Source organism: Perognathus longimembris, chromosome 17 (genome assembly GCF_023159225.1).
Source record: "Perognathus longimembris pacificus isolate PPM17 chromosome 17, ASM2315922v1, whole genome shotgun sequence".
NCBI lineage: Eukaryota > Metazoa > Chordata > Mammalia > Rodentia > Heteromyidae > Perognathus > Perognathus longimembris.
The window spans coordinates 33,438,314-33,500,006 of NC_063177.1; the positions used below are offsets into that span (position 1 = coordinate 33,438,314).

A 61,693-nucleotide genomic window follows, 5' to 3' on the forward strand; every position below is an offset into this window, starting at 1 on the left:
ACAATTAGGGGCGGGGTGGTTGGATGGATTAGTTCTATTGATTCAAATGTGTTGAGAATTTCCACGCCATAGGGATCTTTATATACGTAATGCACATTTAATTCCTACATTGCAGCTGAGACTTGGAGGTGAAGCAACTTGCCTCAAGTCGCACAGCCAGTAAGTGGAGAGATGTTGGGTCACATGCCCAGGCCTGGCCCTTGGGCAGCCCTGTTGAAAATGTCAGCAAGTAGCTGACAGGCTGGTGAGACTGTGGCAATGCCCATCCAGACAGTCTGCAGACTGAGAGGCTGGGCAGGGCTGGGCCGGGCTGGGCAGGGCCGGCGCCCTCCCCAGTGGGGAGGGGTTGGAGATGACGCCAAGGTTTGGAAACTCAGGGACTGGGCGGTGGCGCACTATTAATAGAAACTGGGAAGCGGGGAGTAGGTCGGGGGCTGGGAGATGAGGAGTTCATACTAAGACTGCGTTGACCCTGATTTTTCAGCTGAGGTCTAACAGCAGTTCAATTGGGAAAAAAGTAAGACCTATAGCTGACTCCCCCCCACCCCACACACACACTTACCAAAAATCAAATCCCCAAGTCGCTGGCCCAGGGCTAGTAGGCGTCCAGCCCAGCCCACAGTCCAGGTTCAAGTCCCATACTGACCACTGGGGGTCACCACTGGCGCACAGACCTGGTGGAGCTGCCAGGGTGTGCCCGGCTTGAGGGCAGGCCTAGGAGGAGGGCACAGTGGATTTATGGAACCAGAATCTCCTCTCCCCCACCTCCACAGGAGACAGGTTTCTCTCCCCTTTGGGGGAGAGGGTGCCTCATAAGATGGGGGCCCAGTCTCCCAGGATTTTCACAGGCGCCTCTCTGATGAATATCCATCAAGTCCTGTTGACCTTGGAGCCAGGACGAGAGGAAGGAGCCAAGTCTTCTTTCCAAAGGTGTTGAGGACAGGATCTGCACCCTGTGGGGACCTGGGGGACACCCTGTCTAGGACTCGGTGGGGGAGGGGAGGCGAGGCTGCGGCCAGCCAGGGAGCTGGGTCCCAGCTGTTCCCAGCCTTGGTCTCCTGTGACATTTGCGTCAGCAGCTCTGCCCTTTGACTTTTAATTCCCTGGAGAGGAGGGTGGAGGCGATCGGTACTAATTATTTGTGGTTCAATTCAGCTGGCAGTTTATTGGGGTTTGGCCTTGGCTTGCTGCCCTGCTCTCCACCCCCCAGCTTTATGGCCAGGGTCTTCTTTGGAAGCTGAGAGAGGTTCGGCTTGTCTGGGTCTCCTGATTTAGAGGGGGCTTGTTTGGAGGGGGGTGGGGTGGATTGGAGACCTGTGGGAAGTTCTTGCTTGTAAAAGTGCTTGAATCCTGAGGCATCCCCTGCTGCCCAGTGCAGGCGCAGACCCTATGCCCTTTGGAGCCAGCCTCCCCCTGTGCCTGGGCTTGTTGGGGCATGTCCCCAATGGGCCGGACCAAGCAAAGCAGTGCCACACAACTGGCTGTTTGCCCAGATTTGGTGGTGGTGGTGGGGGGGTGATGCCTAGCTCAGAAGGGATGGGGGTGGGGCAGGCACAAGGAGGCCCCTCTGGTGTCTTTTGTCCCTCTGTACTTGTTACAGGCAGGGAGAAGGGAAACCTATCTTCTCTGTCCAGGACCTGGATTGTTTGGGAAACAGCTTTGGGGGCTGGAGTGGGCAGGGAGACAGAGTTAGGGCTTATGGAACATTTCCTCCCTGCTCCAGATCAGGCTGTGTGACAACTGAGAACTAGCCCTGGAGCCTTTCTGAGAATTCCCAGTACAGTTACTCGAATGTTCCTTCTGCTCAGCTTTGCTAAAGAGACTTCACCTCTGAGGCCATAAGGTAAGTCTGGGTATAAACCCTAACCGCCTTCCTGCTAGGAGTTTTCCAGCAGTGCCAATAACCAGGCCTCAATGAAAAGCCAGGTCCCTTCAGCTAGACATGGATGGCTTTTACCCCAGCACTCAGATGGCTGAGATTGGAGGACCAAGAGTTCCAGGTTAGCTTGGGTTACAGAGCAAGACCCAACTCAAAAACAAAACAAAACCCATCTCCCTTTAGGCAGTCCCTAGAGCCACTGGAATAGCCCAGTGGTCCTCAAGTCTTGGTGGGGGGGGGGGGGGGCTGTACATCTGTAATTCTAGCTACTTAGGAGGCTCAGATCTGAGGGTCTGGATCAAAGCCAGCCTAGGCAGGAAGGTCCAATTAACTACCCAAAAGCGGGATGATAGAGTGCTAGCCTTGAGTGACAAAACGAAGGGACACTGCCCAGGTCCTGAGTTCCCCAAAAAAGTGTAGGATCTGATACGGTCACTAGTATTTTGCTGAGTTAAAAGGAAATGTCAAGGTGAAAAGTTGCTTTTAAATACACACATACACATACACACACACGACTGAAACTGCACAACTCAGGGGAAAGACTTATCTTTCAAGCTGAGTGTCTCTCTTGGTGACAAGTGTACTGTGTCACCCCTATGTTCCTTGTTCTGCCACGGCAGAAGAATACATGCCAGCAGCTGGCACTGGGCACACTAAGAGTGGACTCCTGTTCCAGGAAGTTCTAGTGTCTTCCTTTCTTTGGCCTGGGCCCAGCGCCAAGGGCAGCAGGCTCTCCTCAGGGAGACCCTCTCCTCCCAGCCCCTCGCCACCCCACATCACACACCGGTCACCTTGGCTTACTTAGCTTCTCATCACCGCTGCCTTGGCACGAGGGGAAGGGTCCGGCTGTATTGCTGCCCATGTCTACAGCCCAAGCCTGCCCCTGAAATCACCCAGCTGCCATGTTCTTAGCTGCCTGAGAAGGCGGCTGCTAGGGCAGGTGCCCAGGTCAGGAAGGCCACAGTGCCAGCTGCTTCCTGCCTGTGTGATCTGAGACCTGTCCCATCCCAGCACTTTGCTCCTCGACTTGTTGTTAATCTATAAAATGGGAATATGAGCTCTTCATTACAGAGCCGGCATGAGGAGAGGATGAGAGAAGGTTTGTGAAAGTCCTTTGTGAACGTTTCAATAAAGCTCAGGTGGGGGTATGATTATTATTTATTATGAGAAACTAGTAAATCATGGAAGAAAGCACTTCCAAAGCTGAGCTCAGCTTCCGGGCACCAAGGAAGGGCTCACACCCAGTGGGTCTGTGATCTGGGGCCCCTCTAACCCCACAGAGGAGCCAGTGTGACCCTATGAGTCAGAAGGAGGCCCCAGCTGGACTGAAGCCTTGTGCGGGGAAGGAGCCCTGGCTCCGGCCTGGCACTGCCCGTGCTCCGGGAAGGTTTCCGCTTGCCAGGGCCTGGTTATTGAAGCCACCTGGCCTCCAAATTGTGGCAAAGCCTGTGGGAGAAGGGCTGCCAACCAGAAGCCCCTTTGGAGTAGGTTGAGAGGCATCAGGCGTTAAGGGCTCATTCAGGAAAGGCTTAATGCCTAGATGTCAAGGATTTCTCCTGAGTTTTAGGGGCTACCTGCCCCCACCATGTCACCATAGGGTTTGGAACATGCAGCCAACCCAGCTCGGAGAAGAGGCCTGACCAGGGACCTCAGGAGAAAGCCCCTGTAGGGTGCTTAGTGCCTGAGGTGCCCTGCCTTCCTCCGGGAGGCCTCAGAAAGGGAACTATGTGGAGCCCTGAGGAAGCCTGAGCCTCCTTCCCAGGGAGGAGAGCTCCAGCCTGGCCCCACACCAGCAGCCAACTCAACAGCACAGGTCTTCTGGCCCAGCCAGGCCCTGGTTCCAGCTCCTCCCCCCTCCCTTCCCCAGCTGCTCAGATGCCAGTTGTCATGAAGTCATTGTCACCTTCCCCAGTGGCATCCCCACCCCCTGCCCAGCCCCGCCCCTGTGCTGACATCCCATTTGGCAAAAAGGTTGGAAAAGCCGCTGACTCTTCCAGACCTTGAGTTCATTGACTGGTCAGGGCCACCCCTCCCACCCCCCCCCACCCCCGCCACAAAGTGCCCATGGGGAAGGAGGGAACACAGTGAGGGAGAGGCCCTTTCTGCTTCCACCTCACCATGATACCCAGCGATCTCCATACCCCCTTCACAGTTGCTCTCCAACAGTGAGATTCCCACACATATGGAGACCCACACTCCCTCTACACAAGTCCCTGTGCAAGCCACTTCCTCCCCCAAGGGTTCTTGGCTACTACTGGCCACTCCAGCCACTACAGCGTCCACCCCTGGACCTGTGCCCTTAGGCTGCATCAGGCCAAAAGGACACATCCAAGCTGAATCAAACTCAAGGTGGGAGGGCATTTGGTCTAGAGAAAGGGTCTCTAGACCAGCCAAAGCCAGGCCTCTCCACTGCCCTTCCCCAGCTTGAGATGAGCCCTGTGCCTTGGCCTTCAGAGTCTAGTGCTCAGCCCAAGAACTTGGTCCACAAAATGCCCTCAGCTTAGCCTCCTGTGCCTCAGTTTCCCTTCCTGGCTCTCACATATCAAGAACTGCTTTGAAGTGGGCCACCTGTGGCTCATGCCTGTAATCCTAGCTATTTTGGAGCCTAAGATCTGAGAATCAAGGTTCAAAGCTAGCCTGGGCAGGAAAATCTGTGAGACACTTATCACCAATTAATCACAGAAAAAGTGGCACTAGGACTCAAGTGGTAGAGTGCTAACCAGGAGCTAAAAGCTCAGGGACAGACCCAGGCTCAGAGTTTAAGCCGCTGGACTGGCCAAAACAACAAACAAAAAACACTGTACTTTCATTGTGGCTCCATTAAGAGACCTGGCTCCAGATATCTAGTAGGTTTTGCCCCCCCCCCCCCCAAAAAAAAAGTGCTGAATGGCCCAGTGTGGTGTGAATGTCTATAATTTCAGCACGATGGAGGCAGAGACAAGAATATCATGAGTTCAAGGCCAGCCTGGACTACATTTGCTGACTAGGTGGATAGGCCAATCCTCCCACCCCACTCTTTTGCAAGCCTCCTCCCTGGGGAGGGTAATGGGGATCGAGAGAGGAAAGCCAGCAGTCAGGAGCTGGGCTGTCTGGATGACAGCCCAGTGGATGCTGGATGACCTTGTTCCAGGCCCTCGCGGTGCTCAGGCCGAAGCGGCAGTGAGGGCGGTGCCGGAGGAGGCGGGGTCGCACCTGTGCAGGGCTCCAGGGGCCCTGCGGCCGCCGACCTCCCCACTGGCTCGGGAGCGGGAAGAACCGGCCCAGGCTGGGAAGCCCTTGGTGTAAATAAAACCAGTACCAGAATAGCCCAGGACGTTTGCAACCTGGGAAGCAAGGACACCGGGGTGGTTCTGGCCTCTTCCTCCTCGGCTACACTCCGTACCCCCACCCCATCACCCGAGGCTGGGCCCGCGGGGCGGGACGAGCGTGGTGCGCGCGCTGGGCTCGGGAGCGCGGTGGTCGGGGCGCGCGCAGGGGGTCGGGGCGCGCGCAGGGAGCGGGAGCGCGGTGGTCGGGGCGCGCGCAGGGGGTCGGGGCCGGGCGCGGTGTGCGGGGCGGGGCAGGCGGTGTGCGGGACGAGGTGGGCGGCGGGCTAGACGCCCGTCGCCTCGGATCGCCGGGCGGCGCTGAAGGTCGGGCTGTAACGCGACCCCGGGTTATAAATAACCGCGCGGGGTGGCCGGCAGCGCGCTGGATCCGCGCTCCCAGCGCCCGCCCGGGGCTGGGATGGATTTCGGCCCTCCCTTCCCGACGGCCGGCGGGAACCTGAACCCCGGCGGCGGCGGCGAAGCGGCGTGACCTTTGAGAGTGGGGTGCAAGGTCAGACCAGGCCCCTGGGCTTCCCTGGCCTCTGCTGGGGGCAGGGAGGGGTGGACACAGACATCACCCGCCCCCACCCAGGGGCCCACGGGTGGAAGGGGGCAGAGGGCACAACCTAAGGACGCAGGCAGCTGTGCCCTGCGCCCTGCCACTGCGGGCCACCCTGGGCCCCCTGCTTGCTAGCAGCTGAGGATAGCAGGCCCCAGAGACCCGACACCTGCAGCCTCCCCGGCCCTGCTCCCGGGCCTTGGCTGTAAGGTCAACTCCAGAGTTCTGGCATTCTCTACGCCTGGTGGACTCTGAGGCCCCAATTTCTGGCTTCAGGAGCCCCAGAGGCTGGACAGGCGCCCCAGGAGGTAGATATCGCCTGCTCCTTTGAACACAGAAGACTTGGCCTTTCTAGGACCTGCACCTTTTATTTTATGTGCCTCCTCTGGGCTCTGTGGCTCACCCCTGTAATCTGGCTACTCAGGACATTGAGATCGGAGGATCCAGGTTGGAAACCAGCCTGGCAGACAAATTGGAAAGACCTGCAGTTAATTAGCAAAATGCCAGAAGTACAGCGTGGCTCAAGTAGTAGAGTGACAACCTTGAATGAAAAAGCCAAGCAAGAACACTGGACCCTGAGTCCCAAGTCCCAGTACACACACACACACACACACACACACACACACACACACACACACACGTTTTGTTTTTGGTCTTTTCTTTTTTGGTACTGGGAATTAAACCCAGGATGTTGTACTTGCTAGGCAAGTGATTTGCCACTGAGCTACATCCCAGCCCTACATGGTGTTTCCAATACACATTGTACCAATCAAGGAGAAAGTAGACAGTTTCAGGAAGCCACCCAAGGTGAGCACAGCCAGGTGTTTTCCCCCAAAGCCCCTCCAAGCCTTTCCCAATGATTGTCCCCAGATAACCACTCTCCTGACCCAGGCTCCTGAACTGGAAACTGCAAACCCTTTGCTGCAGAACCCAGCTCTGCTCCAGGTGCCTGTGATGTTGGGCTGCACTGTCACATGGTCTCAGGCCACAAGTCCCTTGTGTGACTCTTATAATTTATTCACCCATTTTGCTGCTGACAGACGCTGGGGTGGGTTCCAGGTCCTGTTGATGGTTGAAGGCATGGGCTGCTTGTCTCGGCCAGTCAGGGCTGGGAGCAGGTGTCTCAAGTCTCCATAGCACAGGGCCATGGGCCCAGGACAGCATCCTATCCTTGGCCTTGGTGTTCAGAAGGCACTGTTTTGTTTATTTGTTTTTATGCAAGCATGAGCCACCACCTCATTATTATGTTTTATTTATTTTTCTTTCTTTTAATGGATGACACAGCAATGCAGGATAAAATTATCCCTTACTGCTATGGAGGGTCAGTTCTTTGAGCAGTCAGCAGCAGGTTATTTAATTGCTTCTTGTGGATGAGACCCTACCTCTACCCCCTGCTCCCAGCCTCGTCCTCCCTCAGGCTGTCTGGAGGTTGAACCAGGCCAGACCAGCAGCCATATTGATCACCAGGCCTAGAGTCAGCATGCCCAGGCCTGGCCCTGCCCTCCTTCAGCCTCCCCTCATCCTCAGCAGGTTTCACCCAGGCCGTGATCACAGGTCTTGCCATGCAGCTGGGACTCAAGGCCAAGGGCAGGCCTTGGCCACCAGGCTGCCTCTCAGAATCCAAGGTGGGAATTAAGGAGATTGTGTAGCATGTCTGCTTCCCCTGCCAGTGTAGGAAAAAGCCAGGTTCTTTTTTTTTTTTTGCCAGTCCTGGGCCTTGGACTCAGGGCCTGAGCACTGTCCCTGGCTTCTTTTTGCTCAAGGCTGGCACTCTGCCACTTGAGCCACAGTGCCACTTCTGGCCGTTTTCCATATATGTGGTGCTGGGGAATTGAACCCAGGGATTCATGTATACGAGGCAAGCACTCTTGCCACTAGGCCAGGTTCTTTATTAGGGCTCCTATACCACCTGTACCTTCTCTGCTTCTCCCACATTATCTCCCAGCACTGTGCACCAGGCCTCAGCCACTGGCCTCCCTGTTTCTCGATTATACAATGCACATACCCGCCTCAGGGCTCCCCAGCCTTTTCATGTGCTATTCTCTCTCGCTGGAATCCCTTGCCTCTCCCATCAAAATCTCCATGCTTTGCTCCTCCTTTCTTAGACCTTTGCTCACTTATTACTTGTCACACAAACCTTTGTTAGCTTCTCTATTAAAAATCAAAGATGCATTTTGTACTTTCATGGAGTAGGGAAAGCTCTATTAAAAAAAAAAATCAATCTGGGCATGGTAGGGCCCACCTATAACCCTAGCACTCAAGAGGCTGAGGCAGGAAGGTCAGGAGTTCAAGTCTAGCCTAGTGAGACCTTGTTTCAACAAAGCCAAAGAGGAGAATAGAAACCGTGTGAATGGAGGTAGGTCAAAGGGAACCCAACGAAAGAACTTCCAGCTGCCAGCAGCTGTAACCTTGGAGCAATGACATCAATATTATCAGATTATAACCGTAATGTATAACCAGCCTAATCCTGAGAAAACCATGGGGCAAATCCTGACAGTGGTATGCTATGACATATCCAACCAGAAGCCCCAAGTCTGCCCAGATCATCAGAAATGAGGAAGAAGTCAGGCAACAGTGGTTCACACCTGTAATCTTAACTCTTCAGGAGGCTGAGCTCTGAGGATCCAGCTGGAACAGGCAAGTGTGTGAGACTCTTATCTCCAATTAGCCAGCAGAAAGCAGAGCCATGGCTCAAGTGGTAGAAGGAAACAATGTGGTAAGGTGGGTGCTATGTAGAAGACAAAAGAGAAGGAGCTATGGTGAGGACTTCTAAAGAAACTAGGAGTTATTGTTAATAATGATGTATCGGCAGGTGTGGGGACACATGCCTGTAACCCCAGCACGAGGGAGGCGGACGCAGAAGGATTGAGAGCTTTTAAGGCCAGCCTGGGCTACATAGTGAGGATGCTATCTTTAAAATGAATACAAATTAGGGGCTGGGAATATGGCCTAATGGCAAGAGTTCTTGCCTTGTATACCTGAAGTCTTGGGTTCGATTCCTCAGCACCACATATATAGAAAATGGCCCGAAGTGGAGCTGTGGCTCAAGTGGCAGAGTGCTAGCCTTGAGCAAAAAAAACCCCAGGGACAGTGCTCAGGCCCTGAGTTCAAGCTCCAGGACTGGCAAAAAAATAAATAAAGTGAATACAAACTAAGAAAAAATATTTACATTGGTTCATCCACCATGACACGTCTCATACTAATGTAGATGAGTTAGAAACAGGGAAACAGCCTGCCATCAGTGGCTCAGGCTAGCCATCCTAGCTGAAATGGGAGGATTGTGTTTCTAGGCCTAGACAATAAGTTCAAGAGTCTTTACCTCAACCAATAAAAAGTTGGACATGGTGGTTCTTGTCTGCCCTCCCAGCTACTCAGGAAGCATAAAGAAGTGTGTGTGTGTGGTGGGGGGGGGGGGGAATCCAGGCTAGCAACAGCTCATCTTACAAAATAACCAGAGTAAATAAGTACTAGAGATGTAGCTCAAGTGGTCCAGTGCCTGACTAGCAAGCACCAGGTCCTGAGTTCAAATCCCAGTATTGATGAAAAAAAAAATTAGGAAAGATGAGCGTGGAGAGGAGTTGGGAGAACTCTGTACTACATTTTTCTGTAAATCTAAGATCTTCCTAAAGATATATTCTATTAAAAATTACGAAACCAAGCATGGTGACTATACACCTGTAATCTTAGCTACATAGGAAGTGGAAGCAAGAGAATGGATAGAGGTAAGAAAGGAAAGGAGAGAGGAGGGAAGGCAGGCATGAAAGAACAAAAGAAGGAAGGAAAGCCCCAGTGGCTCATGCTATAGTCTCAGTACCAGGCCAGCTGAACAGAAAAGCCCATGAGACTCCATCTCCAAAATAACCATCAAAAAACTGGAGTGGAGGCATGGCTTAAGTAGTAGAGCATCAGCCAAATAAGCAAGAGGCCTTGAGTTCAAAACCCTATATTGCCAAAAACAAAGCATTGCATTCCCCAACCAGCGTATTATTCCATTGCCCTTTTCCATTGCATTTGTTACCATTTAAAATATCGCATACTAACCAGGCCGGTGGTTCACACCTGTAATCCTAACTACTCCAGAGGCTAAGATCTGAGGATAGCAGTTTGAAGCCAGCTGGGGCAGAAAAGACCTTGAGACTTACCTCCAAGAAACTACTCAGAAAAAGCCGGATGTAGCGCTGTGGCTCAAGTGGTAGAGCACTAGCCTTGAGAAAAAAGTGACAGCACCTAAGCCCTGAGTCCAAGCCCCAGGCCTAGCAAAAAAAAAAATTAAGAAATTTCTTTTTAAAAAAGAAATTTTAATGCCACATACTACTCTAACTCCTCCATACATCACCTTTATAAAAACAACTTTAAAAATTAAAAATATCATATACTGAGCTCATATGTTTTGTTTATTACCTGTGAATGATCTAGAATACCAACTACCTAAAAAAAGGGCTTTGTCTCTTCCTTGTTGGGCCCCCAGCACCTAGAACATGCTGACAAATAGTAGGTGCTCAATAAATATTTGTGGAATGATAAATTTCCAAAGATAGTCTCTGTTAACTTTTCCAGACTTTTCTCTCTGCCTCAACACATCTGTCATTGTTTCAGAATAAACCCAAGGTTACAGTGTTCTGCTTATCTGTTCTCTTCACTTAATAGCTTCTGATTATTTTTCCATGTTATTCTTTTCCAACCTCATTTTCTAGCTCCTGCTGGTGTTTGTGAGCCCAGCAAATGGAAGCTTGGAGGCACCCTCCCCCCTCTCCCCTGCCCCTCCCGTGGCCACGTGGGCAGGAGGGGCAGGACCAGGCCGAGGCCATGGCCAGCCTCTGACATCAGGTCTGTGGACACTAGATCCTGCTTGGTGGCGAATCGGTGCGTCAGAACCCAGGGATTAAACAGGCTTTCAAAATCCACCAGCTTGTCCACAGGCCAGAGGGCCAGGCCACATGCCAGACCTCCTGCCAGCCTGGGTGGGGTAGAAAAACCTGGAGCATGTACCCACATGAGGCGGCTGGGGAATGGCTTCCCACAGGCAGCCATAGCCAGGCCCTAAGGAGGAATGAGAGGCCAGCGATGGGGTTGTGTTTGCACCCCAGGGTCTTGCACCAAGTGGCAGCCTAGCCCTGACCGGCTGTTTTGCTGGGGGAGGGGGGCAGTACATCGGAGGAGGAAGCACTGGTAGGGAGAGGAGCAAGAGGTGCCCTTCCTCTGCTCTTGGAGGCCAGCTGCTTTCAAATCCAGCTACTCGTCCTCCCTGTGCTTGCACCCAGAGCCACCCAGACTCTGCTTGACACACAAGTGCTGAAGATAAAAATACTCAAGAGGACACATGCCTTCTGTGAGCTGCTCCATGCCACAGTTTCCCTCCCACCCCACGGCCCGCTGCCTCCAGGAGGTGGGAGGCCTGACGCACACTGGGCGGGACTAGGATGGGTGCATGGATGCAGGTGTGTTCTCCAGGGCCTGTGTGTGTGTGTGTGTTCCTGTGCACCTGTGTCTGGATGGATGCTTGGTGCATATGTGTCAGAGAGTGCTGGTAAGTGGTGTGTATGGCTATACCTGCTGGGTTCCAGTGTATAGGTACAGGGGACTTCTTTGTGTGTTTAGAGTCCTTGCCATCATAGGTGCAAGTTTGCACAAGCACATGGGCTTGTGTGGATATATGTGCATGAGTGTGCTCGTGTTTCATAGTTCTCATCAAGAGTATGTTTAACCAGGTGCTGGTGGCTCACACCTGTCACCCTAGCCACTCGGGAGGCTGAGATCTGAGGACTGCAGTTCAAAGCTAATCCAGACAGGAAAGTCTATGAGACTCTTCTCTCCAATTAACTACCACCACCCACCAAATGGAGCTGTGGTGCAAAGTGGTAGAGAACTAGTCTTGAGCACAAAAGCAAAAGGACAGCGTCCAGGCCCTGAGTTCAAGCCCCAGGACTGGCACCAAAAAAAGGAATGTGTACATTTTCAGATGTTGGTGGCTCACACTTGTCATCCTAGCTACTCAAGAGGCTGAGATTCAAGGATCACAATTCAAAGCTAGCCCAGGTGAGAAAGTCTATGAGACTTCTTTCTTCAATTAACCACTAGAAAACTGGAAGTAGAGGTGTGGTTCAAGTGATAGAGTGCAGCCTTGAATGGAAAAGCTAAGTGCCCAGGCCCTGAGTTTAAGCCCAGTACCAAAAGAAAGAAAGAGAAGGGGGGCGGGGGAAGGAAAGAAGGAAGGAAGGAAGGAAGAAAGGGAGGAAGGGAGGGAGGGAGGAGAGGAGGAAGGAAGGAAGGAAGGAAGGAAGGGAGGGCGGGCACATGCAATAGCTATATGGGTCACCTGTGTGCTTTCCCATTGTAAGCTTGTATATGCGGGCTGGGAATATGGCCTAGTGGTAAAGTGCTCACCTCGTATACATGAAGCCCTGGGTTCGATTCCTCAGCACCACATATATAGATAAAAGCTAGAAGTGGTGCTGTGGCTCAAGTGGTAGAGTGCTAGCCTTGAGCAAAAAGAAGCCAGGGACAGTGTTCAGGCCCTGAGTCCACGCCCCAGGACTGGTAACAAAAACAAAATTTATAAAAAAAAAAAAAAAAAAAAGCTTGTATATGTGTGTGCGTGCATGCTATGTGCCTAGGCCTGTGTGCATATATGCATGTGCCCAAAGTCAGGGTCTGAGAAGAGTTTATCCTTGGTCCACCTCCTATCTTGGCAGACTGCCCCCCCCATATACACATCCTGTGGGCTCTTTGTGTGTGTGTATGTGTGTGCACACGCACGTGCACAGACCAGCAATTTCTCCATTTCTCACACCACTGTATACTTAACTCATCCCACAATGCACCTGTGATGGGTCTTCCACCTTCTGTGCCTATGTTCCACCTCCTCTGGGGCTCATTGTTTTGTGTCTCCAGAGAAACAGGGCTCCCAGGCTGGGGGTGGGAGCCCCCTGTCTCTAAGTTCTTGTGCAAGAGTGGTGTGGGCTGCAGGATCCCAGGCCAGCTCTGGGCAAAGGGCTTTTGGGTGGGTGGGTGGGGCAGGCAAAGTGGTAGAGCACCTGCCCAGCAAGCAGGTTGAATTCAAACCCCAGTCCAGTCATGCTCTCAGTTTCCTGTGCTTTTGGGAAAAGACATACCTGACTCGCCTTCACAGCGCCACGTACATAATAAAGGTCTCCAGAAGTAAAGAAAGCTGCTAAGTTAGCGCCACGTGTGACTTCCTGGAAGAAGTTGATTTCCGAGCCAGATTAGAAATGCTGCCTCCTCAATGGAATTGGTGTGGCTCCTCCTGCACGTGGGGACCTGGGCAGCTTGTGTGGCTTATGGCTGTGTCCAGCTGCTACATGCGGTAGGATGGGCTGGGCCCCACGCAGGACCCGGGGACAGGCCCAGGGGGGGCCTTGTACTTGCCTTCAGCAGTATGCTAGGCACTCTGCCTCTGCATCTTATGAGGCCATATCAGAGGTGCCTTTCTGAAGGCGGATGAGGCCTCAAGCCTAGCCTCTCCCTGAGCCCAGGCCTTCAAGATGGAGGAGTGACATGGCACTTCCTCCCATTCGTCCTAGCCAGGCATCAGAGGAGGAAATGCCCAATGCTGGGGATTCAAGCAGAAGGCACCGTGGGCGTGGTTCTTTCTCTTCAGCTCCCGGAACTGCAGGTACAAGGGAAACTGAGCCATTCTAACACTCCCTACACAGACAGACACAAAGACACAGACACACCCTGCTCTGTACCCAGCATTCCCCCCTGCCACACTCGGCCCCCTCCATAGCTCAGCCCCAGGGCCACTGGCAGCTCCCTGTGGTCAGAAGGCCTCAGAACACAACATTCAGAGCTCTCAAAGCCCCATCCAAGGGTGGAGGTTGTGGTGTGAGCTGATGATGCCTTCCTGCCAGTCCCACTCCCGATCTGACCACTGCTTCCAGACAAGATAGATCTGGGCAGCTTCCTGCTCCCTTGTCTCCCAGAACATCAAAAACAAACTCTGCAAATATCACATAAACACAGTCTCTTTGTACATTTCAAATAATCCAGTGGAGTAATCGAGTCTTTTACCACTTCCGCCCACCCTTCCCCCTCAATTTCCTCATCAGAAGTAACATACAAGCCAACTATTCAGCATCTTCCCTTTCCACCTCCATTGGGTTTTTTTTTTGTTGTTGTTATTTGTTTGATTTTTTTTTTTTTGGAAAAAGCATCTAAGTGGAACCATGCTCTATATATTTCTTTGTGAGGGGGGGGGGGCAGCACAGACTAAGGCTTGAACTCAGGTCTTGGGTACTGTCCCTGAACCTTTGTGCTCAAGGCTAGTGGTCTGCTACTTGAGCCATAGCTCCACATCAGCTTTTTGGTGGTTAATTGGAGATAGGAGTCTAGTGTACTTTCCTGCCTGGGCTAGTTTCAAACTGAGATCCTCAGATCTCAGCCTCTCCAGTAGCTAAACTTACAGGCTGCTGTGTGCTTCTGTGGCTTGCTTTTTATAAGAAATGTAACTACACGGTAAGGCTTCTTGATCAACCCTATTTTTTTTTTCTCTCCAATCAGTCACACAGTATTCCATCGTGAAATCACATTTGATGGCTGCCTGGTTCAGAGATATGTTGTTCTGATTTTTTTTTTTTTTGAGTTCGTTTCTATTCCTGAACGTACAGTGATGCTTTAAACATCTTTCTGCAGATCACCGGGGGTTGTGTGTGCGAGGAAGAAAGATGGATTCCTGTAACTGGCACTGGGGAATCAGCCAGAGAAAAAGACGAAGGAGGAGGCTGCCTGTCAGAGAGGACGCCCAGGGCAGTCAAACGACCAGCGGGTCTCCCTCATCTCCTGGACCCCAGGCTAGGCCTTTATCTGCTGTCTTCGTGCCTCTGGGGCTCCAAGGCCAGAGCTCAGCCAGACCTGGCCTCCTCCCGCCTCTGCCGGCCTCCGCCAGGGTCTGCAGAGCTGCCTGCACCGCCGACCAAGCACGGGTACCGCACGCGTACCGCGCAGCACCCGGGAGGAACCAAAAAAAGCCGGCGCGTGGTGTGTGCGCGCTCGGGCGAGCGGTGCGGGGAAGAGGGGCGGGCCCGGCGCTGCTGTTTTTAGTGAGCCTGGAGCCCAGAATATAGACTTCATCACCCCCAGGAAACGCGGCCATCATATTTTTGGTTGCATAAGCAAACGAAATTAGAAATCTGGAACGCGTTCAAGACCTTTGGATGCGAGCGCTCGGCGCGCGCGGGCGACCAAGGGAGAGGCAGATGGCGATTAGGCGAGTTGAGCATCAGGAGAATAATTTCCTCTTTTAATTTGAGTTCCATCGACAAATAAAACAGCTTTAGAGGCCCAGTTACGTAATTGGCGCCAGGGCTCGGCTCTGATAAGCCGTGGCTCAGAGCCAGCCAGGGCCCTTCTGTCCCGTCTCCCCTCCTCCCCTGCCAGCCTGTCCCAGCGGGAGGCCTGGGGCGGGAGGTACTGCGGGCGCCCGCACCGCCCTGCACCGCTCTGCCGCCGCCGGGCTCTGTGACAGCTAAACCCTGCTATCCTCAGGCCTGCTCTGCACAATCTGAGCTCTAGGGAGCTGGCCCAGGCCATACAGCTTGCAAATCTGACAGCTTTGCAGCCCGATTTAAAAGAGGCTCAGGCTGGACGCAAACCTGCAACACTGGAAGCCACCAGAATGTTGGGACAGTGTGAAGAAGCTCGGGAGCGTCCATGCCAGGGTGTATTCTACAGCAGACAAAAAGGATAGAGGGCTGGGCACTGCTGGCTCGTATCTGTAACCCTAGCTATTCCAGAGGCTGAGATCTGAAGATCACAGTTGGAAGCCAACCCAGGCAGGAAAGTCCTGAAGTCTCTTATCTCCAATGGAGCCATGGCTCAAGTGGTAGAGCCCCTGCCTTGAGCAAAGAAAAAAACAAACAAAAAAAAAAAAAACAAAAAAAAACCCAGAGGAAGCTGGGCACCAGTGGCTCACATCTGTAATCCTAGCTACTACTAAGGAGGCTGAAATCTGAGGATCGCAGTTCAAAGACAGTCCAGGCAGGAAAAGTCCATGAGACTCATCTCCAATCAACCACCCAAAAGAAAACAAACAAACAAACAACAACAACAACGACAACAAAAAAAAAGCAAAGCTGGGGCTGGAGTGGTAGAGCAGCCTTGAGCACACTAAGTCAGGGACTGCACCCAAGCCCTGAGTTCAAGTCCCAGGACTGACACATACACAAAAAAGCTAAGGGATAGTACCCAAGCCCTTAGTTCAAACCCCAGTACCAGCAAAAAATGAAGGAAGGAAGGAAGGAAGGCTTCTTTGTCCTGTCCTGCCTTTTGTATTTCGTATCTGGGCTGACCTTAGAGACTCTGTCACCAGTAAAATGCTGTAGGTGTGATACTGCCTGACTTCCAAGGTTAGACCAGCCCAGACTTGTGCCTCCTCCTGGCTGTGATGGGGTGGTCTGTGTGAGAAGTCTGATCACTCTGACATCCCAGTCCAGTGCAGCCAGCCCCAGCCTCCTATAGCTCTGAGCATGTGCCATCTTAAGTCCTCAAGAGCTGTGGTGTCACCAAAGCCCATAGCAGACCCTCAGAGAGAGAGACCTACTTGGCTGAGATTATTCTAAATTCTGGCTCCTCAAAACCACAATTAAGTTAAAATGTACTAAATGATGGGGTGATTCTTTACAAAGCAGCAGACTTTGTAAAAGGGGTCACTGTGTACAGAAAGGGTACATCAGTGAATAATAGTGGGAGCTGGTGGCTTGCTACTGTAATCCTAGCTACTCGGGAGGCTGAGATCTGAGGATCAGTATCCAAAGCCGAATGGGACAGCAAAAGTCTGTGAGACTCTTATCCCCACTCTCATCTCCACCAAAAAGCCAGAAGTAGAGCTGTGGTTCAAGTGGTAGAGTGCCAACCTTGAGTGAAAAAGCTGAGACAGTGCCCAGGCCCTGAATTCAAGCCCTACTAGCAGTGTGTGAACATACACACACACACACATATACACATAGAGTAAAATAAGCATGGCCTGTGACCCCAATAAAGTAACAGTGCAATGGAGAAGCCAGACACAGAAGTAGATGGATTACGTGATTATAAAACAATATGACAAGGGGAAGGGTGGTGTCACATACAGGTAATAGAAGAGCAGCTCTGGAGAGCCTGTAATCTAGGCCAGGCAGGGTCTGAAGAGTCTTCCCAGAGCAGGTAATATTGAACTGGCTTTTTTTTTTTGCCAGTCCTGGGGCTTGGACTCAGGGCCTGAGCACTGTCCCTGGCTTCCTTTTTGCTCAAGGCCAGCACTCCGCCATCGCCATTTGAGCCACAGCGCCACTTCTGGCCATTTTCTGTATATGTGGTGCTGGGGAATCGAACCCAGGGCCTCATGTATATGAAGCAGGCACTCTTGCCACTAGGCCATATCCTCAGCCCCTTGAACTGGCTTTGAAAGGTGATTAAAGGTTGACAGGGCGAAGGGGTGAGGGGAGGAAGGAGAGGCATTCCAGGCAGGAGGCACCAGCATGGAGATGAGAACTGGAAGACTTTAATCAGGAGATGACCCCACATCTTCCAAGCCAGGGCTCCAGGGGCTGTGAGGCTGTGAGAAGCCTCTAGAAGCTAAGTTATCAGGCTTGAGGAGGTCACGGACCAGTGTGTGTCCCGGGTTTCATGTGACCAGGCAGGCAGTGACATCAGTCACTTAAGGAGCTGAAGGGATGAGTTGGTGTTTTGCAGCCTGTGGCAGGTTGAGGTGGAGACTCTAGAAACCATTAGAGGAGGGCAGCGGAGTTGGGGAGACAGACGCCCAGGAAGGAGGCAGGAGATACAGAGACCTGGGCTAAAGGTGCAGGGCAGCAGGTGTGGTTGAGTTCATGAGTACTGATGAGGTGGTCACTAGGGGACAAGGCCCTGGGTCGGGCTCTACTGTTGAAATTGGCCAGAGTGGGGAGGGGGAGGCTAAGGATGATGACAAAGCCCTGGTGACTTGTGCTCAGAGTTCCTGGGGTGTGCCCCAACAGGTAGGCTGCAAGACAGGGCATGATGGAAAATATCCCAAGTCCACAGTGCCAGCTTCAAATCCAAGACACATTCCTAGAGGGCCTACTGGGAGCCACCTCTACTGTCCATCACCATAGGATGCTCTTTAGCGTTTAGGCCAATCCATTTAGTAATCCAAGAAGCATTTTTTCAGCACTTACTATGTGCCAGGCACTGGGCTAGATGCTGGGCATTAGCGGGTAGATACAGCCTTCATGGAGTTTAGGGTCAAATGGACCTATTCTCATTTTAACAGCTCAGAGAGATTAAGTAACCCACCCAAAGTCACATAGCAGGGAGGATTCTGGTGACTAAAACCAAATCCAGGATGTCTGGGGGGCATGGACAGGAGACAATGGTGGAACAGGACAATAGTGGGGTTGACACTTGAGGGCAGAGGACCACCTGACTCACCTGGCCTTCAGGACCTCTAAGAACCACCCAGTGAACTCGGGCTGGGCCTGACCCCATTTCAGGGAGCTTGGGCTCTCTGTTGGAACTTGCTGCATCAAGAGATGCATCCTAGCCCAGCCTGAGTCATTGGTGCCTGTAATCCTAGCTGCTCAGGAGGCTGAGATGTAAGGCTTGAGGTTCAAACCCAGCCCAAGCAGAAAAGTTTGAGAGAGTCTTATTTACAATTAACCACTGAAAGCTGGAAGTGGAGCTGTGGCTCACGCACTAGGCCCTGAGTTCAAGCCCCTCCCCCCTCTACACACAAACACATCTTGTGCTGAGTTGTGGAGGATGAACAACTACTCTCTTCATCATAGCGGCCCACAGGACTCTGTGCTCTGCTGGAAACGCCCTCCTAGGGTAGCTCAGTGGATCACCAAGGCAGCCCATTACAGGTCCATGTTCTGCGTGGGGATACTGAGTCAAGGTATGCCGATGATCTGCCAAACCACACAACCAGGAAGGGAGCAAGGCTACAGCCTAGGCCCACTGGGCTCATGACCTTGGGGTACTGCCGCCTCTCCTGATGGCTGGCGGAGTGGGTATAGGATCTGGGAGGGCCGAGCCTGGGACTCAGGGCCCAGCTCTGGAGCCTGTGGTCAGGCCAGGCACAAGCTGAGACTTGGTCCCAGCCCACACTCAGGGGCCCTGCTGTCTCCTGCCTGAGGCCTAGGTTCTTTCCCAACCCACCGCTGCAGGATCGACCAGGGAGCCCTTTCCCCCCTGAGACAGGAAGGGTGGGAGACAACAGCATACCCACCCCTTTTTCAGATTAAGGAAACTGAGGCACAGAGAGGTGTGTGCGTGAGCTAACGCCACCCCAAGAGTCAGCAACAGAGCTGGGGTTAAGGTATAGATCTTCTGAGTCTCAAATTAATGCCCTTTACACACACACACATACACACACGCACACGCACACGCACACACACAGAGTCCTTTCCCCCATTTAAAGGAAGGGCATGGCCCGTGAATGATGCCAAGTAGCTAAAAGCCCAGGTGGGGGAGGTGCTAATCCACAGGGCATGGTGGGGGAAGCAGCCACACCCAGCTCTAGCCAGCTGAGCCACAAGGTCCGGAAGCTGCCCTGAGAACACAGCAGGCTGCCATCTTCTGCTTGGACGGTGGTGGCAGGTCTGCATCTTTTCCCCTAAGAGCAGTAGGGGACAGTTCATGCAGTTTCAAGGACAAGGATGAATAAGGGTTCCCCACATCTGTCTGAGACTCTGCCCAACAGGCCCTGATATGAAAGGAGACAGGAGGCTGCCTGTGAAATCCCTGGCACCCTAGCCCTGTCTGCCGCTTCCACCCAAAGCCCAGTGATCACTAGAATCATCTGAGCCGCAGCCATCCCCAAGCCCCAGCTGTACCCAGGCCAGTTAAAGCAGGCAGGCAGGTTGAGGGGAGCAAGGTACACACCTTACTTTGGGACCTCCCCAAGTAAGCCCCAAACAATCAGTGGCTTCAGTGGTCACCAAGTAGCTAGTTAAAAATGCAGATTCCCAACCCCACCCAAGACCTGCTAAATCCCAGGCAAGGCAGGGCCAGCACTCTTTAACAAGGGGTGTGTGTGTCTGTCTGTGTTTGTGTGTCCGTGTGTGTCTATGTCTGTGTGTCCTCCAGACCCAAGAGATGTGAAGCCAGGTGGCACCTTCTGGCTGGGAATTCCAGGCACCGAAAAATAACTGGTTTAATAAGACACTTTGAATTTAAAGACTTTTTTGGGTAAGAATTGAATATTTTCTCTAACTTAAGAATTATCAAGGGGCATGAAACACCCTCCTCCCCACTCCACCCCCTAGCTCTTGCTCCCTTGCCCAGGCTGGCCTTGAACTCTTGGGCTCAAGCTCTCCTTGAGAGCTCTGTAGCACTGGGACTATAAGCAAAGCCACCACACATGATCTCCTTTTCAATGTGGGACCAGAGTTCTTCCTAGGCCTCAAATCCCACAATATAGTCAGGCATGGTGATATATACCTGTAAATCTCAGCACAAGGTTAGGCTGAAGCAAGATTATTATTAATATTATTATTTCAAGCTTGTCTGGGCTATGTGGGTTCCAGAAGCCAAAAACAAATTACCCCCCCACACAAGACGGACACATAGTAGGTGCTCACTAAAACATCACTTTATTTCTTCTCATTCCCACTTTTTAGAGCAGTGGTTTACGTTCGTCCTACTGTGATTTTGCTTTGCATTGAAGTTAGCCTCCTTCCCAACTGCCCTGTGTGGGCGTGGCCAGCTGGCTGCAGATTATGATTTGCTGGATCTTATTCAGTAAGAGCTGCTTCTCCTTAAACCCCATCATCATGCCCAGGGATATAAAGTGCAGGGAGGGAAGTAGGAGGCAAGTCACATGGCTCACTTTGATTACATCTCTGCAAATGACCTGTTCTATTCCCTCTGTTCAAAATGAGCAGGGATCACACCAACTAAAAGAAAGATTCATTTGCATTTTATTTATTTATTTTTAATTAATTAATTTTTTTGCCAGTCCTGCGGCTTGGACTCAGGGCCTGAGCACTGTCCCTTGCTTCTTTGTTTTTGCTCAAGGCTAGCACTCTGCCACCTGAGCCACAGCACCACTTCTGGCCTTTTGTATATATGTGGCGCTGGGAAATCAAACCCAGGGCTTCATGTATACGAGGCAAGCACTCTTGCCACTAGGCCATATTCCTAGCCCCACATTTGTATTTTAGAAATGTGAAGGGTTGTAGTTCAGAAATTAGATTGTCCTATGAACAAAGAGTGAAAGGAAGTTTGGAGGGAAATACACTGGAATGTTGTTCAAAGGTTATGCTTGATCTCCTGGTTTGAGAAGGTTCCTGTTTTGGGTACTAACATGGAGTTTGTGTAATGATTAAAATATAACAACCAGGTGTGGTGGTGCACACCTGTAGTTCTAGCACTTGGGGAACTGAGATATGTTTGAGCCTAGGAGTTCCAGGCTGACCTGGGCAACATAGCCAGATCCCATCTCAAATTAATCAAATTGATAAAAGGGAAAGAAAGGTCACAAAGCATCCTGGGACAGATGATCAGAAGATGTGGTAGTTGGAAAATCTCTTAGAAATTAGCCCAGGTCTCAGGGCCTGAATTTAGTCCGTGGGACCTTGGGGGAGGCTCTGGCTTGCTTCTGACCTTGGAGAACGGCCTGGTTCCTGTTTGGTTAGAAAATCAAATGCAGGGATTATCAAGGGAAGAGCAGGTGGGAGGCCTAAGCGGCTTAGCCTTAGAAGGGGGTGTTTCTGGGATGTCTGGCCCATACCCCAACATCTTCCCCCCCCCCCCCCCCCCCCCGCCCCGCAGCTTATAGTAGGTCCTCCCTCTGCAAGCACAGGGCCAGGCTTCCATCTTATCTGCTAGGAAAACAAGACAACACAGGAAGGCATGAATTGCCTAAGTCACAGGGCCACTGGTTCCTGTGAGAGTCCTGGATGCCCCCTACTATGCTAGCCTTGTTTTTGTGTTTAATGCTAGTACTGGGTTTTGAATGTAGGTCTTGGGCACTGTCCTTTTGCTTTTTCACATGAGGATGGTGCTCTACCCATAGCTCTGTTTCTGACTTTTTTTTTCTTGGTTGGTGGTGGAACTTGAACTCAGGGCCTGGTACTGTCTCTGAGCTCTTTTGCACAAGCACTTTGAGCCACAGTGCCACTTCCAGTTTTCAGGTGGTTCATTGGAGATAAGAGTCTCATGGACTTTCCTGCCCAGGCTGGCTTCCAACCACAATCCTCAGATGTCAGCCTTCCGAGTAACTAGGATTATAGGTGTGAGCCACCAGCACCCAGCTTGACTTTTTTGGTGGTTATTTGGAGATGAAAAGTCACAGACTTTTCTTACGTGGCCTGGCTTCAGACAGCAACTCTTAGATCTCAGCCTCTTCAGTATCTGGAATTATAGGCGCAAGCCGCTAGCACCTGACCATGATAGCCTCTGTGTGTGTGTGTGTGTGTGTGTGTGTGTGTGTGTGTGTGTGTTAGTACTAGAGCTTGAACTCAGGGCATTCTGCTCTCCCTGCATTGTTTTTCTGCTCAAGGCTGGTGCTCTACCACCTGAGCCATACCTCCATTTCTCAGTTACCTATGTAATTCCCCCAAATATCTGTGCGAGAGCTATTATTGTCCCCATTTCTAGAGGGCTAAATGGAGGTTGGGCCAGCTTACGAGGGTGCTCTTCCTTCAGGCAGCATGTACCTCTATTTCTTCTCTGCTTACCACCTTGGCTGGACCAGGGAGCTGGTGATAAGACCCAAGGGAGGGTTTCTCATTCACTGCTTGACCCGTGGGTCTCTGTGGATACTCTAGCTGGAGTCAGATGCTCTAGGGGTCCCCTGGATCTGGGCTGTCAGCCCCAGACAGAAGTGGGGCTGGGGACTGCCCCAATGGGAAGGGAAAAAGGAATAAGTAGCTGACCTCGGCCTCAACCCTCATCCCTGGAAACAGATCCTAAGAATCAGTGGGCATTTCAGAGGCCCATCTACTCACAAAAATGGTTTCTTAGAGATGGGGAGAAAAAAAAAAAGCAGTAAAAAAAGGCCAGTACTATGGCTTGATCTCAGTGCTCAAACCCTATCCCTTAGGCTTTTATGCTCAAGGCTGGTGCTCTACCACTTGAGCCACAGTTCTACTTCCAGCCTTTTGGTGATTAATTGGAGATATGAACCTCACAGACTTTCCAACTCTGGCTAGCTTTGAACTTTGATCCTCAGATCTCAGCCTCCTGGGTAGCTAGGATTACAGGGATGAAGCACTTGGCTGGGGCAAAGGTATTTTGACATCACTCACAGTACCACCTGCTTGAGATGACCATTGTTGGTACTGAAAAAATACTTACTTCCACAACTAAACTTACTAAATTTAGTTACTTAAAAAATAAATTCCGGGCTGGGGATATGGCCTAGTGGCAAGAGTGCCTGCCTCATATACATGAGGCCCTGGGTTCGATTCCCCAGCACCACATATACAGAAAATGGCCAGAAGTGGCGCTGTGGCTCAAGTGGCAGAGGGCTAGCCTTGAGCAAAAAGAAGCCAGGGACAGTGCTCAGGCCCTGAGTCCAAGCCCCAGGACTGGCCAAAAAAAAAAAAAATAAATAAAAATAAATTCCCTTCCATTTTCTCTCTCTCTCTCTCTCTCTCTCTCTCTCTCTCTCTCTCTCTCTCTCTCTCTCTCTCTCTCTCTTTCTCTTTCTTTCTGGAGGGGGAAGGAACTTTAAAAACAAAGCATAACAAAAACCCCATCCTCCTTAGTACGGAGCATAGACTTCAGGAAATACTTGCTTCATGAAGGAATGGCGGGCTGGACACTGGCCGGCGTTAGGCGTGCCCTTGCACAGGCCGGGAAATCCCACAACCATTCACCCTGCAACCCTCACTGGCATCTTTGGCATGGGTGTAGCTCCTATCACCACCTTACATCACTGGTGTTTGCTGATGGGCAGTAAGAGAAAAACTGGTGGGAAGGGGAGGAGGCCAGGGACTGAGGCTGCAAATCCACCAGTCAACCCAGAGTTAACAGGCAGAATGAACCAGAGGGCTAAGCTTCCTCTCTGCAGAATGGACCCCTCTGAGATGCTACAACGGTAATGGCTCTGGGGGAAGCAGGCTTCAGGGACAGCAGCAGGGTGAGGACAAGACTGGGACAACTGGACCCAATGAGACTTTGGCCTGCAAAGGTCATGCAGATTACCTTCCTGGAAAAGCAGACACTTCCCAGAATGGGGAGGTGGGGTGGGGTGGAGGAATCTCTGTGCATTGGGCCAGGGGTCACCTACCCACAGGCAGGGGCCACACCAGGGTACCTTCAGAAGTCTCTAAAGGAAGCAAGGGCCCCACAACAGCACATAGGACAGACAGAGGTGTGGCTGGCGGGTCAGGATGGGCCAGAGTCTCCTTACTAGGGTAAGGAGGGGTTCTGACTCCCTGCAGGCAGGTGATGGGGAGGGCCCCAGCTTTGTGGGTCTATCTTTACTCAGTCTCCTCTTCCATCCTGGAGCTGGTAGGGGACTTCAGAAAGAGCTGGCTCGCTCTATAAGGGCAACTTAGAATGCTCCCTGGATGCCGGGGTACCACTAGCTCACACTTGGGATCCTAACTGCTCAAGAGGCTGAGATCTGTTGGAAGCCAGTTCAGGCTGGAAAGTCTTCAATTAAGCAGCAAAAGCCAGAAGTGGAGGTGTGGTTCAAGTGGTAAAGTGTCAGCCTTGAGTGAAAAAGCTAAGGAACAATGTTCAGACCTTGAGCTCAAGTCTCAGTACCAGCACACAGTACACACACACACACACACACACACACACACACACACAGAGAGAGAGAGAGAGAGAGAGAGAGAGAGAGGAAGAAGAAGGAGAAGAGGAGGAGGATGAGGAGAAGGAGGAGGAAGAGAAGGAGAAGGAATTCTTGAATTCTCCCTGGAAGACAGCCGAGGGGCAGGAAGTAAGAGACCATGTAGAACCTGGGACTCCTGGATTTGAACTCAGATTCTTCTGCATGTATGCTGAGTGACCTTGGACATGCTGAAGAATTAAGCTTTCTGAGTTTCAGTGTCCCCTACTATAAGATGAAGGTTGAAACAAAACTGGGCAACTGGGGTGACTCAAGTGGTAGAGTGTTCGCCTAGCAGGTCCCATGTTCCATCCTCAAGCAAACATGAATTATACAACTTGTAGGTGGGAATGGGAGGGAAAAGCTGGTGACATCATCCAACAAGAAATGTACTCTTTACCTGACTTATGTAAGTGTAACCCCTTTGTACCTCACCTTTATAAAAACAATAAAAAAGTTAAAAACAAAACAGTATGCAGTGTTTCTTCTGTTCCCTTTCCGCCCGCCCCCCCCCACCCCGCCGAATTACTGGGAAGATGCTACAAAATGAAAACAGCCAAAGGGCCAGACAGATCTAGGTGCATAATAAATGTCACTGTTCCCCAAATAGGTGATTCTCAGAACTGATCACAGGCTTGGGGATTTATTTAAATCACCAGCCCCTGCTTCCCCCTGCAAAAGCAAGTCTGTCCTTTCCACAATACCTACACTCAGGGGAGTTAGGTGATGAGCCTGAAGTCATCTTCATCTGGGGGTCCCGAGTGGATCTCCCCCACCCTCACTGCCTTGGCCACCAGCCCAGCAGGCTCTGCCTGGAGCTCCTCCCTCTCCGCGTGTTGAGCTGTTGGTTGCTGGGATGCTGGTGTGGGATTTTGCCTGCTTTCCCCACCCCATGCCAACCCGCCCAGCAGGCCCCACTGCCTTGGCAACACATTGCAAAGTCCACACAAAAGGAAACTGCTCAGGGGAGGCTGGTCCTGCCTGCCGGGCTGGGAGGGTTTCCATGGCAACACTGACATCACTGGGCTTAGTTGGCTGCAGACTCAGGCCCTGAATGGAGGTGTTTACAATGCAGTAACAACGACACACACGACAGACCAGGACGTGGAGGAGGGAGAGCCAGGACTCAGCTAGGAGGCTGGGCTGCAGTGGGTGGGCCTGCCTTGGGTTCAAAACCCCAGTCTGGTCTCTAACTTGCCAGGTGACTTTCAGCAAGCCAAAAGAGGCTGTTTCAGACTCGTCTCTTCCTCTATCACAGAACTAACATGCCTTTACTTTGCTAGGAAGACTGAATGAAGTCGGACCCCAGTCCAGGGTCTGGGAATGTGGCTTAGTGGTAGAGTGCTTACCTGGCATGCATGAAGTCCTGGGTTCAATTCCTCAGTACCACATAAACAGAAAAAGCCAGAAGTGGCGCTGTGGCTCAAGTGGTAGCGTGCTAGCCTTGAGCAAAAGAAACTCAGGAGCAGTGCCCAGTCTCTGAGTTCAAGCTCTGGCACTGGCAAAGAGGAAGAAGGAATAGGAGGAGGAGGAGGAGGAGGAGGAGGAGGAGGAGGAGGAGGAGGAGGAGGAGGAGGAGGAGGAGGAGGTTCAAGTAGAGGGCATATTGTAAAGACCTTTGCCAGTTCTGGAAGTTTAAGGAAGCAGCCTGAACCTCCTGATCTCTGGCTGGCCCCTCGCTGTGAGAGCTGGGTGACTGGGGAGATGTCACAGTCCCTGTCTTCCCTCCCCCCGCCCCGACTGCTCCCACCTCCCTCCAGACCTTACCTCATCTTAGTGGGGTGGGGGGGGGGTATCTGACAAGGAAGGTCGATGGGGGATATTCTAGGGGCCAGATGGTGGCTCAGTGCTATTCTAGTGTCTCCTCCTCCTTTTGAAGATGGTCATTCCAGGCCTAGGAAGCAGGTGTGGCTGGCCCAAGCCACCCCCTGCGTGATGAAGAGCCAGGATGTAGACAAGGATCTCCTGGGCCTGTGAGTGAGCCCTTGGGTGGGGAGGGCTCTGCAGGAAATAAACAGGAGCACAAGGCTAGAGGGTGGCATCTTCTGAAGTCAGCAAGGGTTGGGTCCACCCATCATGAGCTAAGCAGCAGAGGGGCCCAGGAGTGAGGAGACTGAGAAAGGTCACACAAGCCTCCTCCTGGCAGGGACAAAGCAGTATGTCCAGAAATCTCTCTCTCTCTCTCTCTCTCTCTCTCTCTCTCTCTCTCTCTCTCTCTCTCTCTCTCTCTCTCTCTCTCACATCTCTCACTTAAGACAGTACTGGGGCTTGAACTGGGCCACGGGGCTCTGCCCCTTAGCTTTTGCACTAAAGGCTAGCACTCTACCACTTGTGCCCCACCTCTACTTTTGGCTTTTTGCTGATTAATTGGAGATAAGACTCTCACATGGACTTCCTACCTGGGCTGACTAGGCTGGCTTCGAACGTTGATCCTCTCACTGCCAACACCAGCTTAGGCAGGACCTGCTCAGCCTTTCCATCTCTACTGGGATTGCCCCACTTTCCGCTCAACTTCCTCCCAGAGCTGGTGCCCAGCCCTCCCTCTGGCCCCGGGGCCTCTCAGCTTCCCATGAGGGAGGCGGATGTCAATCATCTGGGGCTGAAGGTGGCCATTCTGACCTAGAATGCTCCCTGCACTGTTGCCCGCCCACCCCCATCTCTGGGGAGCTCCTTTTCTTTCACCTCCAGGGCCAGGGAGGTGTATGGGGGAGGCAGGAAGGGGAGGGGCTATGTACCTGGGAAGCAGCAGTAGCGTCATCAGGAAGGGAAGGGAGCCGAAGTCCTTTCTTAAAAAAAAGTTTTTCCTTTTGTGGCTTTTTCTACCCACAGTTGGTACTCCACCACTTGAGCCACAGCTCTACTTCCAGCTTTTTGGTAGCTAATTGGAGATGAATCTCTTGTATTTGTCTGCCTGGGCTGGCTTTGAACCATGATCCACAGATCTTAGCCTCCTGAGTAGCTAGGATTACAAGTATAAGCCACAGCACCCAGCCTTTTACAAGGCAGGGAAGATCTGGCTGGCACACATGATGCAGCCTGCCCCGGTCCTAGGCCTTTGCCCCTCTTGGCCAGGAATCCATTTGTACTCGGTAGGCTCAGCTGGCTTCTCATTGTTTGGCTTCAAACCGGTTCTGTAGGGTGGCTTCCGTCCAGTGTCCTGGGGTGGCAGGTTGCAGTCTCTCATGTGGAGGAGGCAGGCATCTGGGGACAGGAGGCGTAGCAAATGCATGGGGAAGGAATGGCCCTTCTGAGACAAAGACCCAGGACCCACCAAAAGGGAACTGGTGCCTACCTCAGACACATTCTCTTTCTATCAGCTGCAATGAGTCTCAGTGATCTCTTGCAGCTGCCTGAGCCCAGGCAAAGATGGGGGCCAGCCTTGAGCCCCTGGGAGACCAACCACATCCTTTCCCTTTGCCTTGTAGAAGGAGGAATGAGGTCAAAGGTTCGGAAAACCTGGCAGGAGGTTCCCTCCCTACTCATCAGGTAATGGGCATCCTTCTGCCTCTGCCTCTCAGGCTGTGGCCCCAGGTGTCAGAGCCCTGACATCCAGATGTCTGAACACATCTGGAGAAGTGCTGAGACCACCTGCTCTGGCCTTAGCAAGGGACACAGAGCTGCACTGGGACACAGGTCACCTGCACTGGCCCAGCTCTCTCGCTCTCTCTCTCTCTCTCACACACACACATACACACACATGTATGCACACATACACATGCACACACACAGGCAGGGGGGAGGGGGCAACACTTGTTCCCGTCCCTTAGACTTCAGTGTGCTCAGCTTAGTGCTGATTTACATAACATGGTTTCATGTGACAACCAAACCAGCCCGCAGTGTGGGGGAGAGGCCGGCTGTGGCCTGCTGCGGGCAGCTGTCCTTGGCTTGACCTCTCTGTGGCCCCGACTCCCGCCTCTCACTGACCTCTGAGGTCCCCCAGTCAGGGACTTCCCTCCCCAGCACAGCATCACATGGCCCCACCTTGACAGCTGAGGAGGCCATGCTTCCTCCTGGTGGATCCAGGGGTCTCCCCCTCCCCCAGGGCTTAGGAGCATGACACTGGGAGCCAAGGCTTGTGGGATGGACACCTCTCTCGCCAAGGGCATTGTCCTCCAGGGCACCTCAGGGCTCACATCCACTGGGGGTGGGGTGGGGTTTGAGGTGCTTTCTTCCCCAATGTCTTCAGATACTAGGAAGATCTCTATGCCCACCTGGGGTTTGTGGAGTGGTGGGGATGTCTTTTTCTTTCCTCATCTCCCTAGTATATGGGCACCAGATGAGCCTGGACAGGTGGATGCATGGTGGCAGTGGAGTTCCGACAGAGAAATGGCTCTACTCACAGCAATAAGCAGGGCTGGCCCTGGTACACTTGGCATGTGCATGCCATCTCACTGCCCAACCAGACCAAACTAGCCCAGACTAGAATAAAAAAGAGCTGGCCACCCGCTCTACTCTCTAAGTGGCTATCTGTGTCAAGAAAAGGCCTTCCAAACCAGGCACAGCGGTGTAGGAACATAATCCCTGAGCTCAAGAGACTGAGGCAGGAGGACTAGGGTCCCAGACCAGCCTGGACTACATAACAAGACCCAATCTTAAGAAAGAAAGAAAAGTGCCAGGCACCAGTGACTCATAACTACCATCCTAGCTACTCAGGAGGCTGAGATCTGAGGATCGAGGCTTGAAGATAGCTCAGGCAGGAAAGTCCATAAGACTCTTACCACCAATTACCAGCAAAAAGCTGGAAGTGGAGTTGTAACTCAAGTGGTAGAGTGCTAGCCTTAAGTGACAAAACTAAAGGACAATACACCAGTCCTGAGTTCAAAAGAGAGAGGGGGGAGGGGAAGAAAGCTTGATCAAGTTCTTAGGCCTATAGGGGTCCAGGAGCCTCAGACAAGTTTGGGTCTTGTACAGGATCAGTTTCCCTGGGACTACAACACTTGGAACAAGTCCCCTGATTTTGCTGAGGTTGTTTCCTTGTCTCTTGAAACCAGCCCTGACATTTGGGAGGGTGTTTCAGGGTTCAGTGCTGCAGCTGGCTCTTCAGTCAGCAGGAAGAGTGAGCCTGACCACACAACGGAGAAGCTCTAGAACGAACAAGGACCTTCACTGGGCTTCAGAACCAGCGTTTGTCTCCAAGCATTGTTCCCCAGCCTGCCTGCTCCACCTTCTTGGCTCAGCCATGTTTAGCCAGGCCTGCAGTGACTCAGAGTGACCTCAATCCACTTGGCCTCAGTTGTTCCTCCTGTAAAATAGGTACAGCGGCTCTTGGTAACGAAATCACCCAATGAAAGGCCCTGAGTGGCTGGGGTACTCTGTCATTAATATCACCACTCCTCCTTGCCCTTACTCATCTGCCTGGGGAGCTGGGAAAGGGGAGGTGGAGAAAGGAAAAAGAAAGAAGCAAGGAAAGAAGGAAGGAGGGAGGGAAGGAAGGAAGGAGGCAAGCAAGCAAGCAAAGCACTGGGAGCTAGCTGGTCTCACTTGTTTCTGAGGTTAGCCTACCATGTGTTCACAAACAACCAAGACAAGTTACCTTTTAACCAGCCATGGGAATGAGGCCCAAACTCTCTCTCCAAATGGCAAAGCAGCAGGACCTGTTTCCCAGGGTGACATAGCCCCACAGAGCCGGGCACATGCTGCCTTACCACAACCATCCACCTCCCACCAACCATACCACAGCCAGCCCGCACGTGCAGTGACCTGGCATGCCTCCTAACCTTCTAACCATTCTGAGCTTTGGGCCTTGGAGGGACTGGGGGAGGAGGAGGAGAGGGGGAGGGGGACAGGTGGTGATGGACAGGAACAGACTCTGGATTTAGGGAACAACTTAGGCATTTGTAGTGGGCCAGCTAGGCAGTGCCCTCAAACTTGGTCAGATGAACTCAGAGCAATTCTCCAGATGGGAAGGGAGCAGCAGTCAGGAGGGAAAGGAAGGGGCTTCTCCTCAGGCTGGTGGGCTGGGGCTGGGTGGAGGCGGGGGCATAGATCCAGCCTGTGTCCTCAGTCAGCTCTGAGGTCAGGTAGACTGGTGTGTGTGTGTGTGTGTGTGTGTGTGTGTGTGTAGTGCTTGGACTCAGGGTCTGGACACTGTCTCTTAGTGTTTTTGCTCAAGGCTGGTACTCTACCATTTGAGTCACATTTCTACTTTCAACTTTTTGGTAGTTAATTGGAGATGAGAGTGTCACCGACTTTCCTACTCAGGCTGGCCTTGAACTGTGATCCTTAGATGTCAGCCTGCTGAGTAGCTAGGAGTACAGGTGTGAGCCACCAGTGTTAAACTGCAGTTGGGTCTTGTCCCCCTGCACCCCTAGAACCTTCTCATATCTGATACCCCAGGGCCCAGTTGAGGTTTGTTGCATAACTTATGGGTTCTGGGCCAATTCCTGAGGACCTCCAAGCCTTGCTCAATTAAGTACCCAGATGATCTCTGTCAGAACTCAAGGAGGGCAGAGGCCTTAGGGATTATGGGGTGTGTTGGGGGAGGGGAATTACCCTTTGCTGTTTAAGTGCAATCTGATCATAGATATTTCCCTTCCTTAAAGTTTCCCTTAAGTTTAAATGTCAAAACATTTCAAACATACAGCCAAGTTCAGTGACACCTTTGGTAGCCCCATACCCTTTGCTAAGCTTGAACAAAGGTCAATATTTTGCTATGTTCTCTTTAGCTCTCTTTCAGCCTGGGCTATGTAGTGAGACCCTGTATAAAAAAAGAAAAGAAAACAAAGTGAAAGTTCTTAGTAACTTTTGCATTGATTTCATGTTGAAACAATTCTTCTGTATATATTGAATAAAGCAAATAGATTCTGAAAATTAATTTCTGTTTCTGTTTTATTACTCTGTAATCAACTCTGTAAGCAACTAGAAAATTCTACATGGGTTTGCATTATCTTCCTGTTGGATAGCACCACACCTGATGCCCAGGAGTCAAAGGGAAAGCAGTCAGGACAGGTGGTCAGGGATTGGGGAGAAGCAGGGCCCCCAGGAGCCCCAAGTTGGGTCCTCATGGGCCAGCCACATGTAGCCACATGTAGCCACATGTCAGGAGGACAGAACCAGCCAATGCCTTTCTTTTCTGCCTTGTGTGTTGCTAGAGGCTCCCTCTCTCTGGCCCTCCTCATCCAAGCTTCCTTGCTGAATAAGACAGAGATGCTGTCTCCACCTGTACCCGCTCTCTCTCTCTTTCTCTCTCTTTCCAGCACAGCAGGGCACAAGAGAGCTCCTGGGGACAGGAGGGCCCCCTCATGGCCCGAGCCCCTGGCCTGGCATGGCAGGAGATGCTTACCTCGGGAACCAGTCTCCCACCAGCTTTGCCTTTTCCAGCTCCATTGCCCAGGTGGTAACTCTAGCCTATTATTGTCTTCCTGGGAGTTGGCAAAGCATGGCACTTCCCTATTGGAAATGCTGCCTCTGTGTGTTCTCGCTCTCTCTCCCCCCTGCCCCAGCAGCTGAGAACCTCTAACTGGCAGCTTCTTTCTCTAAAGGCAGGGAGAAAAATGCCAGGCACAAAAACGCACATGGTGAAGGGTAACTCTTTCTCTATGGACTCCGGATGGAACACTTTTGGAGTTTTCAATGAATTTGGGAGTGGAACTAAACACAATACAACAGCATCACTCACCATCCCAAGGATGTCACGAAACCAATCCAGATGCACATAGTAGTATAGGCAATATTACAAAAGCTCTAAAGGTCTCAAAAGACGAACACCTAATTCATCTATCCCCCTTGGCTTTTGCAAGTCCAAGATTGGGAGGTGCCAGGAAGCGGAGGCCCTCCATCCACCTGGCCTCCAAGTAACGGACTTCCACAAACTCTTTCCCTGGAAATAGGGAAACTGAGAAGAAGGCTGTCAACAGAGAAACATCCCCCACCCCCACAACCCCCACCCCTCCCCAAACCTTAGACTATGAAGAATGACAATCCACATGGAAATGGCAATGTTTTCATCAAATAAAACCTACAACAAAGTTAATCTGCCACCGAGTTAATAAGATAATCATTGTTGCGCTTCATGGGAATCAGCCATTAATGGGAAGGCGTGTGTTTTTTTTTTCTTTTTAATAAATGATGGTAATTATATCGTTGCCTTTACTCAGGCAAAATGGAGAAGTTTTTTTTTTCTTCTCTTTTCTTCTCAAGTGTGGCTTCCCTTGAGCAGGACATTGGTCTCTGTGATGAAGTTTCCTGTGGGTTTCTGTGTCATTTCTCCCTGTCCTCGCCTCATCCTGACCACGGGCGGGCTGGGGACTCGTTTTCTTTAGCACCTGCATGGGCCATTAAAGGAAGTGCTTGGCTCCAAAATTGCCTCTGCTCTTCACCAGCTCCCTCCTCCCCCAAATGGGCATTTTGGGGGCATATTGGACCACCAAACAGAAAAATGTTCAGGCTGGCATCCTGGACATTGGAGGGCTGAGCTGGCCTGGGGCGCCAGAGCGGAGCTGAGGCTGACTGCCAGTCTCCTGCTGGCCCTGGCTGGCCCCTGGCTTGCCCCACCCTCTGGGGACACTAGCACCCAGCACTTGAGGGAGACAGGTTGTAACTTCCCTGGAAGGGACATGGGCAACCCAAGGGTGAAGAAGGGTCCCAGTAGAATGGGCCCTGCAGCCACATGGATCAAAGTTCAAATCCCAGCAGTTGCCACTCTAGTGGGATTGACCTGCCTAGCCTCAGTGGGGAGAGGAGTTCATGTAGATGGATTTCCATGAAGGCCAGTGGCTGGGACTGGGCCCCTTGTCCCCTCTCAGAAGTGATGGTAGGAACAGGAGGTCCAGCAGCCCTGGAACCCCCGAGGTCCCAGATACAGGGACCCACCAAGGGGAGAGACAGAATTGAAGGTTTTTTTGTTTTGTTTTTAATTTTTACTGTTAAATTTTGTGCCAGTCCTGGGGCTTGAACTCAAGACCTGGGCACTGCCTCTTAGCTTTTTTCACTCAGGGCTGATGTTCTACCATGTAAGCCACAACTCCACTGCCAGCTTTTTGGTGGTTCATTGGAGCTCAGAGTCTCATGGACTTTTCTGTGCAGGCTGGCTTCACACCGTTAATCCTCAGAGCTCAGCCTCCTGAGTAACCAGGACTATAGGCATGAGCCACCAGCACTCAGCTTGCTCCTTGAATTTTGATTAAGGGACACCCACAGGGCAAAACCTCCACAGGCTCCCCTTGGGACTAGCTGTGGTGGGGGCTCAAGTTTCATGATCAAGAAACGCCACCTTCATTCAAACTTCCTGACAGAGCCTGAAGCCCCCACCTCCCCACCCTGTGGGCTAGGACTGGGTTCAAGCTCCAGCCTAGCTGGGAACTACAGGCAAAAGGGAGCAAGCATGCCAGTCCAACACAAACTTATGGCATTACCATTTTGCCCTTGGCCTGCCCTCCGCCCTCCTTGCTACCTGTCCCCAGCGAGGGACAAAGGCGAGGTTATGTGCAAAGGTACATTGTGTTCCCATGGCAGGAGGCCAGCAGGGAACTCTTGTCACATGGCCTGCTTGAGATTCAAACTACCTCTGAACTCAGCAGGGCAGCAATAAATTAGGCCTGCAGGGGCACTGTCCTCAGGCCTTGGACCCTCAGGGGGTCACAAGGTGGGAGGACTATCAGGGCTGGAGGGTCCTGGCTTCTCAACAGAATCTCAACCATCTTTGGTGCTCTGTCACCTGGCTGCAAAGAAAAAGACTAAGAGTCACAATGGTATAGCCTGGCATGGTGGCACATTCTTATAATCCCAGCACTTGGGAATACATACGTGTACACACACACACACACACACACACACACAGAGCTGCCTCCTGATTCTACTCCAGTGCTCACTCTGGCTCCTTCCAGCCTGAGCTGGCTGCTGATTTCCTCTGGGCAGGTTTCCTCATCTGAGAAGTGGGGCCAATGATCAGGGCTGCTGTGTGGAGGCGGGAGCTCTGCCTTGGCCCGCTGAGCTCAGTGGCTGACTCAAGTAAAGCCTGTCAACACCAGCCATTGGTAATGACAATATAACTATCATGGTAATTCTTTCCAGAAATACCTGTTCAGCACCCAGGCAAGTTGCGGGGCACTCTTGGAGATAGGAAGGTAAGGCAAGCCCCACTTTCTGGAGGATGAGCACCTAAGGAATAGGAACCCAAGTGTGAGGATGCTAGGTGATGTAAAGGGAGGCATTCAGGGCGGCCTCCTGGAGGAGGTGACACCTGAGATGGGCCTGGATAGGACCGTGGAGGTGGCAGAGGGGAGATAGGATATGATTGCACAGAGAAGGAGGCTCCGGGGTGAAGAGGTACATGCATCCTCCACTCAATGCAGTGCGGGGGTCCAGTGGGGCATGGGTAGCTTGCCAGGTGAGAGTGAGAGCCACTGGTCCCCAACACATCCCTTCTGCCTCAATCTTGTGGGGTAACCTTGAACCAGGCTCTCCCAGTCTCAGTTTCCTCCTTTGTATCAGGAAAGCCTTGGGGGAATGAGCAGTCCTCCATCTTTCCCCTCAGGAACTTGGATGGTCTCCCTCTCTCCTTCCCTTTCTCCCCACACAGGCTGCATGTTTGTAAGTGGCTCCAGGGCTGTGCAGAGCCCCCTCTGGCTCCAGGGGCAAGGCCAGGGATGGCTGGTGGTTTGAGTAGGTTGGATGTGAGATCACTCCCAGCCCTCCCCCGCCACCTCTCCACTCCTGGGTAGCCCCCTCAAAGGGCAGAAACACAGATCTGGGAATCTCCAGGTGTGGGCTGTATTCAGCTCTGAGGCCTTCCTCTGTTCCACTGGGACCTGAGTCCACCATGTAGGGAACAGAGAGGAGAGAAGGGAATGGAATGCACCCCCCTCTGGGACTCAGTTTCCCCATCTTTGGAATGAGAGGTGTTGAGGATAGGGGTCTTCTGCTTTGTGCCCCCTGAGTTAGTGGGAGAACTGTGGACTCCCACACTCACAGCTCTTTGTTGAGGTGCTTACTCCTGACCAGGTCTCTCCCACCCTTGGGAGAGGCCTCCATGGTACCAGCCTCTGCCCATAATCAAGCTGATTATGGGTGCTATCTGTAGGCTGGACTGGCAGGCTCAGAGGAGCAGCGGGGTGTTGGTGGAGGTGGGGTGAGCAGGCAGAGTTCCCTAGGCTAGGCACAATGAGGCAGGGCCTTATGATTGGCCGATATGCTAGCCAATGAGACACAAGCAGACCTACAAATCCCTCCACAGGGGTCTTAAAGACCACCTATTTTCCTAATCCCCACTTCTCACCCCAGACCAGCAGAGCGGAGGAGGAGCCTGCAGATGCTTTTTATTTTTCTAAAAGCCCAACCCAAATAGGACATTTCAGCCTAGGAGTGATGGCTCACATCTGTCATTCTAGCTACTTAGCTATCCAAGATATAAGGAATACAGCTCAAAACCGAGCCAGTTAGGTAAATCCACAAGACTCTTATCTCCAATTAACCAGCAAAAAGCTGGGTGTGAAGGCATGGGTCAACTGGTAGAGTGCTGGCCTTGAGCGAATAAGCTAAGAGCAAGCCCAGGCTCTGTGTTCAAGTCTCATTTCTGTCTCTCTCTCTCACACACAAAGATTATGTTTATCCCTGTGAAGACACTATGGACTTAACTAAAACGTGCAGTTTCTTTTCTGCATCTTTCATGGGGAGTATAATAGAGGTACATTGATTCAGTAATTATTCATTCAGGAAATAAAACCATAACATGTTGTTCCGAAGCTCTGATTGGTTTTTCTTCATACTAAATCAGCTCCTGAATTACTAACAATTGGATGAATGTTCCCTGATAGCCCCAAAATTTTAAAACACAGGGTATGTTGTGTGTGTTTTGTGTCTGTGTATTCGTGTGTGTCTATATATGTGCCTGTGTGTGTGCGTGCCTGTGTTGGAGAGGGGATGCAGAGCTGGAATAATAGAAGCACATGAGGAAACCAAGCTGTAAGGTCACAGGATAGCACAGACCTTGGGCTCCCCCACCCCCACAGGTTGTCCTGAGCCCCAACCCAGCCTGCACCAGCTGCGTGAGTGTACAGTGGATGGGAAGAAGAATTAACTAAGCCTGTGCCTCCAGGGCCAGGCCACAGCTGTGTGGGAGATAACAGGAGGGGACCCCTGGGAACAAACAGCCTGGGAATTGAGAGATTGAGCAAGGCCAGAACAAAAACAGGTCCAGGTGACATGGGGGAGGGGTGGAGAGAGACAAGGAGAGATGGGTAGAGCCGGAGACCCCTCATAATCTGGCATAACCACAAGACACTGGCAAGGCCAGATCCCAGAGTCTGGCCACAGGCCATCCTTGATGGCACCAGAAGGTTCTGAAGGAGCTGAAGGGTGGTGGCCCACAGTAAGGGTCAGAGCTGCCCTTGGACAATCCTCCCCATGGTCACTCATGGGCTTTCTGGCCCCCTTAAAGGATCTGGGCTTTTTGTGCCCCAGGCCCTCCCCCAGAGAGCATTTCCTCTGAGCTGGTCCCAGGAAACTGCCTCCCTCAGCAAACCTCCAGAGCCCAGGGCTTGTGGGGGAAAGAGAACTGGACCAAGAGTTCAAAGTCCAGGGCTCTGGCCTGGTCTGTGCTGTCCCCAGCTCCTGGCCCTCTGGGGCGGGGGCGGGGGGCCATGAAGCCATCCCCACTGGGAGCAAAGGCCCCCAGGACGCTCCACTGGGGCCCTGAGTTCACGCTGTCACCTGAGAGCCTGCTGTGTTGGCACAGGCCTGCCTGCTGCCACAGGTTGCTGCCTTCGGACAAGTGGCACAGAGCCATTTCCTGCTGCTGCCCCGGGGAGGGGGGGGATGAGGGCTGTGGGCAGCTGCTGGCTCCACTTGGTCCTAAACTTGGGTAGCAAATTGCCCCCTGTGTGAGGACTGACTGGGCGTCCTGGCCTGCCAGAGCTGAGAAGCTGACCCCAGCACCATCCCAGGTCTTCTCGTTCAGCCAGAAATTCCAGCCTTTGAAGGCTGGGGTTGGAGGGAGCCTTTTCCAGGCTGCCAGGGAGCTGTTTTACCAGCTTGTCAGCATTGTCCGGGCTCAGGGAGGCCTCCCCAGTCCCGTGTCCGGCTTTCTGGGGAGACACTGGCTATGGCTACCTCTGACATGACCATGCTGCAGACCCTCATTTGTGCTCCCACCAAGGAATGATTTGTTAAGTTGGCTTGACGGAGATCTGACTTACATGAAATAAAACGTACTCATTTGAGGCACACTTGGTACATTGAGGTACATTTGAGGTTCAGTGGGCTAAGGTATGTGTCTGTGTATTCATCACAATAATCAAAATGTGGATTATTTCTACCCCTTGAAAGGTCTCCTTGCGCACCTCCTCAGTCATTGGCTCCCCTGGTTACCCATTGACTTTTTCCTCACAGCATAATAATTTAAAGATTCTTCCATGAAGCTGAATCGGTTAGTAGTTATGTCCTTTTTATGGCAGAATAATATTCCCCTCTCTGGAGATATCTTTGTTTGTTTTTCCATTCATCTGTGTTTGGACATCCGGGTCATTTTCAATCTGTAGCTGGTATAAATAAAGCGCCTATGAACATTTATTTGCACGAGTCTCCATGGGAATGGGTGGCGTCTTTTTTTCCTCTCTCTTGTGTTAGTGATAAGAAATGGGGTAGGTGGATCATATACTAAAGGTAGGTGTCATTTACTTTTCATGTGTGGTGCTGAGACTCAAACCCAGGGCTCTGCACATGTCAGACAAGTGCTTTACCACTGAGCTATATCCCCAGCTACTGGCTTTTTGAGGTAGAGTCTCTCTGTGTATTCCACGGTGCCTTTGAGCTCTTGATCCTCTTGCTTCCACCTGCAGGGCCCTGGGCTGTATGGTTTCCTTTTTCAGAAGCAGTCCCACTCTTCCCTGAGGTACTTGTCCCATTTACAAGGTACAAGCGAGAGAAGATTTGAATGCATCCCATCTCTGCCCTTCCGTCCAGGCCTCCTCTCCCCAGGGGCCAGGCAGGGTTGTCCATAAGGGAGCCTGGAGCATCCGATTGGCAATTGGCGGAGAGCTTTTCCTCACCAGAATCCATCCCGGTGCTGCCCCCTCCCAGTCCCTGCCTCTGAATGAGGCAAAGGTGGCCTTGCTAAGCAGAGGAGGGTTTAAGGATCTATTTATAGCTGAGTTTAAGCAGATACAGTGTTGGCTAAAAACACTGTAATTATTTTCCTCTGGATTGTTCTTACCATCCACTGAGAGTGTTGTTAAACACAGCTACTGCCATTCCACAGCCTCACCCTGAGCTCACAGCCATCCCCCCACCACATACACAAGAAAACTTTCTCCCTCCCCTTCCTCCTCCCCTTCATGGCCCTCCTTATTCTTGTGCCAGTACTGGGGCTTGAACTTAGGACCTCAGTCTCAGTTGGCTTTTTTGCTCAAGGGCTAGTGCTTGCTCTACCACTTGAGCCACATCTCTACCCCCAGCTTTTTACTGATTAATTGCAGATAAGAGATAAGCAGGGCTCTGGTAGCTCATACCTATAATCCTAGCTACTCAGGAGGCTGAGATCTGAGGATCACAGTTTGAAGCCAGCCCAGGCAGGAAAGTCCAAGAGACTCTTATCTCCAATTAACCACCAGAAAACCGGAAGTGGAGCTGTGGCTCAAAGTGGTAGAGTGCTAGCCTTGTGTGAAAAAGCTCAGGGGACAGCTCCCCAGCTCTGAGATCAAGCCCCATGGCTGACCAAAACAGAAAAAAAAAAAAAAAAAGCTACACACAAATTTTAAAAGGAAAAAGGAGGGCTGGGGATATGGCCTAGTGGCAAGAGAGTTTGCCTCGTATACATGAGGCCCTGGGTTCGATTCCCCAGCACCACATATACAGAAAACGGCCAGAAGTGACACTGTGGCTCAAGTGGCAGAGTGCTAGCCTTGAGCAAAAGGAAGCCAGGGACAGTGCTCAGGCCCTGAGTCCAAGGCCCAGGACTGGCAAAAAAGAAAAAAAAAAAAAAAGAAAAAAGGAGTCCCAACAGACTTTCCTTTTCAAACTTGAATCCCCAGCTCTCAACTTCCTGAGTAGCAAGGATTGCAGGTGTGAGTTAGCAGTGCTCAGCCTGGCACTTGACTCTTAGCTAGGGCTTAACAGGGGTGGGGGGTGGGGTGGGGGGAAACCCCTCGGAAATAATGATTTCACCCCAGAATGCATGCATCTGCAAGCTCAAAATGATACAATGACAGAATTTAAGAGAGTAGAGGGCCAATGTTAGCCAGGATGGATCTGTAAGGGAGATATAAGAAAGAAAGAGAAACAGAAAAACAGAAACACGCACACACACACACACTCACACACACACACATACACACACACCAATCAAGTAACTCAGTGAGAATAATGAGAATAATGAGTATAATTTACTGTGGAAGCAGTGATAATCATTAGAGAAGTTATTTGGATGGGGCCTTGACAGGTGCATAGAAGTTTTCCGTGAGAAGAAAGCCAAAGAAAAGAATTACCCTGTGTAAATTCCTGAGATGGGAGGGAGTGAGTACCTACATTGAGGACCATTTTGGAGATGGTGGCAGGAAGGTGAGAGCAAGGAGAAATAGGCCAGATTTCTCTCTTAGCCACTCCGAGAGAGCTGATTTATCCTGGAGCCCTTGGAGCTTATACACAGGGAAAGAGCCAGGTGCTGATGGCTCACAACTTGTAATCCTAGCTACTCAGGAGGCTGAGATCTGAGGATCATGGTTCAAAGTCAGCCTAGGCAAGAAAATGCAGCAAAAAAGGAGAAGTGATGCCCAGCACTGGTGGCTCACGCTTGTAATCCTAGCTACTCAGGAAGCTGAGAGCTGAGAATCACAGTTCAATTATCTCTTCTACCCAATTAACTCCCTTAAAACTGGACGTAGAGCTGTAGCTCAAGGTGGTAGAGCACCAACCTTGAGTAAAAAGATGTATCCTAGCCAGGCATGAGTCGTTCGTGCTACTCAGGAGGCTGAGATCTGAGGATCACTGTTCCAAGCCAGCCCTGGCAGAAAAGTCCTTGTAAGACTTGTATCTCCAATTAACCACTCAAAAACCAGAAGTGGTGTTGTGACTCAAGTGGTAGAGTTATAGCCTTGAGCACAAAGAGACTCAGGGATGACATCCAGGCCCTGAGTTCAAGCCCCACTGCTAACAAAAAGAAAATAAGAAGGGAAGTATGGCTCCAGTGGTAGAGTGCCATGCCAGGCTTGAGCAAAAAGTGCTAAGGAAGAGGCTCTTAGTTCAAGGCCCAGTACTGGCACATGCATATAAGCATGCATGTGTGCCTGTGTGTGCACACACCCACACCTGGGTGGTCTCTAGAAACAGTGAAGTGTGAGGACTGTCCTGAACCTTGGCAGCTCCTTTGAGTCACTGAGGGAACAAATGTACCAAGAGTTCCCAGGAAGTTGCTGGGGCTCTGAGCTCGCTACAGCAATGTAGTAGGTCCTCTGAAGTCTCTGTGGGGTTTTATTTATGATCCTAATTACATTCTAAGAACAGCAATTGCTGATTACCAGTTACAAATTAAAGTTAATAAAAGGAAGAAAGTAAGGACTTATCAACACAAATGCCTCCAGAAGCAACAATCCATCCTGAGAGGAGGCTGTGTGGGGACGCCAACTGCTTGGTGTCCTCTTTAAGACTCTTGTGGTGACTGTCACCCCTTCTCTCCCTCCTCCCCTCCCCTCCCCTGCCACCTTCCTCCCCTCAGTGGCTCAGTTAACCTGTTATCACATCTCTTCAGGAGCCACCAGGCTGAAAGATTGCCAAGATCAGAAACTCTGCCACGCCCAGTCAGTCCCCCTCAGCCTTCTCCTGGACAGCTGCGCCTTTCCCAGGGGCCACTGGAGCTGCCTGTGCCCTAGTGGGAAACTGGGCAGAGCTGTCAGAACCCAGAGACAGGGAAAAGGACCTTGTTCTGTCTCACTTATAGCTTCCCCTTCTCTTGGCCTGCTCCTTTCTTGTTGGAGTTGTCGCTCACTTCCCACCATCTTTTTCTCCAGCTACCTCCTTCATGGCATGGCTGACCTTGACCACAAGCTCTGAATGTTTTGTTGAGGTACTCTGTGTGTTGTGGGGGTTCCCTACAGTGGCACATTAGCAGCTTTCACATAGCCTCCAGATTTTGAGGGCCCTGCCCATTCCCCTCCCTCCCTCCTTCCCTTCCTTCTTTCTTATCTTCTTGTTGTTGGCCATGGGGCTTGAACTCGGGGCCTGGGCACTGTCTCTGCACTCTTCAGCTCAAGGCTAGCACTCTATCACCTGAGCCACAGTGCCACTTCCGGTTTTCTGGTGGTTAATTGGAGATAAGAGTCTTATGGACTTTTCTGCCTGGGCTGCCTTTGAACTGGGATCCTCAGATCTCAGCCTCCTGCGTAGCTAGGATTACAGGCATGAGCCACTGTCTTTCTTATCGTTTTCCTTCCTTCCTTCCTTCCTTCCTTCCTTCCTTCCTTCCTTCCTTCCTTCCTTCCTTCCTTCCTTCCTTCTTTTGTCCCTCCCTCCCTCCCTCTGTTCCTCCCTCCCTTCCTTTTCCTTCTCTTTTTCTTTCTTGCTTTCATTATTACTGACATTTTGAACTCATGGCCTAGCCCCTGCTCAGTTTGTTTGCTTGGCTGGCACTATGCCACTTAGGCCACCCATCTAGCTTGCTGGTTATTTTGGAGATGGAGTCTAGTGGATTTTTCTACCCAGGCTGACTTAGAGCCATGCTCCCTCAGATCTCAGCCTTCTTAGGGCCTAGCATTACAGGTGCGAATCACTAGTGCCTGGCTTTCCTTTTTTCTTTTTAAATAAAGGAAAAGAGACAGAGACAGCAGCAAGCATGGTCCTGTCCTCAAGAGATCTGCTGTCTGTGCCCTTGGCTTCTCATTTGATCTCCTCTGTCTCCTGTAACTTGCCTTCTGCCTGTACAGCAAGAACCAGTCTTCCTTGTAATCCACACGATGCCCAGTTGAGCTGGTTTGGGCTCCCAGGAGGCCTGGCTGTGCTCTGGGGCCTGGAGGAGAGGCTCTCTGCTTGGAACCCCACCTCTGACCTCTTTGCCAGCCCCCACCACCCACACTGCCTGCAAATCCTTCAGGGGTTGGAGCAATCATCTCTGAGTTCTGCCTTGTTCTTGTCTACATTCATCCAGCTCCAATTGGCAGATAAAGCAGGTAAGGCAAGGCCTCCAGCAGCATCAGCCCTTGTGACTGATGGCGATTAGTGTCATTATGGAAATGTTTGCTGCATGAATGATTGAGTGAACAGACAGAGTTGAACATAGCAATTTTTCACCCATAAAGGACACTCAGAGCCAGGCGCAGGTGGCTCATGCCTATCACCCTAGCTACTCAGTAGGCTGAGACCTGAGGATCAGTTTGAAAACAGTGAGGCAGAAAAGTCTGTGAGACTCCTGTCTTGAATTAACCACCCCAAAGCCAGAAGTGGAGCTGTGGCACAAGTGGTAGAGTACCAGCCTTGAGAGAAAATGCTAAGAGTGAGGACAAGGCCTTGACTTCAAGCCCCAGTACCAGCACAAAAAGAAAAGAAAAGAAAGGGCACAGCAGGAGAGCTTCAGTGCCCAAACAATGGAATTCCAATCATTGCTTAGAAAGCGATGGTGACTTTGACCTTAGTTCAAATTCTGGTAATGTTATTCACTGTTTGCAAGATCCTGCTGTGTTCCCTAAATCTTGCTGAGCCAGTAACATGGAACTAACACGTATCTCACACAACCTTATCAGGTACTGGAACAACAACAACAGCAAATGGCTCTCATCTAAGCAGTGATTACATTGAGCAGCTAGTATTTCTCATCCTTACATTCTAGTCAGCAAAAACAAATAATTGTTTCAATATATATTGTGTGTCAAACATGTTGCTAGTGAGTAGGAAAAATAGTTACAAACAGCATTTAACTACTGCCCTAAAGCAGTTCATCATTTAGGAGGAAATAGAAAAAAAAAAAAAAAAGGTGGCGTGTGTGTGTATGTGTGTGTGTGTGTGCGCGCGCACACACGTTCTGGTACTGGGACTTGAACTCAGGGACCTGGGTACTGTCCCTTAGCTTTTTCTTTTCCTTTTTTTTTTTTTTTTGCCAGTCTTGGCGCTGGAACTCTGGGCCTGGGCACTGTCCCTGAGCTCCTTTGGCTCAAGATTAGCACTCTACCACATGAGCCACAGCTCCACTTCCAGCTTTTTCTGTGGCTAATTGGAGATAAGAATCTCACAAATTTCCTGCCCGGGCTGGCTTCAAACCTCAGTCCTCAAAGTTCAGCCTCCTGCATAGCTAAGAATACAGGTGTGAGCCATGGGTGTCCTTTCTTTCTCTTTTGCCTTTTCTTTTTGTCCAAACAGAGACTCAAATTCCATATCTGACATTTTTGCTCATTGGCTGGTGCTCTACCACATGAGCCATACCAATCCTTAAGCTTTTTCCATCAAGGCTAGCCTAGCATTCTACTACTTTTTGGGATGTGGAAAAGAAGAAAATCTGTCCTCATGAGAGCTCAGATATGAGTCAAAGTGCTTCACTGTCAAGGGAGTCCACGTTCATGAAGTGACTGTCCCCATTGAAGCCACCAGGGACACCAGGCAGCCAGGCATTTAGTAGGGGACCAGATTTCCAGCAGGTAGCCAAAAGTCACTCAGGGAATGGTTGTGTAACTGAGCTATGGGTGAGGAGAAGAGTGGCTGATAAACAAATGCAAGTTCATATTCGGGCATAGGTCTGCAGGAATTTCCAGTAGAGTTCCGTGACCTGTCACAAGCTGTCTCCTGGGACTGAGTCCCTGAAGGATTGTGTTCAACTAGCTCTGCCTCCACTGCCAGCCACCTGCTGACAACAAAGCTCCTGAGATACCCCATGACAGAGCTGTGCTCCCGATAAGGGCTCGGGCTTGTCCCATGGAGGAGAAGACAGCTGGCAGCCTAGGGAAGCCACGTCTCCTCTTCATTTCTCTCCTGTACAAGGTTTGTAGAATTAGGCACAGCAGGGAGGTAAAGGTCAATTCCACGGGGCTCATAGCACAAGCTGCCAGGTCCACTCAACAGCTGTGGTGCTGAGGAAGCTGGCCTTTCTTTGCAGGAGCACATTCATGAGGCTGGACACTGGTGGCCAACTGGAGTCATGTTGGAGGTGGACAGAAGAAACTACTAGGAGAAATAGAAGCCAACCTTGGTGGTATACGCTTGTAATCCCAGTATTTGAGAGGCTAAGGTAAGAGGATCAGACCAGCCTAGACTGTACAGCAAGAACCTGTCTCAAAAAGAAAAGAAATGCTGGATGCCAGTGGTTCACACCTATAATCCTAGCTATTCAGGAGGCTGAGATCTGAGGATCATGGTTCAAAGCCAGCCCAGGCAGGAAAGTCTGTGAGATTCTCATCTCCAATCAACCACCAGAAAACCGGAAGTGGAGTTGTGGCTCAAGTGGTAGAGTGCTAGCCTTGAGCTGAAGAGCTCAGGGATAGTGCCCAGGCCCAGAATTCAAGCCCAATGATTGACAAGAACAAAGAAAAGAGGGGGGGAGGGGGAGGGAGGGAGGAAGAAAGGAAGGAAGGAAGGAAGGAAGGAAGGAAGGAAGGAAGGAAGGAAGGAAGGAAGGAAGGAAGGAAGGGAGGGAGGGAGGGAGGGAGGGAGGGAGGGAGGGAGGGAGGGAGTCAATGTCAGCCATTGACCTAAGTCTCTGAAGTTCAGTTCTGGGACTAAGAGTAAAATCTGTGAGACCAAACGGTTCCTCCAGCCTTCTGGAGTCCTGGTTTCTTTAACTATAACATGGTGGCCACATGCCAATCCCCCTCCACCAGAGACAAGTCACAGTCCATACAGGAGCTTTGGGTGTGATCCAGGCCCTGTTGGAGGCCTCATCTGCCATTAACTCTATATTGGTCTCCCTCCTCCCTCCTAAGATAAGATAAGGGAGGCCTGGAGGCTGAGTGAACCTGGGCAGCTGGCTTCTGCAGTCCATGCTTCACAAGACTCTTTGTGTTTTCTTGCTTATAGTGCTGGTGATGGAACCCAGGGCCTTAAGAGCTCTACCACTGAGCTGTATGTTACAGGCTTTGCTTCAGACCACTGCTCTCTCCAACTCCATCCTCAATCAAACGCTTTGCAAAGAGACACCCATTCATCCACAAAACTTTCCCGAATGTCACTCCATTCAAGATAAGTTTGTCATTGCTATTTTTTTTTCCTTTTTGCTAATACTGGGGCTGGAATTCAAGGCCTCACACTCTTGCTGGGATTTCTGGATCACAGTTGGCCTTCTACCACTTGAGTCACACCTCTAGTCCAACTTTTAGCTGGCTAATTAAAGATGGGAGACAGACTCTTCAATCTTTTCTGCCCAGGCTTGCCTTGAACTACACTTCTCCAGATCTCAGTCTCTCGTTAGCTAGTATTACAGATGTGAGTCACTACTCACTGTTGCTAGGGCTTTAAGAGCACCCCAGGGCTGGCATTGGTGGCTCAAGCATGTAATCTTACCTACTCAGGAGGCTGAGATCTAAGAAACAGTTTGAAGTTAACCCAGGCAGATAAATCCATGAGGCTCATCACCAGTTAACCAGCAAAAAAAAAAAAACAAAAAACAGCCGAACTGGAGCTGTGGCTTAAGTCAAGTGAGGGTGTGATGCTCTGAGTTCAAGCCCCAGAACTGGAGCTCTAAACCAATGAACAAAAAAAGAGGGCCCCAAGATAAGTAATATCTTACTTTAGCATTTTAAATTCATCTAAATGAATGCAAACAAAACCATGATCAGCAAAACATCCAAGTTTTAATCAAGATGGGAATTGCATTACTAAGATTTTTCCTTTTGGGGCTGGGAATATGGCCTAGTGGCAAGAGTGCTTGCCTCATATACATGAAGCCCTGGGTTCGATTCCTCAGCACCACATATATAGAAAAAGCCAGAAGTGGCGCTGTGGCTCAAGTGGCAGAGTGCTAGCCTTGAGCAAAAAGAATCTAGGGACAGTGCTCAGGCCCTGAGTCCAAGCCCAGGACTGGCAAAAAAAAAAAAAAATTCCTTTTGCCTCAAGCTGAGCTGGAGACTGGAGACAAAGCTCTGGGACATGCAGGTATTGGTGACCTTAATGGGGGCTTTGTAGCCACTGATTGAGGTGCATTGGAAGACCTCTCAAATCTCACCATCTTAAAGTCTCATACAGTAACTTCATGCAAAACCCAGAAGCCCCTCTTAGCCAGGGCAGCTCAATTACTGAAGAGGGGAAGGTGGCAGGGAAAAAGTGAACTATGCAGCTAGTATTGGTAGCTTTGGGACCCTTAAAAATGGGTACCTGTCAAAGTCCAGGCAAAACTAGCAATTAGCCACCAGTAAAAGAGCCAGAATCTACAGCATACTTTTTATTATTATTATTTTATTTTTTGCCAAAAGCTAGGGGAGTCAATCCAGCCATGATGATACAGACCTACAATCCTCACAACTCAGGAGGCTGAGGCAGGATGATCCAAAGTTCAAGGTCAACCTGGGCTACCTAGGGAGACACTGTCTTAAGAAACAAAAGCAAAGCCAGGCTCTGGTGATTCATGCCTGTAATCCTAGATCCTCAGCAGGCTGAGATATGGAGGTTCTTGATTTGATACTAGTCCAGGAAGAACAGTCTATGAGATTGTATCTCCAAAATAACCAGCAAAAAGCAAGGCTGGAGGTGTGGCTCAAGGGGTAGAGTGCCAGCTGAGCAAGCAAGCAAACAAAGCAAACTCAGGGCCCTGAGTTCAAATCCCAATACTGCCAAATAAATGAATCAAAACAGAAATGGAGTCAGCAGGTCAGATGGCCAGATGGATGAGGAGAATTTTAGCAGCAGAGACAAAAGTTGAAGTGGACACTCTTACCTTGGTGAGGAAGCAGTTGTTGGTGCTTGGATCCATGACCACAGCTAATCTTGTGGTACACTTCTTTCACATTGGACAGTTTGACATAGACAGGGAGAGCAGGGAGGGTCAGATCAAGCCATGGGGCAGCTTTAAGTGGCATGGGGTCAGAACAGGGAGGAGGTGATTATTTGGGGGCATGACTTGGCTCAGAGTTGGGCCATCCCAGTGCTCTTATTGCTCTTGATAAGGATATTATTTTGGTTGTTAGGATCTGTGGATCAGGGACCAGATTGGTTCCTTGCAGCAGAAATAACCAGACTGAATCTGATGCTTTATTAATGTTTTCCCTCCAAAGTTTTTAATGTAGGCTAGTGAGACAATTCAAGCAACCTCAAACCCGTCACCTACCCACCACCAGTTCTTATCATCAAAAGTAAACATAGGCAAAGAGTTCCAGAATAGGTTGCCACTTAAGTTGGAAACGAAAATTAACTTTACAAAAAAAAGCTCCTTTCTTTTTTTATGTTTTTCTTTTCACTTTTTCTTCTTTGCCTTTTCTTCCCTTTGCAGTTAATGGACAGAAACTTGCTCCTGTGGGCAGGGCTAAGGGGCAGAGTTTAGGGTGCCCACCCCAAAGGACCTTTGGGGTTTGGGTGCCAGGGACACGCAAAGACCTCGTAGCCAGATGTGAGTCATCTGTCCTGATCGCTGGCCCTCTGCCATCTTCCTGGCTGGCACCGCCAAAGTCCTGCTGTGGATTCTTCAGGTCTCCAGAGGCAATGACCTCACTTCCGGCCCAGCCTTTCTCCCACTCCATTCGGAGGCCACCTGGTCCTCCCTCATTCATGGCCCTCCTCTTGCCATTGGGGCCTGGCACCTCAACTTCCTGCCTCCACTCTGACCTTTGGCAGGCCATCAGGACTCTGGCTGGATCTTGCCTTGGGGCTCTTCTTGCTCCTTGCCAGTCTTCCCAGTGGTGACCCTGCCTGATCTCCACCCTGACCTTGGCCTTAACCTCCATGGACCAGAATCTGCACAGAATGTTAAAGCTCAGAGGCTGGCTCTGGTCACAGCTACAATGGGGACCAGCATTTTACACATCTCTCTTTATTTTATTTTATTTTTTAAATTTATTGTTACTGGTTTTTTTTTTAAATGATTTTTATTGGCCTACATTAGTTTCATTGTCACATTTCTGTACATGTGTACAGAAAGTGTATCTCAAGCAAACTCGCCTCTTCTATCCCTCTTCCCTTCTCTCTTTCCCCCTTCTTCAACCATATTCACTCTCACTCACTGCCCCACTCACCCCCCTTCCCACTGATATCCGCCCCATACATAGAGTCAGGTTTACTTTCCTGTCATTCCACCCCTCCCCCTTATTAATTAACTGCATCAAGAGTCTCACCATGGTATTTAAGAGGTCCTTCACAACTTCTTCTGTCCTACAGTTGGGCTACAGTGGCAGCCCAATCTCCATTTGGCTACGATGTGAGCTAAACCGAGGACTAGGGGGGTGGCTCTGTGGGAGACAGAGCACCTGCCTAGTGAGTGTGCGGCCTTGAGTTCAAATCCCAAAACAACAAACACAAAATCAATAGGAACTAAAAGGGGGGGGGGCTGGGAATGTGGCTCAATGGGAGAGTGCTTGCCTAGCGTGCATGAAGCCCTGGGTTAGATTCCTCAACACCACATAAACAGAAAAAGCCTGAAGTGGTACTGTGGCTCAAGTGGTAGAGTGCTAGCTTTGAGCAAAATAAGCCAGAGATAGTGCTCAGGCCCTGGGTTCAAGCCCCAGGACTGCCAAAAAACAACAACAACAAAAAAAACGAAATGGGTAATTGACCCAGATGTGTACAGGAGACTCTCTCATGGACATATGATTAAGCTCTTAAAGGCAAGGGACATCTCCTAATCAATTTATAATCTTTTATCTCCTACCCACCCTAAGTCTCCAAGCCCACTCCTCCCTAAAGCGCTGACTAGTGAGGTCCTTTGTCATATCGCGGATGCTTTACATGCGATCCCTTCATTCAAACCACATTTGCTAATCGGTCACCAGGCATGAGCCACTGAGATAGGCATTGTGAGAGGCACTGAGCCAAATGAGATAGGCAGAGTACCACCCTCCAGGGGACTTCAGCCTCACAAAGAAGGGGACCTATATACCCAGGAAGCTAGAAATAAAGTAGAAATGCAGATGCTTCCAGAACACTGCAAGAGCCAGGTGTGGTGATGCAAACCTGTCCCTCCCAGCTACTTGGGTGGTAGAGGTGGGACATTCTCGCTGTCTGAGGCCTATCTGGGCAAAAGCACGAGACCCTCTCAGGAAAACAAACAAACAAAAAAACTAAGAGGACTGGGGTGTGGCTAAAGTGGTAGAGTGCCAAACACAAGGCCCTGAGTCCAACCCCCCAGTTACTAGGGGAAAAGGGAACTGGATGAGACTGGGCCAAACTGGTTTCTCCACCAAGCAGCTTGGCCTCTTTGGGCTACAAAGCTTGGAAAAGAAATCACACCTCTGGGGCTCCAGTGAGGCTGGGGCTGTTGCTGGATTGAGGGGGTTGGTCAGCATCTCAGTTGTTGGTTTCACCCTTAGAAGTTTATCCCCCAGGAGCTGGGCACTGGTGGCTCACACCTAGCTACTAGGGAGGCTGAGATCTGAGGATCACAGTTTAAAGCCAGCTCAGGCAGGAAAGTCTGTGAGACTCTTATCTTCAGTAAATGACTTAGAAAAAGCCAGAAGTGGTGCTGTGGCTCAAGTGGTACCCTTAAGCACAAAGAGGCTCAGGGACAATGCCTAGGCCCTGAGTTCAAGCCCTAGGACTGGCAAAAAAAAAAAAAAAGAAGCAGAAGAAGAAGTGTATCCCTCACCTAGACAGCTAGAAGCACTGAGTTCAAATCTAGTGACCACTAAAAGGAAAAATGCATCCCTCTAGTCCTCACTTATCAACCTGAGGTATTCTTCACACCCCCTCTTCTCTCCGCCTTCATGCCACACAAGACAAGACCTTTCCTCACCAGCACAGTTCCCTCCCAGGGCCAAGATAAGAGAGCTCTGAGCGCTGTGGTTCTTGCTTTGCTCCAGAGGATGAGTCACTCGGGAGCTGGCAACCTGCACCTGTTGCCAATCGTATGGATGAGGCCATGTTGGACCCTTCAACCTCTTGATTGGGATCCCAGATAAAACCAACAGCACTACTCAGAACTGCCAAGGAGCACTGAGGGAAGTGACAGGTGACTCTTTTGAGATGCTGCATTTTGCTATGGTTTGCTTCACAGGGGTAGCTGCTTGAAACTATCTCAAAAGTGGGAGCATGCAGCTGGACACCTGGAAAGCGAGCTGTCCCTTCTCACCCCTCTGGTGCATGCTGGGCCTCTGGGCTTCTAAACACCTCTCTGCTACTGCTGACAATTGGCAAGAGGAACACAGGCAAGAAGTTCTAATTTTCAGTTTCCAGCCCTGATCAATAACACATTTGAGTCAGGGAATCTTGCTTGGGTGTGTGGTGTGTGTGTGTGTGTGTGTGTGTGTGTGTGTGTGTGTAGTGTGTGCATTAGCACTGGAGGTCTTGAACTCAGGACCTCTCACCCTTAGCTTTTTGTTTGCTGAAGGGTAGCACTCTGCTACTTGAGCCACACCTCACATCTTGGCTTTTTGCTGATTTAATTGGAGACAAGAGTCTCACTAACCTTTCTGCCTTAGGCTGGCTTCCAATCGCAGTCCTCAGATCTCGGCCTCTTGAGTAGCTGGGATTGCAGGTGTGCGCCACCAGGCCCAGCTGTGATTCATCTTCAGGAGCCTCATGTCTAGCACACAGGGCGTTGGCCTTGAGCCAGTACCCAGTGTCTGCTGTTGAGTTCAGAAGCCCACATCCCATCCGAAATATCAGGACAGGAGAGTCAGAAGATGGCAGACCCCACGAACCTGAAAGTTTCAAGTTACTCATAGGAAGTTTACAACCTCAGTAGAGGAGGCAGGCGAGTGAGGATGCTGAGATGGTTCTGCTGAGTTCCCTGGATCCCTTTCGAGCCCAAAGCATTCTGGGTGGCACTCAGAGAGGTGGTTCTTTCTTCAGAAAGAAAGCAGAGCAAGAAGGGCAAGAACAGGCAGGGAGCAGCTGCGAAGTTCACCTGATATCTCCCTAGGTTCCCTCTTTGCCTACAGAATAAAGTTCAATCCCTTCTTGGTTTGTGCAGCCCTTCCCAGGCTGGCCTCACCCACAGTCACAGCTTTATCTCTGCCTCTCAGGCTCGGCCCTGACAACCAGTCTCTAGCCTACTTGTGATTGCTGCGATCTGGACCAGCCCTTTTCCCTCCGGGCCCTGGCTGTAAAATGACCCCACCCACCTCCCTACAAAGCTCCCTTCATCTCCCCCATGCCCCAAGAGGCAGGTGTGCCCTGCCCACTGCAACTTACACAGAGACCCAGCTCCTGCCCTGCTGAATATTGCTGTTGAGTAAATAATTTCATGGGAGTTAGGAAAGCAAAGGAGGGCCAGGGCAGCATCCAGCTGAAGGAACTAGCAGTGGGGGTTAATGCGGGAAGGGGTGGTAAAGGTCAGACTCAGGGAGCAGCCTGAGCAAAGGCCCCTGAAGTAGGTGGGAAGGAGGCAGATGAGTAAGTAAGGGAGGGCAAAGGGAAGGTGGTGCCAGCTCTGGACTGTCCTGAAGGGGCAGCCAGGAACCAGATCCTCCTGAGATCTAGTCTAAGGATTTGGGGCTTTATCCTCAGAGAAACGGGAGACCCTGCTGGGCTCCCCCATTGGAAGTGGGGAAGGGGAGACTGATTTATATATAGGCCCATCTCACCAGGGGTGGGATGAGCCATGGGCAAGAATAAAAGGGGAAATGGGAGGGGGTATGAGGACTTCTGGGGGTCTTTGGAGGAGGATAGTGGGCTCTTAGAGTGAAGTCAACCAGTAAAGGCCAGCCTGATGGGCCTTGCACAGGTTGGAAACCAATGAAGAGAGTGAAAAGTAGTGCTGGGTGCACCCTCTGTCAGGGACTCAACTGAGCATCTTACAAAGGTGACCTAATGAACAAGGGGTGGTGGTGGAAGGAAACACACCCACAAGGCACATTCTCTCTTTCTCGGCCGTGGAGTATCAGTGTTAGATGAAGCTATTTGTACAGGCACTGGGGCTTGAACTCAGAACCTTGAACTTTTGCTTAGCTTTTTTCTTTTTTTTAACTCAGAGCCTGGGCACTGTCCTTGAGCTTTTTTGCTCAAGGCTCGCATTTGCCCACTTGAGCCACAAGTTCACTTCCAGTTTTTTAATTGGTAAATTGGAGATAGGAATCTCACAGAGACTTTTCTGCCTGGGCTGGCAGGCCCAGGCTGCCTGGGCTGTGAACCGTGATCCTCAGATCTCATCCTCACTATATGTCTTGAATTTTCACAATGAACAGTTAGCTTTGCAACTAAAACCAAAATGTTACATTTACATCTTTCTGATTTCATAAAATTTCTATGTGTATGATCTTGATATTTGGGGCCTACTTCTCTATTTAGGTTTAGTCTCGATTTCCTAAAACTTTCCTTATTTGAAACCATTATCTCTTACAAAAGTGTAGACAGAATGTTCACACTCCACTTGTCTGCAACATGCCCAAACCATTCATTTATTACTTTGGAAGATATCAATTTGGAAACAGTTTGGAACAGCATTTCTTTTTGTTTTTGGCCAGTCCTGGGCTGTGAACTCAGGGCCTGAGCACTGTCCCTGGCTTCTTTTTGCTCAAGGCTAGCACTCTGCCACTTGAGCCACAGCGCCACTTCTGGCCATTTTCTGTATATGTGGTGCTGAGGAATCGAACCCAGGGCCTCATGTATACGAGGCAAGCACTCTTGCCACTAGGCCATATTCCCAGCCCCCAGCATTTCTATTTGTTATAAGAATTCTATATTTTGGGCATTAGTGACTCACACTTTTAAACGCAAGCTACTCGGGAGGCTGAGATCTGAAGATCTCGGTTTGAAGCTAACCCAGGCAGACAAAACCTTTATCTCCAATAAACAACCCCAAAAAAATAAAAAGCCAGAAGTGGATTTAGTTGTGGCTCAAGTGGTAGAGCACCAAGCAAGAGCAAAAAAGCTAAGCAAGCCGGCCAGTGGTGTCTCATGCCTATAATCCTAGCTACTCAGGAGGCTGAGAGCTGAGGATGTCAGTCAACGTTGAACTATGGTGGCATAGACCTGTAATCCCAACCCTTTGGGGAGGCTAAGGCAGGAGGATGATTTGAACTCAGGAATTTCAGATCAGCCTGGGTAGCATGCTGACACCTGTCTTATAGAGAAAAAATAAATAAATGCAAAAGTGAACTTACTGGGCTGGGAATATGGCCTAGTGGTAAAGTGCTTGACTCATATACATGAAGTCCTGGGTTCGATTCCTCAGCACCACATACATAGAAAAAGCCAGAACTGGTGCTGTGGCTCAAGTGGTAGAGTGCTAGCCTTGAGCAAAAAGAAGCCAGGGACAGTGCTCAGGCACTGAGTTCAAGGCCCAGGACTGGCAAAAAATAAAATAAAATAAAGAACTTACTTTCAGGTGCTGATGGCTCACATCTGTAGTCCTAGCTACTTAGGAGGCTGAGATCTGAGGATTGAGGTTCAAAGCCTGCCTGAGCAGGAAAGTCTGTAAGACTCTAACTTCCAATTAACCACCAGAAAACTGGAAGTGGTAGAGAACTAGCCTTGAGCAAAAAGAGCCTAGGGATAGACCTAAGCCCCATGACGGACTGACTAAATAAATAAATAAAGTGAATTTCCCTTTCATATACCCCAAAGCTACCTCTCCCCCAATGTGACCATTTATTTCTCCCTACATAATGAAATGTATTTTCTACCACTCCTAAAGATGAAATTCTTCTGATTTTCTGCCACGTTCTTTTCTTTCCAGGACAGTATAACATTAGGGAGCCTAGAGGAGTCAGAGGCTAGAGTATTTGATTGGGGTCATGTCCCAGTTCTGTTCCCCTCTGTGAAGAAACATTTGTTGTAGACATTGTGTATGTATGTAGGCTGCCGATACTGGAACTTGGACTCAAGGCATGGGTGCTGTCTCTTGAGTTTTTTGCTCAAAGCTAGACTCTACCACTTGAACGACATCACTACTTCCAACTTTTTAGTGGTTAGTTGGAGATGAGTCTCATGGACTTTCCTGTCTGATCTGTCTTCAAGCAGTGATCATCAGATCTCAGCTTCTTGAGTAGCTAGGATTACAAACATGAGCCACCAATGCCCAGCTCTCCATTATTTTTTGAGCATTTACTTTTTCACATGAACTTTAGAATCGTTATAGCTATAAAATATCCTGCTAGAATGTCATTAGGAACTCATTTGAGAGAAGATTATATCTCTTTAATACCGAATCTTTTCATCCAGGCGTATAAGCTGTTTTTCCATATGTTCAGTATTTGAATATTCTCCAAAATCATTTTATAATGTCTTAAGTCATGTATGTTTTTGAACAATTTATTCCTAAATTCTTTATATAAGATCTTTATTATTAATGGTACCTTTTTTTCCTGCCTAATTTATGATTGTTTGATTGTTATATGTTTATTTTCTCACTTGCCACTTTATTTATTTATTTATTTATTTATTTATTTATTTATTTATTTATTTATTGCCAGTCCTGAGGCTTGGATTTAGGGCCTGAGCACTGTCTCTGGCTTCTTTTTGTTAAGGCTAGTACTCTACCTCTTGATCCATAGCACCACTTCCAGCTTTTTCTGTTTATGTGGTGCTGAGGAATCAAACCCAAGATTTCATGCATGCTAGGCAAGCACTCTAACTGCTAAGCTACATTCCCAGCCCCATATTAAAATTTGTATAAGCTGTTGGTGTTGAGGGTCTGTGTAAATAATCATATCATCTGTGAATATTTAAATATCATTTTATCTCTTCTTATGTTGATGTATACTTTTTTTTTTAGTGCCAATACTGGAACTTGAATTCAGTACCTTGTACTTTTATCTTTCTTTTTTACTCAAGGCTGGTGCTCTATCAATTGAGCCATACTTCTAGTCCAGAATTTTGTTAGCTAATTGGAGATAAGATTCTAGAGGAGTGTTCTGTCCAGGCTAGCTTTGAACTGAAATCCTTAGATCTCAGCCTCCGGAGTAACTAGGATTACAGGTGTGAGCCACTGGCACACAGCGCCAAAGCTGTTTTATAATATACATCCTGCCAAAGAATTGTTTCCTGTTCTTCTATTCCTGGGTTGGTAGAAATATTATTTCCCAGTAAGATCTTTTTCTTTTTCTAAAATGCAACAACTATTTTATCTTCAGAATAACCAGATAATTGAAGACTGTTCTGTTGATTGATAAAACTAAATCTAGTGCCCAGTTGCCCGTGGCTCACACCTGTAATCCTAGCTACTTAGGAATCTGAGATCTGAGGATCGCAGTTCCAAGTCAGCCTAGGCAAGAAAGGCCAGGAGACTTTTATCTCCAATTAACCACAAAAAACTGAAAGTGGAGCTGTGACTCAAGTGGCAGAAGGCTAGCCTTGAACACAAAAGCTCAGGGACAGTGCTCAGACCCAGAATTCAAGCCTGCTGTGATTCAAGTGGTAGAACACCAGCCTTGAGCAAAATAGCTAGAAAAATGCCTAGGTTCTGAGTTCAAGCCCAGTACTGACATGTGCACACACATGAAAAAAATGTTAACAGTACTTATTTGTAGCTTAAAAGCGATTTTACATTTTCTTATTTGAGCTGATTCAGACAGATCTTGAGTTTCTGCTACACGTAAGCAGCAGAGGAGAAGGAGGGGGGAAGGAGGAGGGGAAATCTTAGTATCTACAAGGCGTTTGGCACTGGCCTTGCTTCATTTCATCTCACACAGCTCCAAGGGTAATCACAGCTTCTATTTTATATGCCAGGCTGAGCCTCAGAGCAGCCATGCCCAGCTAATATCCAGCAGAGCGAGGTTCCAACATGAATCCTCCCCTTTCCAGTACACAGGTGCTTTACTCTGCTCCACTGCAGCTGGGATAGAGAGAATGCAGGGATCCTATGTTGAAGCCAGGCGCCAGTGGCTCACCCCTATAATCCTAGCTACTCAGGAGGCTGAGATCTGAGGACCACAGTTCAAAACCAGCCCAGGCAGGAAAGTCTGTGAGACTCTTATCTCCAATTAACCACCAGAAAACCAGAAGTGGCACTGTGGCTCAAGTGGTAGAGCACTAGCCTTGAGCTTAAGTGTTCAGGGTCAGCACCCCAGACCCAGAGTTCAAGCCCCATGACCGAAAAAAAAAAAAAAATTCAAAAGAGAATATTTTGAGTTGTTGCCAGTAAGAAGCACGAAATATTGGAGAAAAGCCTAAGAGGAAAAAGGGCTGAGTGAAAAACCATTAGAATTACCAGGTTACGGTGCCTCTTGCCTATAATTCGGGAGGTTTTCTATGTGAGGCTCACAGTTCAAAGCCCAGGCAGGAAATCTGTGGAAGTCTTATCTCCAATTAACCACCAAAAAGCAAAAAGTGGAGCTGTGGCTCAAGTGGTAGAGTGCTAGCCTTGAGCACAAAAGCTTAGGGACAGTGCCCAGGCCCTGAGTTCAAGCCCCAAGACTGGCATACACACGCACACACATATATACACAATCATTAGCACTGATGTGTGTTACTGGGGGTTTGAACTCAAGGTTTGTGCTTGTTAGGCAGGTGCTATACCACTTGAATTACAACTCTAGACCTTTTGGGGTCTTGCTTTTGCTCCAGACCAGCCTGGATCTCAGTCCTCCTATTTACACTTCCTTCACAGCTAAGATGGGAGGCATGTCATCCTACTTTTTATTCGTTGAAATGAGGTCTTTGAACTCTTGCCAATGCTGGACTCGAATGGTGGTTCTCTTGATTTCCACTTCTCAAGTAACTAGGATTACAGACATGAACCACCAGGGTCCCAGCCAATATGCCAATATGCTTGCTTGCTCTTCCTTCCTTCCTTCTTTCTCTTTCCTTCCTTCTTTCTCTCTTTACTCCCTTCTTTATTTCCTTCCTTCCTCCTTTCCTTCCTTTCTCCTTTCTCTTTCTTTTCTCCTTCTTTTCTTCCTTCCTTTCTTTCATCTGTCAGTCATGGGGCTTGAATGTGGGACTAGGCACTGTCTCTGAGCTCTTTTGTTCAAGGGTAGTGCTCTACTACTTTGAGCCACAGCTCCACTTCTGTTTTTTCCTAGTTTTTAGTTGGTGATAAGAGTGTCATGGACTTTCCTGCCTGGGCTGGCTTTGAACCATGAACCTCAGATCTTAGCCTCTTGAGTTGCTAGTATTACCAGCTCCTGGCCCCAAGATGCTGTCTTTTTGACAGTATGAGAGTTTTAACTCAGGGCTTTCCATTTAGCAGGCAGTCATTCTAACATTTGAGTCACACCACCAATTCCCATGTTTATGTGTGTATTCATTTGTTTAAAGTCTTGTGTTTTTCATAGCCTATTGGCTGAGATGGGGTGTGGGTAACGTTTTACCTTGGCTAATCTCAAACCACAATCTTTCTGTTCTGCTTACTGAGTAGCTGAGGTTACAGATATGTAACACTATGCCTGACCAAATATGTTTGTTTTTAATACAAAAAGTATTTTGATAATTTATATATTCGGCAATGATAAAAATAAGTTATTTTAAATCTATAGAATGGAATGCAGTATACATTCATTATACAGAATACAGTCATTAAAAGGGATGACAAATGTTTAGTGTGAGGAGAGATGTAAAGCTCATGGCAGGAAACAAACCTGGCATATATGAAAGGGACTCAAAGACATGGAGCAGAATGCCTGCCATGGTGATCAGTGCATAGCAAGAATAAAGAGGATTACTTTCTTTTCCTCCCTCCCTCCCTCCCTCCCTTTCCTTCCTGTGCCAGTCCTGGGACTTGAACTCAAGGCCTGGGCACTGTCCCTTAGCTTTTGCATTCAAGGTTAGCACTTTGCCACTTGAGCCACAGCTCCACTTCTGGCCCTTTTGGTGGTTAATTGGAGATAAGAGTCTCGCAGACTTTCCTGCCTGGGCTGGCTTCGAACCTTGATCTTCTGATCTCTGTTTTCTGAGTAGCTAGAATTATAGGTATGAGCCACCGACACCCTGCTACTGTTTTCTTCCTTATTCCCATCTGTGTGTTCCAAATTTCCTGTAATTGAGTATTTTCAGTTATATAATGAGAAAGAAGACCTGATATTTTACAATTCATTTTGATCTTTTGAGATTCAAGTTCAGGTTTTCTTAAGAGTTGTAAAATTGGTGTTTTGGCTAAGGATAGTTTCAGCTATAAGGGAACAGTTCTCCTAATTTAAAAAGTGAGGCAATCCTAGGCAGTTACTAGCATGGGTCAGAGCCCCATCTTTGTGTTTAACTATCCTCAAGCGTGTAAGAATGCTGCTGAGCTGAGTGCAGCACTGGTGGCTCACACCTGTAATCCTAGCTACTGAGGAGGCTGAGGTTTAAGGATTAAGATCCAAAGCCAGTCTGAGCAGTAAAGTCCATGAGATCCTTATCTCTAAATAACCACCAAAAAGCCAGAAATGGAGCTGTGGCTGAAGTGGTAGAATGCTAGCCTTGAGCTCAAGGACAGTACCCAAGTTCAACCCCCCAGTACTAACACACACACACACACACACACACACACACACACACACACACACACACACACACGGCTGCTGAAACTCTTATCCTCTTGTCCAAAGAAGGAAGAAGGTAAAAGAGTCTTAGTGGTAATTCTAATACAGGGCCCAATTTCTTTGACCGTTTCCCTTGAAGTGAGGGTTATGTCTTCCCCTCTTAATGTAGCTTGTGATTGCTTCATCTAAAAGAGGATGGTGGAAATGGTGTGCTTTGTCTTCTGAGGCCGAGCTACGAAAGGCCACATAGCTTCCACACCGTACTCTTAGAATGTCTTCTCTCCAGAGACTGCCTCTTGGGGCCGGCAGCCATGCTGTGCAGAGCCCGGATCACAGGGAGAAAGTAGAATCCATGTGGCAGAACTCAGGCCAAACAGAGCCCAGCATGTGAGTCATCCCAGCCCAGGTGCTAGACGTGAGTACGCATGTCTCCAGACCTATGCTGTCCAGCTTGGGATGTGCTGACCACATGAGGTTCTTTAGAGTGAAATTGAATTAAAATGAAATAACAGAAAAACTCCAGTTCCTCAGTCCCACAGGCCACACTGCAAATGCTGGGTAGATCCATGTGGCTAACATTATTGGACAGCATGGATGTAGCCTATTTTCCATCTTTGGAGAAAGTCATTAACCACAGTGGCTCCAGATGAAGCTTGAGTATTCGACATCCCAGATGTGATTCTAGACATCTTGGGGCAGAGATGAGCCACGCATTGAATTGTCCTGGGTCCTCAGTCTTGCCTGAATCCAACTCCTAATCCATTAGGCTGTAGACACAATTGTGTGTGTGTGTGTGTATGTGTGTGTGTGTGTAAAGTACACAGTACATAGGTACTGAGGGGCTTGAATTCAGTGCCTGGGTGCTGTCCCTTAGCTTTTCCCTTCAAGGCTGGTGCTCTACCACTTGATCAGCAGTTCCCACTTGCAGCTTTTGGTAAATTGGAGATAAGAGTCTCACAGACGTTCCTGTCTAGGCTAGCTTCAAACCATGGATCCTCAGATCTCAGCCTCCCAAGTCACTAGGATTACTGGCATGGGCCACCAGCAACAGTGGGTATTTACAATTGTACTAAAAGACTGTTTTGGACAGCTTGTTGTGCAGGAATCCTCTGGGGAAAATCCCTTTGACCAGAGCAACCAAGCTTTCTTCCAATCCATCCCAGCTGAGTTCCACTTACCTGTCAGCATTTCAAGGCCTCCTGTGGGGCAGGGAAGCCTGGGGAAGCACACCCTTAGCCCTTTAGTCAGGAAGATTAGGGGAAGAGGAGAAGACATGAGGAAGAAGGGAGCTCATAACTGTGTTGGCCACAATAAGATATGTTCTATTTCAAGCTGCATAATAACATATGTAATCCATGCTTTCAATGTATTTAAAGTATTTGAATAGCATTCACTGACTGTGAACTTTAAATAAATGTTCTTTGTATTTCAAATGTCAGGATCTGGGGATCCCTCCTGGAAATCTGCTCCAGAGTCTCTTGCTAGAATCCTCATCCTTGTCCTTGAAGCATGGGCAGGAATTTCAAGATCTGGTTTGGACTTGAGTTCATCTGGTAAGTGGGGACAGGAGAAGTTTCTAAGGACACACTCTCCTTCCTACCCAAAATGCTTCTGCGGGATAGCTTGTTCCTAAGATAAATGGTTTGTCCAATGTTATCTAGTCATCTTTTAATGACCCAAGTCTCTGAGCCAGTGTGTTCTATAGAATTCACAGCCTTCCGCTGCGAACTCACATGGAAGCCATGGGAAGCCACACTGACACTGAGTGTGTTGCTTTCCTCTGAGAAATGATTAGGAAAGAATAGGTTTTCCTGGTTCCTGATAACTTACATTTGCTTTATAATTATTTTATTACTTTAAAATGTGTGCACTCATCCATGTTCATTGCTGCACTGTTCAAGTTAAAGAAATAGCCCAGATGTCATACAACAGATGAGAGAGTCAAGAAAATGTTGTACATATATACAGTGGAATTGTGTTCATCTATCAAAAAGAATAATATGTCATTTTCAGGGAAACGGATAGACTTAGAAAAAAATATGGTAAATGAAGTTAAATCAGGTTCAGAGAGCCAAATGATGCATGTTTTCTCTCATATGAGGAAGTTAGATCTAAGATACAAATATACATGAGTACAAGTACAGGGTTTTATGCAAATACACATAAACAAACTGGCTAAAAAATAGTATACTTAGGGGAGTACTCCCATGGTCTAACTCCTCTGATAACTTAAGTAACTGTTGAACAAAATCCATACCAGGAAGTGAAAACATGGTGGGGGTGGGAGAGGCACTCAAAAGGAGGAAAGAGGGGCTGGGAATATGGCCTACTGGCAAGAGTGCTTGCCTAGTATCCATGAAGCCAAGGGTTTGATTCCTCAGCACCACATATATAGAAAATGGCCAGAAATGGTGCTGTAGCTCAAGTGGCAGAGTGCTAGCCTTGAGCAAAAAGAAGCCAGGGACAGTGTTCAGGCCCTGAGTCCAAGGCCCAGGACTGGCAAAAAAAAAAAAAAAAAAAAAAAAAAAGGAGGGAGGAAAGGTGAGCAAATACAATCATTGAGACATTGAATTTTATAATTTGTATTTTTAAATTTTATTTTTGTAACAGTGTCTAACTATATAGTCCAGGCTGACCTCCAACTCTCTCTTGCTTCAGCTCTGGAGTCCTGGAACTACAAGTATGTAAAATGTGGATTTTTTTTTTATTGTAAAGGTGATTTACAGAGGGGTTACAGTTACATAACTGTAAGTTAATGAGTACATTTCTTTTTTCTTTTTTTTTTTTTTTTGGTTGGTC

General features: G+C 49.7%; 1 long non-coding RNA gene across 1 annotated transcript; it reads left to right on the forward strand.

Annotated features, from left to right (window-relative positions):
- Positions 1-453: 453 nt before the first annotated feature.
- LOC125366168 lies at positions 454-15,508 on the forward strand. Its single transcript, XR_007213807.1, has 3 exons — positions 454-930; positions 1,724-1,843; positions 14,399-15,508. It is a non-coding gene; the product is annotated as an uncharacterized LOC125366168 (long non-coding RNA).
- The last annotated feature ends 46,185 nt before the right edge of the window (positions 15,509-61,693 follow it).